This window comes from Lynx canadensis, chromosome D1 (genome assembly GCF_007474595.2).
Source record: "Lynx canadensis isolate LIC74 chromosome D1, mLynCan4.pri.v2, whole genome shotgun sequence".
Taxonomy (NCBI): domain Eukaryota; kingdom Metazoa; phylum Chordata; class Mammalia; order Carnivora; family Felidae; genus Lynx; species Lynx canadensis.
The window spans coordinates 113,200,050-113,269,604 of NC_044312.2; the positions used below are offsets into that span (position 1 = coordinate 113,200,050).

The 69,555-nt window shown below is 57.6% G+C and overlaps 2 protein-coding genes across 2 annotated transcripts in view; both read right to left on the reverse strand.

Moving 5' to 3' along the window:
* Window positions 1-18,745: 18,745 nt before the first annotated feature.
* Window positions 18,746-43,523, reverse strand: LOC115525521 (actin-85C-like). Its single transcript, XM_030332744.1, has 8 exons — window positions 43,410-43,523; window positions 39,157-39,283; window positions 35,865-35,977; window positions 31,393-31,477; window positions 27,830-27,991; window positions 26,853-27,041; window positions 24,716-24,897; window positions 18,746-18,976 (listed from the first exon to the last, which is right to left on the reverse strand). The coding sequence occupies exons 1-8, from the start codon at window positions 43,521-43,523 to the stop codon at window positions 18,833-18,835; spliced, it is 1,116 nt and encodes a 371-aa protein (XP_030188604.1). The 3' UTR covers window positions 18,746-18,832.
* Window positions 43,524-61,824: 18,301 nt separating this feature from the next.
* The window catches only part of DHCR7 (7-dehydrocholesterol reductase), a 17,617-nt gene continuing 9,886 nt past the window's right edge, over window positions 61,825-69,555 (reverse strand). The window contains exons 6-9 of the mRNA XM_030331449.1: window positions 69,346-69,555; window positions 66,605-66,809; window positions 66,054-66,185; window positions 61,825-63,063 (exon numbers count right to left, since the gene is read on the reverse strand). The exon at window positions 69,346-69,555 is cut by the window's right edge and continues 4 nt beyond it. Coding sequence (XP_030187309.1) covers window positions 62,599-63,063; window positions 66,054-66,185; window positions 66,605-66,809; window positions 69,346-69,555 — 1,012 coding nt within the window. The 3' untranslated portion in view covers window positions 61,825-62,598. The remainder of the gene's footprint in view (window positions 63,064-66,053; window positions 66,186-66,604; window positions 66,810-69,345) is intronic.

Consider the following 69,555-nt stretch of genomic DNA (forward strand, 5'->3'; position numbering starts at 1 on the left):
CCCCCTCTAGCCTGCGGCCTGGGTGCCGCGCAGAGGACAACACGTGATTCGCAGCCATCGCCCCGGGACCGTCGCCTGAGCCCCGGGCCCCGCCGGCCACGCCCATCTCAGATGCGGAAGCTGGGTCTCAGAGGACAGGCACCGGACAGAGCTGGGACTTGAACCCAGGGCTTCGGATGTCCCGTCATGTGCTGGCTTGATTATAGCCTAGGCCGCAGCTGTCCCCGAAGAGGGACAGTCCACAGTTGGGCCGTGACCACCCAGGGCCCGCCACACGCCGGACAAAGGCTGGGGCTTCCGGGCCCTGGCCCGCCGAGGGGGGGTAGGCCTGAGTCGGGGGGCCGTGTGGGCAGGCGCACGGCTGCAAAGAGAGGCCCCCAAATCTCAAAGCCCAGAGCTGCTTCTCCCATGCCAGGCTGCCTTCTGCACTGACTCCTGGCTCTGCACTGACTCAGGGTCCCGGGACCCTCCTCGTCTTGTAGAAAGCTGTGGAAGGTGCCAGGGAAGGCAACGTGCCGGCCTGCGGTCAATCCTCTTGATAAAACGTGCCTCGCTCGCGAATCCTCCTCTGGGCAAATTGCTGTGCCCTCCTTCGGTGCCCGGTCAGCCCCTTGACAAAGGAACCGGCTTCCGCTGGGCCCGCAGGCCCTCCCACCCTGCCTGCCCTCACCCCCCAGTGGCCATCACCCCCACCTTCCGTCGTCCCGCCTGCCCTCACCCCCCAGTGTCCATTGTGCCCGCCTGCCTTCAAACTCCACCTGCCCTCGGCCCCCCTGTCCTTGTCCCCCTCCAGCCCTCGCACCCTCCGAGCTGGGCAGCAGCTGGAGCTCAGGTAGCAGCGGGGAGTTCCTCTGCGAGGGGAACTGCAGCTCCGTCAGGGCGGTTGCGGGCCCTGAGCAGGTGACCGCCCGCCCGCCGTCCCCACCTGCTGTCCCCGCAGTGGCGCAGGCAGGGAGCAGGGCGCCCGCTCACTCAGGCCAGTCAGGCTCTGCGATGGGGAGGGAAGTGAGAGGACATACAGTGATCCGACGCTCCAGGCCGCCGGAGTCCCCCTAAACTCTCAAAAAGTCCCCGCGGTTCCCGACGGCCTTGTCCAGTCTCCCTCCAGCACCTGCACTGACGCTGCCTGATTGGGGTTTGGAAACGTTCCGTCATCACAAGCAGGCGTCAGCTGTGTTCACAGGCGTCCTGGCTGCGCTCCGATGGGGGCAGGGGGACCCGGTTGGGGGCGGGGGGGGGGGACAAGGTGAGGGGATGGTGGGGGGGACTCGGCTGGGGGCAGAGTGGGGGGCCAGGTTAGGGGATGGTGGGGGGAACCCGGCTGGGGGATGGGGGGGACCCGGCTGGGGGCAGAGGGGGGCCAGGTTAGGGGATGGTGGGGGGGACTTGGCTGGGGGATGGGGGGGACCCGGCTGGGGGCAGGGGGGGCCAGGTTAGGGGATGGTGGGGGGGACTTGGCTGGGGGATGGGGGGGACCCGGCTGGGGGCAGGGGGGGGGCCAGGTTAGGGGATGGTGGGGGGAACCCGGCTGGGGGATGGGGGGACCCGGCTGGGGGCAGGGGGGGGCCAGGTTAGGGGATGGTGGGGGGGACCCGGCTGGGGGATGGGGGGGACCCGGCTGGGGGCAGAGGGGGGCCAGGTTAGGGGATGGTGGGGGGGACCCGGCTGGGGGATGGGGGGGACCCGGCTGGGGGATGGGGGGACCCGGCTGGAGGCAGAGGGGGGGCCAGGCTAGGGGATGGTGGGGGGACCCGGCTGGAGACAGAGGGGGAGCCAGGTTAGGGGATGGTGGGCGGGACCCGGCTGGGGGATGGGGGGGACCCAGCAGCGGCCAGGGGACCAGAATTCACGGGATGAGGGGCACATTTCCCTGGACTCCTCTCCGGAGGGAGATTTAATGGCGATTTAATTGGCGAGGGATTTCAGTGTCTCACCTCAACACAAAGAGCTGTATTACGGAGAGGGAATACTAACTGCACGTTTTAAAGACAAAACGTTTTAAAGCCGCTTCTGCGTTGTAGCCGCCGTTGGCTGTTCGCGCTCTGCTCCCGGACCTCTGGGGGGACGGGCCTGTCATTCAAGCACACAACACCGAACGGTTCACTGCAGTCACCTGCCGTCCATTATTAGGTCCCACTCGAGTGACACTCTGTGCCCTGTGACCGTCACCTGCCCATCCCCCTCCCCCAGCACCTGGCAGCCACTCTCTGCTTCCGCAAGTTGGCCTTTCTCGATCCCACATATAAGTGAGAGGGTGGGGCGTCCGTCCTTCTGCGTCCGGCTCAGTTATCTTAGCGCAGCGCCCTCCAGGCCCATCACCCAGCTTGTTGGAGGCGTGGCCCCTGCCGTGACTAAGGCTCGAGGTCACTCCTCCGCCCGTTTTCTCTCGGAGAGAGTCAGCCTGGAGCAAGAGGGTGCAGGCTCGTGTGCGCACCGAGCCCTTGCCTCCCACCCCCTGGTTACCGGGGACCTGACGTTGTCAGCCCGGGTGGCCAGCCGGCAAATGACAGGTGACAGCTCTGACAGGTGCCCGGACTTCCCCAAGGTCCTGTCCACGCTGAAAGGCGGGGCTAGAACTCTAACAAAGAGTCAGTGCCTACCACGCCCGTGCCTCATCCCCCGCGCCCCCGTCCTTGACCGTGATGGACAGTCCGTCAGACCAGGCAGCCTCTCAGTTTGCTCGGAGCATGGCTGTTTGTGCCAAACGACTCAATCTGCACAGCACTGGGACCATCGGCCACCGTTACCCTCTTTTAGACCGGGAAGAAAGTTCCAGAAGACTGACGCCACACAGGCGGTCGGGGCCCTGCTCCGAACGCAAATGCCATTTCGGGTGTGATGCCCCAGCTGAAAGCGGAGAATATTCTGCCCGTTGCCACTGCAATTCTGCCTGGCAGCCATCTGGGCACAGGGGAGGCGTAACGGCCCCACCACTCGGTGGTTTAAAAGAACAACGGTTCCTCACCTCGTGACCAGGTGCCCCAACCGCAGGCTGGGCCCCCACGGGCTTCACTCCCTGTCCGAGGGCGGCTGCTGCCCAGCGGGTCCACACCCACCCGCGTTTGCACTGGCCGACAGGCGGCTGGAGTTAACGGGGTTACGGGCCCGGTGCCTCCACCAACCCGGGTGTGCCCACCGTCTACGCGCCGGTGGCTGCGGCCTTTCCAGAGACGAGCCGGGGCACAGGCGCTTTGGAGCCCCGGCTCGGGTCACGCTTGCCGTTGTGCCGGGCTCATCACAGGACCGACCCGTGTTCAAGGGACGGAGACGTGGGCTCTGCCCCCTGGGGGAGGGGCAGAATTTGTGGCCATTTCTCCGCCCGCCACGGTGGGTGTTCACGGGCATTTTCTGGGGTGCTTTCTCGTCCTCTGCTCCCTCCACTGGTGGCTGCACGCGTGTCTGTGGCCGTAATGGCCCCATATAGCCACGGTTCGTTTCCTGGGGACTCTCCTCCGTAGGCAGAGGTGGAGTCCCCGGGCAGGACCCGCGGCAGGCGCGTCTGCTTCCCCAGCTCCTAGCACAGCACCCGGTGAGGCTTACGCTGTGCGTGTGTCTTAAACAAATCACCGAATTTGTGGAACTGCATTGAAGGTGAAATGGCTGCGGGCAAGTGCGTTAATTAGACCCCGGATCTGAAAGTCCAGATGGGCAGGACACAAATTAGCAGAGCTTTCTAGAAGCATTCTCCTCAAACCTCCCCAGACGCCCGCCTTGACCCAGCAGAACGTCCCGAGGATCACAAATGGGTGAGGCCTCCGGGCTTTCTTGGGTCATGGCCCCAGCGAGAAGCTGATGAAAATGAGAGCCCTTCTCCCAGAAGATGCGCCCCTCCCTGCGTGGCACCTGTCGGGGCTCGGTTGCGGAAAACAGGGTCCGCGCCAGCCGGTTAGAACAGAAAGGGTTCACCGTGGGTTACCCCAGGGCGAGTGGGAGCGTTAGCGAGGCTGAAGAAACGGGTTCTGAGCTGCAGATTCGGGAGCGACTTTGAAAGCAAAACTGAGCCAGCAAAGCCCCTTGCTCCTTGCTGACCCGAAGTCACCTGCTCAACCGGGAAGCTGCGAGCTTTGTCCTCCGGCTCCAGAGGCCGGCCACCACGGCCACCAGAAGAGAGTCTAGAGACAGCTCCCAGAAGTCACCAGCGGTGGCTGTCCCCCTGCCTTCTGCGCGCTTTCAATTAGACGAATCCCAACCGGACCAATTGCTACAAGGCCTTCTGGGAAACGCAGACCAGGAAGACACCAGAGGGAGCTGGGATGGGGGCCCCAACCTCTGTTCTCCATCCGCTCCCCACTCTCGCTCTTTTCCCAAGCAGCTCCTGCTCCCCAACGGCCTACCGCGGCAGAGCAACCCCAAGTCAACAGCTGTGGGATGCGACGGCTGTCGCGAGTAAAAACCAGTGTGAAATCCTTGCTTAGGACGAAGCAGGCGGTATGGCAAGGACGAGGTGAAGCGGGTCGGAATTTCTGAATTCGGTGGCGCCCTGTGGACGGTGGGGGTCAGGGTTATATAATCTGTGTCGTTTGGAGAAACGAGCTCCAGTCCTCCGTCTTTCTGAACAGTGCCCCCTCCTAGACGCCCAGCTTCCTGCTCCTGGCCAATGGGAACAGCTGCCAGCTTTGGTCTAAATTCCCCGGGAAGAGGGGGAGGGGAGGAAGAGAGGACCGCGGCCCATTTTCAGACAACGCGCCAGGGACCGCCGTCAGGGCGCAGACACTGGGCTTTGGCAAATGGGCACCCGCTAAGGCTTGAGCTGGCCAGGGACAGGGATCCCCCGCGGCCTCAAAGGATCATGGAACAGGCTACTGAGGGGCCCCGATCTGGGCCGGCTTGGGGGAAGGGAAGTTCTAGAACTTTCTACCCTCTCTCTGAGCACCTTAAATACACTTCGGGTCAATATATTAGGTCCATCCGTTAACTAAACATGACAATACACTTGTTCTTTCGTGCGACAATGATGCATTTGCAAAGACACTTTTTAGAAATCTCTGAATCTTTACAAAATAGATCCTGCTTTGTGGCGGAGACACATAGGAAGCATAACCTGCAAAGACCAACTCAGTTATCAATAGGAAACGCCTATGTCGGGGACGCCCAAAGTGGGGTCCCCGGGCCGGCAGCATCGGCATCGCCTTGGGAACCTTAGTTAGAAGGGGATCTCTTGCTGCTCAGAAATGCTGGGCGTTGGGGGAGGGGCAGCACTTGGTGTTTCAACAAGCCTTCCAGATGATTCTCGTGCACGCCAGGTTCCAGAGCCGCTGGTTCGTGCCAACGCCTAGTGCGGCAAAGCTCTGACAAAATGCCTTGCACGTCTGTTTCGTAGAGATGGGGACAGAGACGGGGACAGAGAAACATAAGGATAGAGATAGACATACGTACAGGCATAAGGGTACAGATGGAGGTGGGGAGTGTGTGTGTGTGTGTGTGTGTGTGTGTGTGTGCGTGTGGCAGGGAGGGAGGACTGGAGCCCAGGACTGATGCGCAGAGAGAACCTCAGAGAGCTGACGTGAGCTGCCCGAGCTGGGCCAGGGCTCCAAGTTCCCCCTTCTCCATCATCCCATCCTCCTTCAGAAAGGACACTGAGAGGAGGAGAAGCCAATGATTTCTCAGCTGCGTTCCGCAGACGTTTTCATTAAAATTCAGGCCTCCATCCGGTTGGAGAATCCCACAAAGGTTGTCGTGCGCTGAGATTGGGATCTCGCCCAACACGCTGGCCCTCGGCACTCTGGGATCCACACCGTGCTGGGGACAGACCAGTACCCACTGCCGTCCCGCTCTTTACTCCTGACCTCGGACCGGCCGGCCGGCTCACCCCCACGGCAGGCAGGGAGCAAACGGGCAGGCTTCGATACCACTAGTCAAGTCAGCTTGACTACTACACGCCATGGTTTTTATTTTTAAATCAGCCATTTTCCTCCTAAGTTATCCCCTTTCCCTCAAGCGTTGCACTTGCAGAGTCAACATCGTCCGTAAACAGGCAGCCTCGGAGGCGGGGCAGCCTGGATGCACCCCGACTTCGGCCGGCGTGTGTGGCCATCTTGACCGTCGCCTGGGTCTGACCTCTTTTGGAGACATGGAAATTGAGGGTTTTTCTCTTCACCAAAATTCAGGAAATCAACTGGTTTTGGTTCAAAACGCCAAGTCACTTTCGACACGTTAATCCAGGATCTTACGCAGGATCTCTTCAGCTTCCTGCAGTGTCGCGCTTTGCGTAAAAACGAGCAGGGGAGCAGTGACTTTAACAGATGACATAGGAATCGATGACAGTGTTGTCTTTGTTTCCAAGTAGCATAAGACGTGTAATTGCCAGGTTCCAAAGCTAATCTCCTTTTCTCCCCACGTCTGAGAAACTTGAGTATGACATGGTCCCCGAGCACCCTGCCGCTCCGTGAAGCCGCCCCCAGAAACTCCTCTGCACCTCAGAACATTCTCTGCACCTCTCTTTAAAACCATAGCATCTGGCTCCCAACAACTCTTGGTAAAGATTTGGTGATAATGACAGTTTCTTGAGCATGAATTACCCACAAGGTGAGTTTCTGAGCCTGTTATTTTCCCCATTTTGTGGATGAAGACACTGTGCCACATAGGAAGTTAAGTAACTTGTTCAAGGTCACAGAGCCTGTTTGAACCAGGCTTCAGATACACGCGGTTTGACTAAAAACCTGTATACTTACACAGCATGACCTCAGTATTTAACAGATGAGTGAAGAATGGAGGAATAAATAGGTAGATGACTGATGGATGGATCGTTGGTTGGAGGGATAGTTGGATGGATAGATGGATGGTTGAGGAGATGGATGGATGGATGGATGGAGTGATGGGTAGATGGCGATGGATGGATGGATGATGGATGGTTGGATTAATGGATGATGGATGGATGGTTGGATGGTTGGATGGTTGGATGGATGGATGGATGGATGGTTGGATGGATGGATGGATGATGGATGGATGGATGACAGATGGATGGTTGGATGGTTGGATGGATGGATGGATGAATGAAAATAAAAACTAGGAAGTAGTACCCTCAGATCATCTCTAGCCCAGCCTCTATATTCCTGAACAGCCCGCACTCAAGTACACAGACACAGGTTGGGCTGGGACCAGTGACTGCACCCAGAGCTGCTGTGGCATCCTGCATCAGTTGGGGAGGGGTGCACTGCACTTGAAATTGTAGTTTGGCTAGGAAACCCTGGGAGTAGCAGAATGGCCCCAGTTGAGCCTTCCTGCAATCTCCCTCACTGCTCCTGCCCAGGTCAGAGCATCATGATACCTGAAGTCACTCCTGGGGAATGACTGCCCCTGGGGTCTGAGCTGCCCGTACTGTGTTACACACAGTAACCCAGCCAAGGATGAGGACCAATTCTCCAGGAATAGGAAAGTCATCTGGAGGCTGAGTTTATTATTATTTACCCTAATCCCTCAACTGGCTTTTAACAAAGCAATGTTCAGCATCCAATTAAATTGTAATGGACTATTAAGATCACTAATTGTTGTGTATTTAATAGGAGAAACTCACTCTTGAGTGGTTATGATTCATCGCATGTTGGATGCTGATAGTCACACTGCTCTGGAGAACACAGGCAAGCCGGATTTCTGGGTATGTGTGTATGGAACCTATTATTGAGGACTCTGGACTCATGGGGATGCAAATGTGGATCGTTCTCCCAGTAGTTGCTTCTGACTATGCTGTCAGACCCTGTCTCACCCCTGCTCTTTCTCGTTGAACAGCAGGGAGTCTGGGGGAGAGCTCACCCGATTCTATTGCTGTTGAGATACTTCTGGTTACTGTGGAGAGGATACTGGGGCCAGTCAACTGCCTGGGATTGAGCCTTAGGCGTATGGCCCCAGGTGTCTCCGTGTGTGTGTCCTCTAAATAGGGATAACTGTAACTCCTCCTTCTTCCATGATTGCAGTGCAGACTGAGGGGGTAACATGTAGAGGGTTCTCAGGACAGGGCTGACAAGTTATGCTTTTATTAGGGATGAGGCAGCCTCATTATTTTTTTCTGCAACTTGGTCCTGTTTGTTTTAGGATTGTTAATGTCCTGTTTGATTCAGGCCTTTCTCCCTTAGTACCCCTCTCCCAGTACGTTAGCCCTGACTTTTGCTCAGGCAAAGTAAGAAATGGATAAATGGATGTTTGGATGGGTGGATGAATGGAGAGAAGGGGAGATGTTTGGATCGATGGATGGATGGATGGATAAATGGATGGATGGTGGATGGATGGATAGGTGGGTGGATGAATGAGTGAGTGGATGTGTGGATGGATGGGTGGGTGGGTGGTGAGTGGGCAGATGGATGGATGGGTGGGTGGGTGAGTGGGCAGATGGGTGGATGGGTGGACGGGTGGATGGATGGATAAATGGATGGATGGACAGATGGATGGATGGATGGATGGTTGAGTGGGCAGATGGATGGATGGGTAGGTGGGTGAGTAGGCAGATGGGTGGATGGGTGGGTGGGTGAGTGGGCAGATGGGTGGATGGGTGGACGGGTGGATGGATGGATAAATGGATGGATGGACAGATGGATGGATGGATGGATGGATGGATGGATGGATGAGTGGGCAGATGGATGGATGGGTGGACGGGTGGATGGATGGATGGATGGATGGTTGAATGGGCAGATGGGTGGATGGGCGGATGGGTGGGTGGGTGAGTGGATGTCACATTTGATTCAAAGACCTTCTCCTTCTATGTCCCCTTCCCACTGCCCAGCCCTGACTTCTGCCAGGGGAGCAGCTGAGTGAGGAGGGCAGAAGGGTTTGTTTATATCACACCCCATCCTCTTGGCTGCACTGGGTGCTCCAATGTGCATAGGGTGGAGGCGGGGAGAAGAGATGGCTCCTTACCTGACTGTCCAGGGTGAGGACACCATCCCGCCCTTGGCCAGTGCCGCTGCTGTGGTCTGTGGTCTGGCTGTGGGCACTTGCTGTGTGACTTCCATGAGCTCCCACCCCTCCCCTTCAGGGGTCCCTGCCAGCAGCTCCTCTGGGGAGGAGGCCCCTAGTTCCATCACCCCTCATTCCTGGCTGCGAGGGCTCCTTGACCCTCACCTTACTTTGTGGTACCCAGGAAGCCAGAGTTTCCACCTCATCCATGCTCTGAGCCCGCTTGGGGCCCCAGGCCCAGGAACGCCCCTCCACCCGTACCACTCAGGGCACCAAGGGCCGTGCTCACCTGACGTCCCTGGACACACAGCGGGCAGGGGCTGAGTGACACCCAACTGGAGAACGTGCCCCTCTGCCCTTTCAGACATGTCCAGAGCACGGGTGACTTCCTGGCCCCAGGGAAGGGGAGTTCCGCAGACCACGGAGGCCAAGGCGGCGGGGGGGGGGGGGGGGGGGCGCATGCAGGTGGTCTCAGACGTCCCCGAGCCCCACCCCCCAGGTGGTGGCCCAGCGGCCTGGGGCTTTCCAAGCCCAGAGAGCTGCTTCTTAGCCCCCCCTGTTCATGTGGAAGATCCTAACACCACTCTGCACCATGACCAGGAGCCATTGTCTGGACAAACCTTCTGGAACAAAACTCCACTGCCCCGCTGGACCTCCTGGAAGGTTTCGGTAGCCCCATCTTGAACCACGCCAGGAGGTGCTCCCCGGAGCCTCCCAGAGGAAAGGGGATGGGCCGCCTGTGCCGGGGCAGGGCTGGGAGCTTCCAAATGGGGCCCTCCGGGGTGCCACGGGCGACTTTACACCGTCCACACCTCCCCCTACATCCCGCATCCACGTTCTGTTCCGAGAAAGCGAGCTCCGAGCAGCCTCTGGGGACAGGCTTGGAGGCCATCAGCCGAGAACAGCTGGGGGAGCTTGGCCAAGGGGAGAGACGACCAGAATCAGAGTCTTCCTTGGAGAGCCCGCGTCCCCAGCCCCAGGACGTTGGCTCTTTCTGCCACCTGCAGGCCTAGCCGACTGGCCACTCAGGAAAAGGACGGCCCTCGGCCAATGGGACACCTGACAGATCGCCCTTTCTGAGGCACAAGCGTTAATGGGGGGAGACCACACGGAAGGTCGGGAGACCCCACGTGCTGCTGATCTCTGGACGTGGGTGGCTCTCGTCCTCTCTGAGCCCCAGCGACCCCGCCCCGCCTGGATTCTGGTGGCGCTCTATTCCTGGTTTAAACCCCCCTCGGCTCTTTCTTCCCCAGGAGGACTTTTCGCCAGTCAGGTGAGACGCGCCTTGCAGTGGACACTTGGGCAGTGATTTGTTTCTCTCCCGCCACATGGAACACGGGGCGGGAACCCACGAACCTCTCTGAGCCTCACGCCAGCACCCCCTGCACCCCAAAACCTCCCTTAGACACTCGCTGAGTTCAGGGGAGGCAGGGGCAACGCCTCGTGTCTCTTCGTGCCGAGCACCGACATATGGCACCCGGTACACGTCGGTGCTCCCAAACTTTAGCCAGAGGATCTGGAGGGCGGGTGTGGGAGAGGGACGCGGGGACGGCAGAACGTTCCTTGTGTGCAAGTCGGCTGTTCTGGAGGCTGGGGTGTGGGGCAGAGACGGCCCTCTCGGCCAGGCTGGCTTCCGCTCTGGGGAACCTGCACGGGCTCACGGTGCTGACGGCAAAGACGTGGAGACGCGCGGCTCTATCAGGACCCTTCCGGAACAAAACCCCGCAGGTCCCGCTCGCTGGGTCACACCCGCTTTCGCAGCTGGCAGAACAGAGACCGGAGGAGGGGACCCGAGTGGTTCAAGGCCTCACAACTAGAGTGTGCCTGAGTTAGGACTCAGATGTGGGTCCTCTTGACTTCGACCCACCCCACCGCACGAACCCTCGCGGAGGGGGGCTCTTGGAAAGAACGAGAACGAGGGAGTGGATGAAGGCATGCAATCCTCACGCTCTAAAGCTGGGTGTTTGGAAAAGCACATCTGAGACGAAGTCCAAGCGCAAAATTAGGGTTCACGTACACAGACAAGGGAAAGGTTAAATATCCCCCACAAGTCACGTGATTGTGTCCCAGACCTCGTCTGCTCTAAAGAATCATCTTTAATTATCAACTAGATTAAACAACAGTGAGATTTACCGGCCTCTCAACTAATGAGTCCTCAGGTGGAGTTCAGGCCTAGCTGGTTCAAGCAGCGCTGTGGTGAATCTCAGTCTCTCTCTTTCTCTTCCTCCTTCCCCACCCCAGGTTCTTCTGTGACGGCTTCGGTCCCAAGCAGTGTCCCCTTCACCTCGATCGTTGCCAGCAGCTCACACTGTCATCGAAGAGGCTGGTATCCTCTTGGAGGGAGGGAGCGGCTGCCCAGCAGTCATGTCCTGGAAGTAAGTCTCCCTGGCCTGTCTCGCTGAGCCTTCCCTGGGACTTTTCAGTCAGGCTTTGGTCATACGTCCACCCTGGAAGGGCAGGGTGGGTATAAACCTCCCCAAGCCACACCCAGAGGAGTACCCAGAAGGGAGAAAGAGTGCAGGACGACAAGGGTCCTGACCTCCTGTCCAGACGAGCTGTACCCCAAGCCTAACGCCTGTGACGTGCCGGGACCATGCCACTGGGCCATGCCGGGAAGGGGAGAAGCCGGGGCCGGGGCGGGCTGCCGGCTGTCAGGAAAGGCTATTGTCTGCACACCTCGCGGAGGAGCCTGTTGGCAGAGTAGACACCCCGCGCGTTGTCCTCTCGGGCCGGGCCGCGCTGTCCCGTCCCCACGTCCGGGTCCTCTTTGGCGTGCCGGTAGAAGCTCGCGGTTTTCTTCCTGTGAGTCTCCCACGTCTTATGCGCCTGGCTTTCCTCCCCGGGTGTTGCGTTATCTTTCCCGAATGTTATTTCCTAGTTGGCTATGGCAGATCGTACCTTGTGTCGCGTAGGGTTAGCTGGTTCCCGGGTGATAAAGAAAAGCTCAAGGAAAACGTGTAGAACAAAAAAGGGCAGGCGATGTTTTTCATCTGACTGAGCTGGAAGCCTGAGGTCTGGCTGGCTTCAGGGCTCATGTGATAAAACCAAGCTTCAGTGCCTCCGTTTCCCCCCAGGGTGTGTCCCCGCGTGTATCGGTCCAGGAGGCACCAGCTGCTTTAGCGGCCAGCCCGCCGTGTCCACGGCTCACCCCAACACCAGTGTGCTGGCTGAGTGTCTAAGGGTCTCAGTGCTTCTCCTCCGGGCAGGGATTCTGGGACCCGGCCTCCAGCCATCTTCACCCCACGGCACCCAAGGTCAGCCGAAGGTCGATCCGGTCTAGCCCGCGGGGAGGGAGCTTATGCGTCTACACTGGAAGCAGTGAGCGTCAAAAAGCGAATGGACAAACAAAATGGGGTCCCTCGGGGCGCCTGGGTGGCTCAGTCGGTTGAGCGTCCGACTTCGGCTCAGGTCACGATCTCGCGGTCCGTGAGTTCAAGCCCCGCGTCAGGCTCTGGGCTGATGGCTCAGAGCCTGGAGCCTGCTTCCGATTCTGGGTCTCCCTCTCTCTCTGCCCCTCCCCCGTTCATGCTCTGTCTCTCTCTGTCCCAAAAAAAATAAATAAACGTTAAAAACAAAATGGGGTCCCTCCGTGCAAGGGGGCGTCATTCAGCAGTAACAGGGAAAGAATTGCTGATATTCGCACCACGTGGATGGACCTTGAAAACACACTCGGTGAGAGGAGCCAGTCCCCGAAGGCCACGGGCCGCGTGATTCTACTTATATAAAATGTCTCTGTGAGACGAAGATCCACAGAGACGGGAGGTAGGGGAGGGCGGGGAGAGTGAGGGCTCGTGGCGACCGGGTTCTTTCCGGGTTCATCACAGCGGTGCTGGTGACAAGTTCTGTGAACACATCAAACACCACCGGGTTACACACTTTAAGTGGGACGCTTTCACGGCACGTGAGCTGTTAGTGAAGATTCTTTTTTAAGGGTGGGCCAAATATGCACATTGTCAGACAGACATCAGAGCTTGTCGCCAGCAGGCCCTCCCTGAAGGGTCTCGTACGGGAACAGAACCTCGTCCAGTGAGAAGACGAACTAGAATACGGGAGGAGGGATCGTAATTAAAGCGCCCCCCAGAGCCCTGCCGACGGGACGCACCCCCAGCAGTGAGCGAGGGGGCCCGGCCCCCCACAAGCTGCCCCAGAGACGCGGGCGTGCCTCTCCACTTGGCAGGTGTCGAGCAATAGCTTTCTCACGTTGCCCTTGTTCCCCGAAGCCGGTGGAATCTACAGTCCACCCGATTCCGAAGAAATCTCCCCGTGAGTTTGCACACCGATCCACGATGTTCTCATCTACCTGCGTTTCTCCCTTCTGTTCATCTCTGTCATTCATTCACTCGTTCATTTGTTCAACAAGTACCTGCTGACCGTCTTGGGGAACAGTGTGCCAAGACTCAGCAGGGAACAAAGTCCCTGCCCCGGCAGAGCGGGCGGTCCGGCTGGGGACAGACGATTCGCAGACAGACACTAGGTGGGGGTGATAGGAGCTCCCAGGGGTGAGTAGGGCAGAGTGGTGGGGGGTAGGGCCGTACGGTCAGGGAAGGCCCCGTACCAAAGAAAGTTTCAGCACAGACTTGAGCGCCGCGAGGAAGCCAGTCGGCAAGCAGCTATCTGGGGCCCCCGTGTCCCGGGCAGCAGGACTGGCACGTGCAAAGGCCCCGGGTTGGGAGTGAGTCAGAGCAGCGTGCAGAGCAGGGGAGTGAGGGGCACAGTGCAAGGAGCATGACATCACAGAGGCGGCAGCCGGCAGGTCACATAGGCAAAGACCCAGTTGAGGCTGTATGTCTCCTTCTGGGATGAGGGGCCACGGGGGACTGTTTTGTTTATTGTGACGGCACGGATTTTACCGTCTTAACCGTGTCTAAGTGCCCGGCTCACCTGCATGAGGTGCGTTCCCGTTATCTCGCAACCGTCACCAACATCTGTCTCTAGAGCTGCCCATCGTCCCCGACTGAACTTCTGTTCCCACGACACACGGACCCCCGGCCCCTCCCCCCGCCCCAGCGCCCACCCAGTCTCTGTCTCTACAGGTCTGACGACTGCACGGACCTCATAGGAGTGGGATCTCGCAGCATCTGCGCCCTTGTGACCGGCCCGGTTCCCTCAGCGTCACGTCCCCAGGGCTGTAAGCAGGTGCCATTGCCTTGTGTGGATGGACCCCATCAGCAGGCGATGGACACGGTGGTGTGGAGGCCGTGTGCACACATTTCCCTGCTTGTGGTGCCTCCGGGCGAGCACCAGAGGCAGGACAGCTGCTCGCGTGGTGATTCTGTGCACGAAGCGTCCGACTTGCCCACGCTGTCGCCAACGCTTGTTTCCGGGGTTTTTGTTTCCTAATAACCATCTCGGTGGCTGGGAGGTGTGTCGGTGAGGCTGCAGTGAGTGTCCCCTAAGCCACGAGTGCCGTGATGGCACCTGTGTCCCAAAGACCACGCGGGCCGCTGGGTGGGAGGGGGCAGCTTGTCGCCAAGCCCAGAGGAGGCGGTGGAGGCATGGCCTCTGGGAGAGCAGCGGCATGTGGGACGTACTTGGACTCTGGATGTTGTTAGCGGGTAGAATCGACAGAATTTGCCAATCTTTTATGTGGGCCGTGGACGTGAAGCATCAACAATGACTTCAGGGGTGCGGGGGGTGCCCGGGGGACTCAGTCGGTGGCATGTCCGACTCTTGGTCTTGGCTCAGGTCATGATCTCATGGTTCATGAGTCCGAGCCCCGCGTGAGCCGCACTGAGAGTTCGGAGCCTGCTTGGGACCCTCTCTCTCCCTCACTCTCTGCCCCTCCCCCACTCGCGCTCTCTGTCTCTCTCTCTCCAAATAAATAAGTAAACTAAAAAAATAAAATAAAATAAAGAATTACTGTAGAGGTTCTGGCTGAGCAGCTGGGACAACGGCATGGTCACTCACGAGAACACAAATGAATTCTGCGATCAGGGGTGTGTTAATCCCGAATGGGAGATGTTCTTGGCGTATTCTAGATCGAGAAGCCCTTGGCGTATTCTAGATCGAGAAGCTCTTGGCGTATTCTAGATCAAGAAGCTCTTGGAGTATTCTAGATCGAGAAGCCCTTGGCGTATTCTAGATCGAGATGTTCTTGGCGTATTCTAGATCGAGACGCTCTTGGGGTATTCTAGATCGAGAATCCCTTGGCGTATTCTAGATCGAGAATCCCTTGGCGTATTCTAGATCAAGATGTTCTTGGCGTATTCTAGATTGAGAAGCTCTTGGCATATTCTAGATCGAGAAGCCCTTGGCGTATTCTAGATCTAGAAGCCCTTGGTGTATTCTAGATCGAGAAGCCCTTGGCGTATTCTAGATCAAGAAGCTCTTGGAGTATTCTAGATCGAGAAGCTCTTGGCGTATTCTAGATCGAGAATCCCTTGGCGTATTCTAGATCGAGAATCCCTTGGCATATTCTAGATCGAGAATCCCTTGGCGTATTCTAGATCAAGATGTTCTTGGCGTATTCTAGATTGAGAAGCTCTTGGCATATTCTAGATCGAGAAGCCCTTGGCGTATTCTAGCTCTGGAAGCCCTTGGCGTATTGTAGATCGAGAAGCTCTTGGCGTATTCTAGATTGAGATGTTCTTGGCGTATTCTAGATCGAGACGCTCTTGGCGTATTCTAGATCGAGATGTTCTCGGGGTATTCTAGATCGAGATGCTCTTGGCGTATTCTAGATCGAGACGCTCTTGGTGTATTCTAGATCGAGAAGCCCTTGGCGTATTCTAGATCGAGAATCCCTTGGCATATTCTAGATCGAGAATCCCTTGGCGTATTCTAGATCAAGATGTTCTTGGCGTATTCTAGATTGAGAAGCTCTTGGCATATTCTAGATCGAGAAGCCCTTGGCGTATTCTAGATCTAGAAGCCCTTGGCGTATTCTAGATCGAGAAGCTCTTGGCGTATTCTAGATCGAGATGTTCTTGGCGTATTCTAGATCGAGAAGCTCTTGGCATATTCTAGATTGAGATGTTCTCGGAGTATTCTAGATCCCATCCCCTTCACTTGCTGAGCCTTAAAGCTACATGCACCGAAAGAGGTAAAAAGATTTACATCTCAAATACGGCTGCTCCTCACCCTTCATAAGTGAAATATCTGATTCTTCTAATGATTTTGCTTGGATTTTATTCGACATCTGTTTATTTTGTCCCCAGGCCCCTGGCATGTCCCTTTCCAGCTTTCCTTTGTAAATTCATGCCACAAATGTACTGTTCATTGTTATCTCCCATTGGTTACCCCCAAGTTATTTAAAGTGATTTTTTTTTTAGTTTTTTAACTTTTATTTATATTTGAGAGACAGAGAGACACACAGCATGAGTGGAGGAGGGGCAGAGAGAGAGGGAGACACAGAATCTGAAGCAGGCTCCAGGCTCCAAGCTGTCCGCACAGAGCCCGACGCAGGGCTCAAACCCACGGACCGCGAGATTGTGACCTGGGCTGAAGTCAGACCCTTAACCCATGAGCCCCCCCCCACAGGGCGCCCCCTAAAGTGACGTTTTAAAGTTTGATGCATATGGTACACAAGTCAGAATATGAAAAAGGGCAGCGGCCCGTCTGCCTCACGCCGCTTTAGATTCAGTTGTCCGCTCACAAGTAAGAAAAGTGTTCTGTAAGGGCTTACTACCTGACAAGTACCCTGATTTATACCTTCAAGCACCACTGCCCGGAGCGGGGAGGAGGTCCCGCGTGGCTGTGCGTGTCTGCAGAGGGGGGTGGCAAATTTTCTGGGTCTTTGCCGCCAGAGTATCTCCTTCCAACATCTCAAGCCCGGTTGGACGAGGTGGGAAATGTCCTTCAGCTTTTTCTCTTCCGGCACCTGCTTTGCAGGTAGGAGTGTGGATGCACTTGGACCTCTTTCTTTCCCAGTACACTTGCCAGATTTAGCAAATAAAACCACGTGCAATGTTTGGGACGTGCTTCTTCTAGATGCTGGTGGTTGTACTTCTGAAAATCATACGTAGCTGGCATCCTGGATTTTTCCTGGTAGCCGTACTTTAGAGTTTACCTGCTTGCTTTTTCCCCCCATTTTTAAAAATTTAAATTCAAGGTAGTTACCATATCGTGTAATAGTGGTTTCAGGAATAGAATTTAGTGGTTCATCACTTATGTGATGACACCCAGTGCTCATCCCAAGTGCCCTCCTCAGTGCCCGTCACTCACTTAGCCCATCCCCCCACCCAAAGCCCCACCAGCATCCCTCAATGTGTTCTCTGTATTTAAGAGTCTCTCATGGTTTGCCTCCTCTCTGCCTTTGTCTTATTTTTGCTTCCCTTCCCTTATGTTCGACTGTTTTGTTTCTCAAATTCCACATGAGTGAAATCATAAGAGATCTGTCTTCCTCTGACTTGTTTCACTTAGCATCATACCCCCTAGTTCCATCCATGTTGTCACAAATGGCAAGATTTCATTCTTTTTCATCGCTGAGTAGTATTCCTGTGTGTGTGTGTGTGTGTGTGTACCACATCTTCTTGATCCATTCATCCATCGATGGGCATTTGGGCTCTTTCCGTACTTTGGCTATTGTCGATAGTGCTGCTGTAAACATTGGGGTGCATGTGTCCCTTCGAAACAGCACACCTATATCCCTTGGATAAGTACCTAGTAATGCAATTGCCGGGTCAGAGGGTAGTTCTATTTTTAATTTTTTGAGGAACCTCCATACCGTTCTCCAGAGTGGCTGCACCAGTTTGCATTCCCACCAAGAATGCAAAAGATATCCTCTCTCTCCGCATCCTCGCCAACATCTGTTGTTGCCTGAAGTATTAATGTTAGCCATTCTGACAGGTGTCAGGTGGTATCTCAGTGTGGTTTTGATTTGTATTTCCCTGATGATGAGTGATGTGGAGCATCTTTTCATGTGTCTGCTGGGCATCTGGTTGTCTTCTTTGGAAAAGTGTCTGTTCATGTCTTTTGCCCATTTCTTCACCGGATTCTTTGCTGCTGTTTTCTCTCACTGCCTCTAGAATTTATTTATCGCCTTCCATGCTCGGAAGTGTCATCAGGCAGCGTCTGTGTGTGGGACTCTCCCAGGGCTCTGTCCACATGGAAAACGTGTCTTCAGTGGGGGAAATGCTTCTACACTGTCTGTGGTTCCTTCTCCCCTGCAATGCTCACCCTCTGCACCCCTACAAGGTTTATCCACAGATTTGAAATCCTAGTCATTGTGTAATGACCTTCACCAAGTTAATTAGCCTCTGTTAGCTTCAGTTCCTGAATCATGAAATCAGCCTTAATAAACCAATCTCACAGCCGGGCATGAGGATTAAAGCCACCAGAAGGACACCAGGCCCCTTGCCGCCCCAACAGTGCCCTCCTGAACCAGAGCACGTGCTTCATCCTTCCCATTTGGGGTGTCACGTCTGCAGAAGGATGGCACTTCCCAGCCCCTGTGGTGCTTGGGGGCCATGTGACTTGTTCCGGACAATTAACTGTGGGCAGATGTGCTCCGTGTCCCTGTCCGGCTGGAGTGTTTCATTGCCAGTGAAAGGGCCACCGGGCACTCTTGTCCTCACCCCCAGTAAATGACAACGTTCCAGACGGGGTCTGCTCTGTGGGTCAGATTCTGCCATGGGGACAATCTAGGAAAGAGCCCCGCTGGCCTTCAACGGACATGCAGCGTGAGTGGGAAACAGACTTTTGTTTATGGCACTGAGCCCGGGGGATGTCCCTTGCTGCCACACATTCAGCCGTGCTGATCAATCCACGGGGGTCGGCAGAAGTCCCCTCCCCTTCGTGACCTTGCATCAACAAAGCGACCGCCCATGAGCATTTCCCAAGATGTTGCCAGCCTTGCCCAGACTGTCTGTCCTTTATTGACCAGGCTGATGGAAGTCCAGGGAGGACTGGCCACCGTCACATTCGAGCTGGTTCTCAGCACTGATCAGCCCGGCCAAGGTGGAGTTGGCATCGGTGGGCCAGAAGATGGCATCCACAAAGCCACAAATCAGAAGCTTCTCCTGCTGATGACAGAGGAACCGATGTCCTTATACTCCTGGCTGGTGACCCACATGTCCTTGAAGGTGGAAAGCGAGCACAGGATGGAACCCCCCACCCAGGCGCCGTACGTGGAGTTGGGGCAGGTGGATACCTGGATAGGGTGGAGGAGGCAGAGAGAGGGGAGAGCAGGAGAGGGAGGGGAGGGGGGCGAGGCAGGGGCGGAGGGGTCAGAGGAGGGAGAGAAAGAAGCCAGAATCAAAATACTACTCCAAATTTGAGACATAAACCCCCTGAACACACCTCACGGATGGTCATTTCTTCCCTCCGTGCAAATGCAATGCATTCCAACCTTTACACGTGCTTGTCGGTGCACGTGCCGACTGCCCGTAGCTTCAAACCACGGGACAAAAGGAGCAAGAGCGGGAAGGAGTCACCCTTGGCTCTGAGACTCACTCTGAGATCTACGGCACATCTCCGAGTTGGTTAAAGTCCATGTGGGAGGCATGGGTGTTTTGCAGAAAAATTAGAAAATACGGATAAGCAAACAAGAGTCACAAACAACCTCGAGAAACCCCGTGAACGTTGGGGTGCACAGCCCTGGAGACTTGTACCGTGCCTCGCTCTGACTCCCGCATCGACACCTGCCCCCGCGTGCGTTCCCCGCACCTTGGATTTGGAGAGGGGCAGCCTCCAAGCCAGGTCAGGGCACTTCTGGGCTGGGAGGAGCCAGACATCCGTGCTCCCATCGCCAGAGGGGGACCACTGCTCTGCAAGGTTCGAGTCACCTGCGCAAGGTCAGACAGTTGTCATCCTGACGCGTTCACTGCCTTTCCTTGACGCCCATAGACACATCAGGAGAGGACAGCCTTGTTTTTGTAAAACGAGAAGGCAAACGCACTGCTACAGGGATCCGCGGGGAAAGGGGATCTGGGGAGAGGACTTGGAAAGTCCAGGTAGCAGTGGGGTGAGGGAGGATGAGTCACCAGAGTCAGTTACCGTCCCTCACCGGCTCTGTCACACCACAGAACCCTGCCTGGGGCGAAAACATAGGCTGCTGTTGGTTAAGAGAAAAAACGCTGCCGAAATTGCGAGTCAGGAGCGGGGAACAGAGCACCTTCAGGGCCAGGCATCAGGCAGAGAGGAGACAGTCAGTCCCAGGCACCCACATCCTCCGCCCGTCTTTGCTGCCACCCACAGGCTGTCACTGGGAAGAGTCACCTGTGACCTCTGCATCTTCTCTGAACACACACGCAAAAGCAAACAAAAGCGTGCCCAAAACTGGGACGGTTCACGCATTCAGAGGAACGCAAAACTACCAACAGAAAAACGGCCAAAGGGTTGACATAAGCAAAAGCTTTAAGAAAGTTTAGAAAAGAAAATAAAGAGGGGGCGCCTGGGAGGCTCAGTCGGCTAAGCATCCGACGTCGGCTCAGGTCGTGATCTCACGGTCCGTGAGTTCGAGCCCCGCATCGGGCTCTGCGCTGACGGCTCGGAGCCCGGAGCCTGCTTTGGATTCTGTGTCTCCCTCCCTCTCTGCCCCTCCCCTGCTCACTCCCTGTCTCTGTCTGTCTCAAAAAGAAAATGAAACATTTTTAAAAAATGATATAAAAAAGAAAATTAAGAGGAAAAACTCCCAACAGCAGGGAGACCCGCAGAAGTACTCACCTTCAGCAGGAATTAAAGAAACGCGAATTAGAGCCACCATGTGCTTTCCATCCGGCCAGTTGGAAGAGCTTTAAAACCAGGGTCTCGTGCAGAAGGGGTGAAGGGGGGTGGGAGGCATGGGCTTCCGGTGGGGGAAGGCACAGGTGAACTCGGCCACCGTGGCACTGTCATCGGGCTGCCTGGTGGCAGGTGCCCCCCACACCCGCAGTGAGCACAACATACCCGCTGGGTCTCACCCCTGAAGCTAACGTGACGTCGTGTGTCAGCCACCCTTCAGTTCCCAAAAAGGCAAAAGCAAAGAAAAGCCTAGAAAAGCAACCGATGTCCCCGTGCCCGAACGAGCGGACGGGCGCGAGCCGCTGTCCCCCTGTGCCGACCGGCCCGGAGGCCGGCGGCTCCCGGGCACAATCTGGCCATCTGTTCAAGTAGCCTGACGCCGAGCACATGTTTCTGGCTCAGGAAATCCACGTGTAGACGTGGATTCTAAGGCAGAAAAAAAAAAATTGTAAAGAAATAAGGGTAAATGGTGACCAGAGCTTTATCCCAAGAATCCTGTTGGGGCAGGATTTGGGTTGTCGGGAGGAAGGATCGTTTTGAAGGCTGGCCCGTGGGAACCAGCGGCTCTCGGAAGCGGTTCTCCCTCCTTCAGAGGAAGGACCGGGGGGGGGGGGCGCCATGGAGGTTAAGTGCGCTGCACCCCCTTCCTTCCAGGGAGAGTCCAGACGGGAGGGCATCAGGCGGTGGCAGTGAAGGGAGACAGGTGCACCTTCGAGCTTCATATGGAGGAGTTTTGGGGGGCTGGAGGGCTTCCCTGAGGACTCAGAAGAGGGGTGGGTGGAAAAGCTTGGTCCACATGTCAGCTCGGCCGCAGCGGGGCGGGACAAAGCCGACGGCCGGACAGATTCCCGCTGCGGGAGTGGTCGGGACACAGTGCACGGAGGCAGGAGGACACACGCCCCTGACTTCCATTCGGGACTAAGCTGTGCCGTCCCTTCTGATTTAGTGACCTCACTGCAGGCCACGGCGCTGACGCTGAGTGCCCCCGAGAGCCGGCGCGTGGAGGGCGCGGGGCCTCGCACGAGGGCCCGAGGGGCCAAGGTCTGGGACGGCGGGTAAGATGAAATAATGGGGCCGCAGGCATCCGCAGGGAGGAGGCAGGCCCGTGCCAACTCCCCGAGGCCACGGACGGCACTGAGCACGCGATCGTGGAGGCCGACTGCAGACTCAGGAACCCTGTGTGGGCGTGCCTCTCGGGCACGGAAGCCGGCGACAGCTACTATTTCGTGGTGAGGAAGCAATGGAAGGGATGGGCGGGTCACAGCGTCCCGCCCTCCTGCACATTCTATGACATGCGTACAAACAGGGCTCCGACGTGGGGGACCTTGTGCGTCTCCGGGTTTGCCTTTCCTGGGAATTCGCGAATCTTCTCTGTTGTCCCAGTGACTGCCGGCCGGTGGCAGGGGCGGGGAGGGAGGATGGACCCACGCTAACCAAAGCACGGATGGCTGCCCTGCGCTCACTCTCAATGTCACCGTGGCCCACCAAAGTCTGGCCACCAAGTCCGGCCACTATAGTCCGGCCACCAAAGTCTGGCCACCATAGTCTGGCCACCAAGTCAGGCCACCAAGTCCGGCCACCATAGTCCGGCCACCAAAGTCCGGCCACCAAGTCTGGCCACCAAGTCCGGCCACCATAGTCCGGCCACCAAAGTCTGGCCACCAAGTCAGGCCACCAAGTCCGGCCACCAAAGTCCGGCCACCAAGTCTGGCCACCAAGTCCGGCCACCATAGTCCGGCCACCAAAGTCTGGCCACCAAGTCCAGTCACCAAAGTCTGGCCACCATAGTCCGGCCACCATAGTCCGGCCACCAAAGTCTGGCCACCAAGTCCGGTCACCAAAGTCTGGCCATCATAGTCCGGCCACCAAAGTCTGGCCACCAAGTCCGGCCACCATAGTCCGGCCACCAAAGTCCGGCCACCAAGTCCGGCCACCATAGTCCAGCCACCACCAAGTCCGGCCACCATAGTCTGGCCACCAAGTCCGGCCACCAAGTCCAGCCACCATAGTCCGGCCACCAAAGTCTGGCCACCAAGTCCGGCCACCAAGTCCGGCCACCATAGTCCGGCCACCAAAGTCTGGCCACCAAGTCCGGCCACCATAGTCCGGCCACCACCAAGTCTGGCTGGGGAAGGAGGGAGGGAGGGAAGCAGGTAGGCCAGGGGGCAGGTGGGGCTCTGGGCAGGTAGCAGAAGACACTGAGAACTGAGCCAGAAAGTTCTCTCAGAGCCCCCCACCTGCCAGCAGGCCTGAAAGCCGGGCTGAGGCACGAGGTGGCTGCTGGGGAGCTCAGGGACAGAGGGACTCAGTCCGTCCACACTTCCCGCCTCTGGACCCTGGCGGGTGTGCTGGCGGCAGAGCCCGTGGGTCTGCGGGGACGTAGCGGCTCAGCCCCTGCCCACGCGGTGTGCCGAGTGCCCGTACCTTGACCTGGCGGGGGGGTGCAAAGGGTAGCGGTGAGCGGGGGCCTCGGGACACGAGGGGGCTGGCGTCTCCGGCAGGGGCTCCCGAGAGCTGCAACGTAGAAGCCCGTTGTGGGGGCCCCCGCGCGGCAGGTCGGGGGGGCCCGCGGCCTGCCTGAGGCCCAGCTGACATGGGACACCGCGTAGCAGCAGAGGCCGCGAGGCCAGAAGCGAGCAAAGAGCAGGCTGGCCCAGGGTGGCCGAGGGGGAGGGAGGCCTTTATTTAACCCCCATGGCGTGGGTGGGTCTGTCCCTCCAGCCTCGGCCAGCCAGGCTGGGCTTGTGCCCGAGCCAGCTCGGTCGAGTTAGAGACACAGTCAGCAAGGTACATTCTGCACTGTGCTAAGGGGGCCAGGAGTTCCCAACCCCTTACCTAGACCTTACTTGTAGGTTTTCTGCCATGACCGCGAGCCACTTCCATAGGGAGAAAAAAAGAAAAGCAGTTGTGAAAACCGGGGCCAAAGAGAAGTCAGTCTGACCAGGACATTCTGGGGAAGGGACAACCTGGGGACCGACCGGGAGAGGGCCAGTGGCCGCCGGGGGCAGGGGCGGGGTGACCAGGCGGGCACGGGAGCCCCAGGGCAGGGAGCGACTCCGTCAGACCGTCGGGGTGGACACCCGCCACCACACGTCCCCCCAAACCGGCAGAGGGTGCGAGCCCAGGAGGAGCCTTCCATGAGCCAGGGACTCGGGTCGGTAGTGAGGCACCGATGCCGGCTCTTTTGGGCGACAGACGCATCACGCTCGAGCTAGATGTGTGTGCAACGGGCCGAGGCAGGGAGTGCGTAGAACTGTCCCCTTTCTACTCCGTTCTCCGTAAAGCTAGCACTCCTCTAAAAGGCAGAGGCCATTAACTTAAAGCTTTTACAAGGTGCCAAGACGACGGGGGAAGCCGGCGCAAGGCCGGGGCCGGGCGGGGTGACGGGCCTCCTCGAGCAGGGGACGGGCTTCGGGCCTGCCTCTCCCCCGGCCGCCTGAGCCCGTCCTCCTCCCGTCTACACCCCTCCCTGGGCTCGTGGAGCCCGCCAGAGCCCCCGTCCCAGCTCCAAACTCCGTAACATCCTTGGTCTGCTCTCCGACTGGCACCAGAGCGCCACTTACCTCCCCGAGCCACGCACCCCACTGCAGGGATGGCCGTTCAGGCTGCCTCCTCCCTGGCGACCCTCGCCCCTCACCCCTACATCCCCGGCCCACCTGACACCTGCACCTGACAGTCTGCGCCCCGCCCCCAAAGTCCGCCGTCCAGCCTGGCTCTGCTCAAACCTCCCCGTCCTCTGGGTACAAGCCTCACACAGCCCTTCTCCTGTCTCAGCCCCGGCCAGCCCCTCCCAGCCCTTCCTTCTGGAAGCACGCCTCTGGGCCGCCCCAGGGGCTGTTCCCTCTGCGCTTCCTCAGATATCCCCGTGGCTCCCCTGCTCCTTCCAGAGGAGACCCACCCTGACTACTCACCCCTGCTTCCTCCGTGGCTTCCCCTGTGACTTATAGCCCCTCCTAACACATTTATTCCCTACTGTCTGGATTCGTGTTGTTTATGGCTCCCCCCACGCCCCCGGAACGTAAGCGCCGAGGATCTTCCACACTTCTGTTTACTGATGCTTCCCCGAGCACCTGACAACGTGCCTGGCACACCAGAAACCCTGTTATTCCAGAAATATCCATGGGATGAAATCAGGAAGCCCCCAAAGGGTGCATCAGGGGGACTGTACCTTCACGTTAATTGTAGGGGAAACGAGGGTGGATATTTCCCTCTGCATCCGGAACCGCAGGCCGGAACAGGAGCCAGTACCTCCAGACAAGACAACGTGGCCGAAGAGAATCTTCCAGAGGGCGGGGCTGCAGGAGCTGATGCTCTGGAAGGCCTTCATATGGATGCCCAGGTCGTTTCTCCCTGTCGGGACGGGCGGAAAGAGACAGAAGTTTGGGGGCCAGAGACTCGGCCGGCTTCACCCTTGGGATCTCTCCTCCCAGCTGCAAGCACAGGGTGGGGGTGGGGGGCGGGGGTCACGGCTCCCCCCGGATCTCAGCTCCAAGGGCAGTGGGCAAACATCAGCACCACCGACCACAGGGCCCTTATGTGTGGGGCTCAACGGCTGACGGCTGAATACACAAATATTACTTCTCCTCTCTCATCTGAGATGATTTATATTCAGATGTTACTGACAATTATTAACCTTTAATGCCACGGCCTATTACTTTCTGAACAGATTTCTGCAGAGGCAACGTCCTTGCTCGGGTGGCCTTTGAAAAATTATACTGATGATTCCTTTTTTAAAAAAAGAAATTATAAGGGGCGCCTGGGTGGCGCAGTCGGTTAAGCGTCCGACTTCAGCCAGGTCACGATCTCGCGGTCCGTGAGTTCGAGCCCCGCGTCAGGCTCTGGGCTGATGGCTCAGAGCCTGGAGCCTGCTTCCATTCTGTGTCTCCCCCTCTCTCTGCCCCTCCCCCGTTCATGCTCTGTCTCTCTCTGTCTCAAAAATAAATAAAACGTTAAAAAAAATTTAAAAAAAAAAAAAAAAAGAAATTATGTTTTATTGAGGTGTAATTGGCATACATTATATTCGTTTCAGGCGTACAACTTAATGATTCATTATTTGTATATATTGCGCAACGATCGCCACAATACGTCTAGCTGACATCTTCTTGACTCATCATTAGTCCATAGACATAAACACAAGTATGCAGAGAACAGCCCTCAAGGACAAGGGCGTGTATTCCGGTGTGTTCAGCACTGAGAGCTTCTGGGAGGGGTGGCCGGGGGTGCCTGACGGTTACTCCCTCTCCTCACCTGGGATAGGACCTACCGCACAGCCTTGGGATAAAGAACGAAAAGGCTGATTTGCCAGAATCATCAAGAACGTGCCTGGCCCGACGAACGTGAACGCGGGCCGCCGATGCTCGGCTCTCATCACGGGGTTGGCCGTGTTCACGCTCACTGAGGTCCCCCCAGATGCGGAGGAGAAGGGTCACGTTGTGGGCAAGAAAATTCATCCGACGATGGTTTCCTTTATCCAACTTAATATTTCGGGGGGCATGGGCCATGTTTGAAGCCTTTATCCCCCGCAAACTCCAATGAGGAGAGCAGAGGTAAACTCAGCTCGCCCGCGCCACATGTAAAAGCCACATCCTGACGAGGTACTAATCCTAGGTACTAATCCTGGGGAAGCGGTTTTGTGGGGCTGCTCCCATAGTCTGGCTGTTGTCCACAGTCCCGCAAAGGACAGGCGGTATACACGCATGGGAATATTCCTCAGCCACAAAGAAGTATGAGATCTTGCCATTCGCAGCAACGTGGACGGAGCTGGGGGGTTGTAACACGAAGCAAAAACAGTCACTCACTAACTCGTGCGCCTGGAACTAACACCACACTGTGTTACCCGTACTAGAACTTTAAAAAAAAAAATCTCTACATCAGCCAAAATGTTTCCGGTTCCCTCAGAATCTGTGGTTTTCGCCCTTCTGTTTTGTCTCCATTTGCATTTTTCAAATTATTGTGTAGGCAGGCGGAGTAGGAGTCACTCAGCGGAAGGGCAGTGCGGGGTCCAGCCGGGGACTCAGGCACACCTGACAAGTGTTTAGTGCTCTGCACTGGGTTTCCTCACCTGTAACGTGAGCCACGGCACATGGGGCAGGATTGAAGGCTGCAGGCCCGCGTACAAAGGTCGGCAGAGTCACAGGCATACAGTAGGTGCTCAATAAGTGATAGTTGCTCCCACAGGAATTAGAAATGGGCACCTACTCACTACTGAAGACAGCGCCCCCCTTGTGACTGCCGGGCTCCGTCCCCCGTACAGCGGCCCTACTGTGTGCATCTGGGCTCACCCCTGGCCCCTTCCCACCACTCACCCATGAGGTCTGCCTGGAAAAGCACTTCGGGGCAGAAGAACTTCTCCTGCCCGAGGGTGACCTCCTGGCCATCGGGCAGCTGAACTTTCTGGGCGTAGGAAGGCGAGTCCGTTTTTACTTTTTCCTTGTCAAAGTCCAAAGCCACGTAGCAGTATTGTTCTTTTATGCTCCGGACGTGCTCCCGGTCGCCTATGGGGGGAAAGGCCAAGGGCCAGACAGAGAAGGGCGTGACCTGAGATGGTTCACAGAGGCAAGCCCGTCCCCAGGGAGCACCTTCCTGAAGCTTCAGCTCCTCACGGTGGGGACGAGGCGGCACAATCATAGCACCTGTTCCCGTTTTCATCTCAGATCCCAGCGCCTCGTGATCTGCAACGTATGCCGGGGGCCTGGGCTTGTGGGAGAGAACGGCAGAGCAGGGGTGTCCTGAACCGAGGTGCAAACATTTGGAAACCGCCTGCGTGTTACGTGTTGATATCCTGCTATGGATGGCCTGTGTTTCTAGGGGCTGGAAGATCAAACCCGATCTCATCACCTGTTAAAGCAGGGGCTGCTGTTGGTGCCCCGATCCCCACCTGCTGTGAATGTTGGTCGCGAACAGCTCAGGGCTGCCCTCTCCTGCTGACAGCTGCCCCAGCCAGCCAGGCCCCCTCACCCGGAAACATCTGGAAGGTCGCACCCCTCCCACCTTCTGGGTGGCTGACACAGAGTAACTATTCCGTAAAGCTTAACCCATCGTCGTCATCATGTCACCATGACCATCACCATCATCACCATCCTCATCATCATCCTCATCACCATCATCCCCATTGTCATTATGAGTCACTAGGTGTCCCTAAACATAGGTAAAGTTATTTGTAAGACTTGAATCACGGTCAAGTAGCCTTAGCTTTACAAACTGAGGGCTGCAGGTTGAACAGCCAAGAAGGATATTACACCCCAGGGATTGGCTCACCTGGACAAGAATGGCAATTTCCTACCTGTGCTCACCAACGAGTGCCCACCGCCTGTCAATAGTTGCAGGAGATACGAGGTTAGGTCTTGGCCTGCCATGTCCGTCTGGATGGTTGACTGATGCAAAGGACAGCCATCAATGATGGGCACAAAGTACGTCATTCCTTCTCCAGACTCAATGGCTGTTCCTAGACAAGAGAATATGTTGGCATCATAACACAGGGTGCATGATATCCCTTACCAATGTCAAGTCTCCAGGAAGAGATAATAAGATAATAAGAAGATAAGGCAAAGGGTCTGAGGAATAAACTTCCTTCTGTAGGGGGGTGTGCTAGGATAAAGCCTATCTGGATCAGACCAAGGGCCAAGGGTTTTGGACAGAACACCTGCAAATTTTCTTACTCAACCAGACACACAGATGTTAGCAACAGTTGTCAAAGGGTAAGAGGGGGAGAATATTCTGCTCTTAATAGCTCTCTCCCTAAAAAACTCAGGGCACAACTCGATTGTCAGACGAGGCTGGGTGCGGTGAAGGAGGTTTACTTTTTAGTTAGCAAGCCAAAGTACAGGTCTCTGTGCTAGTCCAAAAGATGTGATATGGTCACGGGGACACAGGTTTCACTTTGTGTGAAAGCATGACATGGGGCCATTAAGAGCGGACCAGGGGTCTGGGCGGTAGGCTCTTTTCACATGTTGGATTTGGTAACCAAGGCCTTCATATTTATTTTTTTTTAATGTTTATTTATTTTTGAGGGAGAGAAAGAAAGAGAGAGAGAGTGTGAGCAGGGGAGGGGCAGAGAGAGAGAGGGAGACACAGCATCCGAAGCAGGCTCCAGGCTCCAGGCTCCCAGCTGTCAGCACAGAGCCCAACGTGGGGCTCAAACCCATGAACGTGAGATCATGACCTGAGCTGAAGTCAGACGCTTAACCACCTGAGCCACCCAGGCGTCCTGAGGTCCTCACATTGGAAATGAAGCAAAAATGGGTCAAGAAGACCTCCGTGTCCAGGTAAGCTGTGGAACAAGGAGGGGGTCCCCCAACACACCCCTGAAACACCTAAAACAGAGAATAAAATACAGGAAACAACAGTTCTCAAGATATCGGACATCAAGCAACAAAGGACAGCCTCAGTGGTCCCTGAGAGACAGGACGTCAGAAGAAAAGAACACGGCAGACCATGATCCCTCATGAACACAGACACAAAACTCCTAAACAAAGTTTTAGCAAATATATACAAAGGCTAACTCATCATGACCAAATTGGTTTTATCTCAGGAATGCGAGGTTGTTTTAACATTCAGAAATCAATTAGTGCAATTCACCATGTTAAAGAACTAAGAGAGAAAAATCCACATGACCATATCAGTAGGGGCAGAAAAATGCATTTGACAAAATCCACTATCCATTCGTGATTTAAAAAGAAAAAAACTCTCGTCAAACTAGGAATACACGATAACTCCCTCGAAAGGATGTCTATGAAAAAACTACAGCTAACAACACACTTAGTAATGTAAAACTGAATGATTTCCCTCTGGGGTCAGGAACAAGCCACGGATGTCTGCTCCCACCATTTCCATTTCTACTCAGTATTGTACCAGAGGTTCTAGCCAGAGCAATGAGGCAAGGGGAAAAAAAAAAAAACAAAAAAAAAATAATAAAAAGCACCCAGTTTGGAAATAAAGGAGTTAAACTATAGACAACAGGGTTGCCTAAGTAGAAAATCCTACCAGCACCGATAAAAGAGTTTAATGAAGGTGCCGAGATACAAATCATTATGCAAAAGACACTTGTTTTCTGTATACCTGCATTGAACAATCGGAAAGTCAAATAAAGATACCATTTATGATACAATCAAAGCATATAAAATTCTTGGGAATGAATTGGATGAAAGATTTGCGTGATGTTTACACCGTGAACCACAAATCACTGCCCAGAGAAATTAGAGAACCCTTAGGAGGTACACCATGTTTATTAGAAGACATCGTTGTCAACATATCACTTGTCCCCAGAGAGACGTATAAATCCAATGCAGTTCTAAAAAAAAGCATCTTTGGGTTTTGATCAATGTCTATTTATTTTTGAGAGAGAGAGTGAGAGAGAGCAGGAGAGGGGCAGAGAGGGTGGGGACAGAAGGTCCCAAGCAGGCTCCGCGCTGACAGCAGAGAACCCGACGCGGGGCTCCAGCTCACGAACCATGAGACCATGACCTGAGCTGGGGACGGATGTGTCACCACCTAAGCCACTCAGGTGCCCCAAGATGCTGTTTTGACAGAAATTGACAAACGGACCCTGAAATGCATATGGAAATGCAAAGAACCTGGAATGTTCTCCGGAAAAAAAAAAAATTATAAAACAAGAGACCAAAAGATGCCACACTAACTTCTTATTCCAAGACTTAGACATCAACACAATGTGGCATCAGCCCACAGGTGGATGAGTAGATCGACGGGACAGAATATGGAGTATAGAAATAGACCCACACGTACACGGACAACTGGTTTGCCAGAAGAAATGCACAGACGCAATTCAATGAAGAACACAGGGTCTTTTCAACAAGTGGTGTGGGGCCAACTGGCCATCTATACGCACACCAAATGGTACCGCGAGATACTACCGCACTCCTGCTTCAAGGGCCACGATGACAGAAACTGGCCACGCCAATCTGCGGGGGAACCCGCACGCTCACGTGGTTGCTGAAATCCCAGCGGAGCACGCAACCACGCTGGCCGCTAGTTTGCCGGATTTTTTTTTTTCAGCTCAAATACACCTACCATTTGACCCCATCGTTTCACTTCTAGTGTTTTTACCCAAGTGGAACGAAAGCGTGTGTCCACGCAAAGACTTGTAGGCAAATGTTCACGGCAGCTTTATTCATAATAGCTCCCAGCTGGAAACAACCCAAATGTCCATCCGGAGGTAAAGAGATAAGCAAACTACAGGGAGTTAACACAACGGAATACTGCTTGGTGAGAAAAAAAGAAATGAACTACTCTCCAAATAGTTATGCTGCGTAAAAAAAAAAAAACAAAAACAAAAAACCTTTGAAGAAAGGGTATATACCCAACAACATTTAAAAACAAATTTTTTAATGTTTATTTTTGAGAGAGACAGAGACAGAGCGTGAGCAGGGGAAGGGCAGAGAGAGGGAGACACAGAATCGGAAGCAGGCTCCAGGCTCCGAGCCATCAGCACAGAGCCCGACACGGGGCTCGAACTCACGGACCGTGAGATCATGGCCTGAGCCGAAGTCGGACGCTTAATCGACTGAGCCACCCAGGCGCCCCCATACCCAACCATCTATACAAATTTCTAGAAAATGCAATCTCATCTGAGGACAGACTAGAGCAGAGCATGGGGAGTGGAGGGGAAGGGTTTAGCAGCAACGAATACGTTCGTCATCTCGACCGCACGGATGGCCGCACGAGCGTATTCACGCGTCAGAACGTATCCCGTTGCACAGCGTGGACACGCTGACTTTGCCGGGCACAAATCCCACCTCAGTAAAGCTGCGGAGGAAGGACATGCGCTGAGTGGAAGCAAACTGCTGGCCCGGGAGGGACACAAGGGGAGTTAGGAGCAGGGCCACTCACCGGAGGTCTGGCCGGAGGCGTATAGAGAAAGGACTCCCAGGTTGGCTAAGTACAGGGCGGGCACGTTGAAGGTCTCAAACAGGATCTGCGGAGAACAAGAACACTACCATGCTAACGGCCAGGCCAGAGGCTGGAGGAGCCGGTGGGTCTCCCCTTAGCCCCTGGGCTCACTAAGCCCGCCGGTAGGAGGCACTTGGCTGCCCCAGAGATCCAGGCAACGGGGTCAGGGAGCGTGCCACTCTTGACCCCAGCTCTGCCCTGACGAGCCTTGTGACACCGTTTCCCAGCCTGTGACGCGGGCTCACGTCCTTCCTGGGGACCTTATGGCGGGGGGAGACCTTATAGACCGTCACGAGACTGATGTGAGGGCATCGCAACATCTTGCAGACCACCGTGTTATCCCCACGGGGATGGTGCTGACTTCCCAGCGCCACCATTGTTCTCTCCACGTCTTCGCCCTTTCTGCTCTTGGGGGGTAGGCGGACCTTACGCAAATCCCAACACTTTGACCTGGGATGGTCCGTTGTTTTGTAATAATGGCGACAGCAAAAGCTCACCGTTGGCTTGGTCAAGAACGCTCTCCTGGGTACTGCCTGTACATAGGCATGAACAGGGGAGACACAGTCCTGATCCTGCTGCCCGCGGCGTCCCCCCGGAGGTATGTGACACCGTCCTCCCCTGTCCACATGGGAGACCAGTGGACAAACACATTAGGGAGCAGGTGTCAGGGGTGCGACATGAACCCGGGCTGCCAGACGCGACGAGGTACTGCCTCTGTGATGCTGGCTGAGTGAGCGAGTGATTTTCCTGCAAAACGGTGCCACAGGAATTTAAAGGTCCTTTTTTTAAAGTTTATTTAGTCCGAGAGAGAGAGAAAGCGTGAGTGGGGGAGGGGCAGAGAGCGAGGGAGAGAGAGAATCCCAAGCAGCCTCCGCACTGGCGGCTGAGAGCCCGACTCGAGGCTCAGACTCACGAGCTGCGAGATGGTGACCCGACCTGAAGTCAGATGCGTCCCCGACTGAGCCCCCCCAGGTGCCTCAATTTAAAGATTCTTTTGAGGGTGGGACCAACGCGGGGTCACTTGGACGGTTGAAAGGCAGACTTTGTTGCAGCTCCAAACCGGCCAGGCGGGGCCACGGGAGGGTGGCACCTGGGGGACAGGATGACAGCCAGCTGGAGCTGTCGGGGAGCACCTTGTGGGCGGCCGGCAGGGTGGTTAGCTGGCTTTGGAGGGAGCCCTGTGGGCTGGCTCCCTTGAACAATTTCACGGGCTCCTGGGCCTAGGGGCTGTCCCTAGCTGTGGGGACAAGCAGGGCAGGCGAGCAGTGGCCCTGAGCGGGACAGGACATTAAGGGAAATGGTCGGGGTGCAGGCTGCTTGAGGAGCGATCCGGCCGGCCTCTAGCCAAAGACCCCAAAACCCAGTAAAGCCAGCATTTGAGACAACGATGTTCCACAGAGCCGGGTCCACCACTGAGCGTGTGACTCCCCGGGGGGGGGGGTCACTAAGCATGCGTCTGGGGGCAGCCACCCGGGGGGCTTAGGGGACTGACCCAAGAGAAGCGAAAACGTGTGTCCCTGCAAAGACTGGTTCACGCCTATTCGCACCGGCTTTACTCCCAATGGCCCCCAAGTGGAGGCCACCGGGATGTGCGTTTGTAACGTGGCATGTGGAAGGCCAGGCCCGGACACAGGCACCACCTCGGAGGACACAGGGCAGGGGGGCAGTGTCTGGGAGTCTGTGCTACTCTCTGGTGCCCCCGGAACTTGCATCCTGGTGGAGGAGTGGCGGGTGTGGACGGGCAGCTTTTGCGATCCAACTAGAGACCCCGCCCCCTAAAAGCACAGAGACAAAACCCAACCTCAGCTCCCCTGGCCTGAGGTGAGGCCGGAGGTCACAGAGCTTGGGAGGGTCTTTGGGTTCCTGCGATCAAAATCCCATTTTGCAGATGAGAATTCCGAGGCCGAGGAACAGGAAGCAGCATCTACTGAACGCTCAACAGCCACTAAGCCCCGTGACACGCATCTCACGGCCTCGATTCATTTCGTTTCCGCGATACCCCCAGGGTGACACCATCACCATCCTTCTGATGGGGAAATCAGGACGCCTTGAGGATGCGTATTCCTCCCCAGGTCACACGTGCTGGGAGAGCCTGGGCCAGAACCCGGGTCTCGAGGCCAAGCTGGGCTTTTCCCTACACGCCGGGCTGCTCCCCACAATGGCCTCTCTGCTGGGCCATGGCCCCAGGCATCCTGCTCACACACAGACTGATTCCGGGAGAAGTCAGCCCAGCCCTTCTCAGTCTGTCCCGGCCTCCGGGAGGAGCCTGGGAGGCTGGCGTCGGGACAGAGGGACTCTGCAGGGAAGAGCCCACAGATGGGGAAAAGTCTATTTTTCCGCACGGCGGTGGTGTTCCCTGTGCCGGGGGGCGGGCCACCATTGCTGGCTGCCCCCCCCCGTCTTCCTGCAGAAGCTTCCATCCTTCTTGACCACTCTCTGCCCTGGACTGTAGCCACGGGCCCCCTTCTGTGGGCGACCCCCTGGGTTCCGCCCATGGGGACCCTGGAGAGAGGTCTGAGGGAGGCGCAGAGGGGAGGAGTACAGCTATCCCCCTGCTCCTTCGTTGTTGGTCCCTCCGAGGCCACGGCTCCTGGCAGAGGCCCTCTCAGGGCTACTAACCCCCCGGGCTCTGTTGGGCTTAGCAGGCAACAGCTTCCTGATACCAGCCCAGAGCTCTCGTTCACGTCCCTCTTCTAGAACTTAGGCTTGCCTTTGTATATGATCTCTTCAGTAAAGTCTCATCAAAATGACCCCACGTGAGGGTCCCTTTGGTTTCCTGCTGGGACCCTGATATAATTAGGGGGTGAATTCAGAGAGACCCAGGGCAGGAAGACAGGCAGTGGACCCCGGAGAGGTGGACAAGGGCCGGAGACAGGCTGTGTGGCCGGCACAGCGCTTTGCGTGAGGGTTAATTTTACGTGTCCGGGTTGCCTGGGCCACGGGGAGCCCAGACATTTGGCCAATCATTATTCTGAGGTTGTCGAGGAGGATGTTTTTGGATAACATTAACATTAATATTGACATTGGATAATAAACATTAACATAAATCGATGGATTGAGTAATGCCAATTACCCTCCCCGCGGTAGGTGGGCCTCGTCCAATCAGTTGAAGATCTGAATAGAGCAAAAGGCTCCAGCCTGCTGACTCGCCCTGCAGATCCTGGCATTTGTCAGTCTCCATAATCGTGTGAACCAATGCCTCAAAACAGATCTCTTTCTACATATACACGTGTGTGTGTGTGTGTGTGTGTGTGTGTGTGTGTGTGTGTGTGTGTCTGTGTGTGTATGTGTCCCACTCTTTCTCCGGAGAGCCCTGAGACAGTTTGGAAGCGGCACATCGCCCTCGGGTGAGAGACAGTCCTGCTTCCCTCTTCTCTCTCCAGCTCGCTGGGGCTCTGATGGGCACACGCTGCTCTCAGCCTGGATCCCTGCTGTTTCAAAGCCGTGGGCTCTGTGCCCGTGTCCACGTGGAGACCAGCCGTGGCCCACTTCTGCGATCCACCTGTCCATGTGCAGAGGAAGATTCGTCGGCCCCCTCGGGGCTTTGTGTTAAACGAGGCGGCAGCTCACGCCCGTGCCGTGATTGATGGCGCTGTTTCTGGGCCACGGCACAGACCTCCTCTATGGGCAGGTGGTGCTGGGGGCCGCTGGCCTGCCCTTCGGGTCACTGCTCACTGCAGGGGACACCATCGGGCTCTAGGGGCTGTGGGCCAGGTGGCAGAACCTTGCCGTTTCCTTAATTAGCTCCTGGACGTCCTCATTAGGCAAAGCCTCATGACGCATCTGGAACCTGGACAGCCAGCGGCGGCCCCGCGGCCCCTCCCCACCTGGACCTCACTCCAGCCCTAAGAGGGCTCTGCTGGGGGGCACTCTCCTTCCTTCCCCGGCCCGTCCTTGACAGCCTCCGAGAACCAGCTCAACCCAGTTCAGCCTGGTCGATCCGATCCACACACACCACCAACTCCTTGCCGGGGGGCAGGCCCAGGGGGAAGGTGGGAGCTCTCAAGGCAGGTTGGAGCTCCAAGCAGGACAAACCGCACCGAGAGAGCAAGGCCGCAGGGCCAGGCCTCCTGGGCCCAGCGGGCCTCCCAGCCACCTGCCCTGTCTACTTCCACCCCTAGACCCTCCGATTTCCTCCTCTGTGCAAAGGGACTGTAACTGCCCAGCCCATAGACTGGCTGCGAGGTCCAAATGCTCACCCACTCGGTGACCCCTTGGTGAGCTCTCCCGTGGCACCTGTCATGCCTGCCGCCAGGGTCAAAGGGGACAGATCTCTCCTGTGTCTTCATCTCGCTGAGCAAAGGGATGACGCCCTGAGGGGGTCCCCGAGGTTCAAGGCTCAAGGGGAGGCCAGAGCTGCCCTCCCCGTCGCCTGCTCCCTGACCCCACTCGCCCACCACGTGGCCCCTTACCTGTGACATCTTCTCTTTGTTGGACATTGTGTTTAAAGGCGGCTCCGTCACCATGAGAGGATGCTGCCTCAGGGCGACGCGGAGCACCTGGTAGAAGGAGTGGTGCCAGATCTGTGGAGGGAGCAGGAGACGCGGTGAGGCGCGTCCGTGAGCCACGGCCGATCTTCTGGAAGTGGGATGGAACCTGTCTACCCTGCAAAGTGGCTTCCGCGGTAGCTTATGTGATTCACAGCAGGAAGGACAGAGCGGCTGCAGACAAGACAAGTGTGTGCCGGGCCTGGAGTCGGGATGGGGAGCAGACGACGATGTGTGAGGCCTAGTCCTCGTCTGACTGGGCACCAGACATGGGCCCCAAGACACAGCGGGGGGAGTGTGGCACCAGGCGTGGGCCCAGAAAAGGACCTTGACTCTTATGTGCTGTTTCCTCGTCTATAAAATGGAAAACTTTCCCTTCCTTGGAGAGGGTCATGAGGACATCGTGGAGGGTCTGGCACAACGTTTGTAGAAAACCGAGCGTATTTGTTTCCTGTGGCTGCCGTAACAAAGACCACAGCCCAAGTGACTTAAACAACACCTCCTGGTCCTGGAGGCCGGAGCCCGAAGTCCAGGCGTGGGCAGGGCCGGGGCCTCCCAAGGCCTCTTTCTTTGTATGTGGACGGCCATCCTCTCCCTGTGTCCTCACGGGGTTGTCTCTCTGTGCGTGTCTGTGTCTTGATCCCCTCTTCTTACAAGGACCCCGGTCACATGGGATCAGGGCCCACCCCAGTGACCCCTTTGAGGAAGCCGGGGAGAGGGAGACACAGAATCCGAAGCAGGCTCCAGGCTCCAAGCTGCTGGCACAGAGCCCGACGCGGGGCTCGAACCCACGAACCGCGAGATCATGGCCTGAGCTGAAGTTGGGTGCTTCACCAACTGAGCCACCCAGGCGCCCCCTGGTCACCTCTTTAAATACCCCATCTCCAGATACGGTCATGTTCTGAGGTGCTCAGGGGCAGGACTCCGACATAAGAAACTGGGGGACACGACTCAGGCCACAGCACCTACCGAGCGCTTGGTGCACAGTAGGTGCTCAACAAGCAATGAATAATGCTCCTGCCTGCCTCCGGGGAGGAGGCTCCATGGGGAACTGAAAACAGAAGTGAGGGGAAGTTCAATGGAGGAAGGGTTTCAGGAAGGGGGGACGCGGAAACACACGGCAACATGGCGCCCATGAAACACAAAGGCCAGATGGGTGGGCTCGCAGCTGAATGTCCAGCCACTATGGACTGGAGCAGGGAAGTGACACGATCAGATGTAGAACAGTCACTCGACAGGCTGTGTGGGGGTGAATGTGGCGGGGGGGGGGGGTGCGAGGTAGGAGGAGGGGTACCATGGGGGAGGATCGTTGCAATGAGCCCGGTATTTGGACAAGCGTTGAACCAAGAATTGGAACCAGCTGAAGAGACACCAGAAGTCGGCTCCACTGGGTCAGCCAGGCAGCTGAGTCTGCACCAGAGAGGGGAGGGGAGGGTGGAGGCTACGGCCCAGGCAGCCCGGGGCCCAGGGGCTGGTGGGCCGCACACTCCAAAGACCTGTCTACACCGCTTCAGTCTCTGTATTCCCTGTGACATGCTAACGGAGGGCTACAGCCAGAATCAGAGCCAACACTTCAGCCGTGTAGACAGGAAGTGTCTGTGAGTGACACTCCCACAACCCCTTCAAGACGACCCCAATGAACACACACCTCCTGACGTCCACACCCTGTGCAGACCTTTCCCCCGCTGAACCAGGACTGGCTCGTGCGACCCACAGAATATACCAACAGTGAAGGCGTGTGTGGCCCGTAGGGCTACATCATAAAGCCATCGCAGCCTTCACGTTGGCCGCCTTGATTGTTGCCTCCAGGGGAAGTCAACCACCATGCTGTGAGGGCATTCCAGGGCCCCTGCAGAAAGTCCCCAAGAAGGACCACCTTGCCAGCCCCATGGAGCACCACCATGGACATGTCTGCTCCAGCCCCGGTCGAACCTTCAGATGATGCACCCCCAGCTGACTCCTGACTGCTGCTCTATGAGAGACCCCAAGCCAGAACCACCCAGCTGAGCCGCTCCCAAACTCTTGACCCACAAAAACCGTGAGAGGAAGTAGATGGCCATCGGTGTTTTAAGCTTCTAAGTTTTGGGGTGATTTGTTATGCAGCGTAGATAATTAATAGATCTCCCTAGGCAGCGTGCAAACTTCAGCCATATATGGACACCCTGATCAGAACCTTCGGTCGCTAAGACAGAGTGGTTCAAATAGCCGTATTGAATACGTCTGTATTGCACTGACCTACGGAATTTTTTTTCTTATGGTAAAACGTACACACCAGTTCAACCTTTTTAAAAAGCGCACGGCTCGGTGGCAGTAAGTATATTCACACTGCTGTGCAACCTTGAACACCATCCGTCTCCAGAAATTTTTTACCGTCCTCAACCAGAACTCTGTCCCCGTTAAACACTAACTCCCCATTCCCCTTCCCCCAGCCCCCCGGTGCCCGCCGTCCACCTTTCTGTTTCCACGAATCTGACAACTAAGAGTCCTCGTATGGGTGGAATCACACAGTTTTTGTCTTTTTCTGCCTGGCTCATTTCACTCAGCCTCATGTCCTTAAGGTCCGGCCGTGTTGAAGCAGGTGTCGGAACATCCTTCCTTTTCAAGGCGGAGTGATAGTCCGTCACGTGTGCAGCACATTCTGTTTATCCATCCATCTGCCGATGGACACCTTGGCCGTAGTGAATGTGGGTGTGCAGATGTCTCTTCCTGCCCTTGTCTTCGATTCTTTCATGTTTTGGAACCTCCGTACTGCGATCCGAGTGGCTGCACCACTTTACGTTCCCACCAGCCCTGCGTGAGGTCCCAAGGCCAACGCTTGTCATCTCCCGTTTTTCTGCTTGTTGCTTTAAACAGGCGTGGAGTGGATTAAGGACTTTTTATCCATTTCCTCGAATCCATACAACAGCACTACACGCAAGAAAAAATTATACCCCTTTCTTACAGGTAAGGAAACAGAGGACCAGGGAGGCTGGTTACTCGTCCAAAATGACACAGATGGTTAAGTCGTGGAGACAGGACTCAGGCTCGGGTCTCAGACCCCACGACCCGCGTGGTTCGTAGCGTGGTGTAGCGTCCACGGGGACCAAGAGAGAGGCCCAGAGAGGCCCGGATGCCAGGGCACCTCCCCCCCGCCAGTGCCAGGGAGCAGATATGCCCCCCGAACGTCAGTAGGGGCCCCGTGGACAGGTCCCACCCCAGCAGAAGCAGCAGCCTATCTTCTCCATGTTGGCCCAGTTCGTGACGGTGGCCCGGGAGATGGGATATTGTAGGCTAAGTTCCCCTCGCTTATGCTGAGCCTCGTCTCCGAGGAACCAGTCCTCCTCGCCCATCCCCACCAGCGGATTCTGAAAGACACAGGCCAGGACAGGTCAGCTCTGGAGGGTGACTCACCTCCACTCGGCTTCCACGTGCTGATGCACAAGGAGCAATGACGAGGAGCCGTGACGTGCAGCTGGGGGACCGCTCCAGGTCACGGCGCTGGCGGTGGTGGCCTTCTCAAGCTTGCGTGCCATTTCAAGATGCCACTAAGACGTTTTAGCAAAATGAGCTGCAAGGTCAAAGTGCCCCCAGGGGCGCCCGGGCGGCTCAGTCGGTGAAGTGTCTGACTTCGGCTCAGGTCGTGATCTCGCGGTTCGTGGGTTCGAGCCCCGCGTCGGGCTCTGTGCTGACGGCTCGGAGCCTGGAGCCTGCTTCGGATTCTGTGTCTCCCTTTCTCTCTCTCTCTCTCTCTCTGCCCCACCCCTGCTCACGCTCTGTGTCTCTCTGTCTCTCGATAGTAAATAAACGTTAAAAAAGAAAAGAAAAAAAAAAGAAAAGTCATTTTAAAAAAAGTGTTCTTGAGGACACTGGCCTTGTCCACTTTGCGGGTGGGAAACCCGAGGGGAACGGGGGTGGGGGGGAGCCGTGGAGGAGGGCACGGTGTCAGGCAGGGGCACCGGCTGCTGCAATCACCCTGGAAACCCGCCGGGGGAAGGGTCTGCAGGTGAATTTAGTTTGTCATCCCTTAAGAAGACGGACCTAACTGCTTTCGTGGCAGGGTGAACCATTTATTCCGTCATCCAGAAGGGATTTGCCGGTTGGTCCGTGTGTAAATCTGCATCTGCCAAAAAGCAGACACCAACACAGCACGAAGGGCGTGAGGGTCTCGCTAGGAACCCACCTACGTGAGAGAAGACGAGGGTGCCCGACCAGGCTGTGGTCCAAGCCCGAGCCTGGGTACAGGACGGAGGGCTGGGTGGGTGTCCTGGAACGGCGGGCGGTCGGCGAGGCCACCGGGCAGCTCCTGAGCCGGTCGTCCAGGAAGGGAGGCGCGTGTTTCCCGAAACGGGTCTGTCTGGGGATCCCTGCCGTGCTCAGCAGTCTGTAGGAAGCGTGGCCTTGTTGTCACGCAGCCGTTGTGCCACGGGGATGCCGGGCCGCGGTGGCGGCGTGGATTTCAGAGAGGCCCGCTCTTGAGGCTACCACAGCTCACGCACGCAGAGCTCTTTTGCCTGAGGAATTTCTCTCCAGGCGGAGGGGTTTGGGCTGGGGGACAATCTGAGACCCCGGCAAGCCGCTCGCCTTCTCCGTGCCGCACCCCGTCCCCATCGGATGGAACGTCTCCCATTCCGCCTTCCTTGCCGCGGCGCCGTCGGGGAGCAAGTCAGAGAGACCGCCGATGGGAACGCGCTTCATCACCCGAGGGGACACGCGGGTGTGGACAGTCCACACTGCCCTGCCTCGGAAGCTTCTGGCTTGGCCAAACCTTCCCGAGCGAGGGGAGCGGGGCGAGGGATGCCTGCGGGGCGGGGACGAGCGCGTCACGGGGTCTGAAGCCGCTGCTTGAAATGCCCGGCTGGACGGGGCTGGGGTCGCAGCGGCCGCTCCGGTGGCCGTGGACCGAGTGCCCCTCCGGGGCGCGGGGCCTCCCGCCAGGGCTCTCACTGTCGGCTCGCCGCCAGACCCAAGAGCACGGAGGGGCCACGGGGCTCGTATCTGGAGCGAAATGTGAGCCCACGCAGAGCATCCCGGCAGGTGCTGCCTCCTCTTGGACAGAGAAGCATCCCTCCTGCTGCCCGGGGCTGGCCCCCGAAGGCGGGGAGGGCGGCGGCCCAGCGCCTCACCGAAACAGTGCTCCCGGCTCAGTTCCGTTTACTGTAATTCATTATGGCCACTCGTCTCTATTTTGGCGAGGAATTTGACCTCTCTCCCTGTGATTTTTTTGCTTTATTGCATATGTAACTCGTTTTACCTACAATCCTGCTTCCCACTGTCCCACTCTCTGCACAGCTAACAGGGATCTGTCCCTCCCCTGGGGCGGTGGGAGCTTTCACGTTGCAGGACGAATCATCGCACCTGCTGGGACCACAGATGCCACGCCAAGGATTTCAAAACAGATTCTCGAAGGACTGGATGCGGGGCAACGGTTACGCAACGTTGGGAGTTTGAAAGAGCGGGCAGGGAACACGGAGGGAGCCCGGAGAGTACAGCCCCAGGGCCGCTGGTGGGCCGCGGGGAGCTGTGAGAGGGCAGGACACAGGGCAGAACAGGGCAGGAACACGGAAAGGAAGGCCCGCCTCCTCCTTCTACCTCCCAATCTGCCTCCACGGGGAGCCGGTGATAGGGGCGTCCCAGCCCGAGAACCGCACAGCAAGATGATGTCGGGGCCCACGGACAATAGGCAGAACCCAGCTGTAGTGGGTTGAAGGGTGGCCCCCAAAAGATGTGTCCACATCTAAGTCCCGGAACCTGCGTGGATGTGACTGTATTTGGAAGCAAGGTCTTTGCAGATGTGGTTAGTTTAAGGGTATTGAGGGGCGCCTGGGGGGCTCAGTCGGTTGAGCGTCCGACTTTGGCTCAGGTCATGATCTCAGGATCTGTGAGTTCAAGCCCCGTGTCGGGCTCTGTGCTGACAGCTTGGAGCCTGGAGCCTGCTTCGGATTCTGTGTCTCCCTCTCTCTCTCTCTCTCTCTCTGCCCCTCCCTTACTCATGCTCTCCCTCTCTCTGTCTCTGAAAAACGAATAAACCTTAAAAAAAAAATTTTTTTTTAATTTAAAGATATTGAGGTGGGATCATCCTGGATTATTGGGGGACAGAGGGCTAAATCCAGTGACAAGTGTCCATATAAGAGACAGAGCGGAGGCTGGAGGGGCATAGCCACGAGCCCAGGGGCACCCGGAGCCCCGGCAGCTGGAGGAGAAGGAAGGATGGTCCCTCAGCACAGGCGGAGGGAGCTCAGCCCTGCTCACACCTAATTTAGGACCTCCGGCCTCCAGAGCTGGGACACAATAGGTCCGTGGTCACCGGTCATGGCCGCCCCAAGCAGGACACTCACGTTCCTCACCGCCAGCACCCTGAGCATCATCTCCATCCCCGTTCCACACCGCGAGGGGCCAGACTCCGGGCCAGGCATTCGGGCACCGCCTCACTGAAGCTTCCCCCGGATGTGGCACGTGTGTGTTCGTTCACCCCACCCTGTGCACGGGGAGTCGGACCCCCAAAGGCAACTTGCCCCCAGTGACGCAAGTGCAGAGGCATGGCCGGTGTTCGGATGTGGGTCTCCTGACCCCGCAGCCCCCCACGCTTCACCGCTAAGCCCTGAGATCTCGAAAAAACGGGCCGGCCAGCCAGCGAGGGCGCAGGCACCTGCCGTGACCCACCTAGGGAAGGGCAGGGACTCTCTGGCTTTCTGCCCCCCAGCACGCCCCGGTAGGAAGGCCGGTCTTAAAACTCCAGCGGCCTGCTAGAAACATCGCCATTGATTTGCTCCAAGTGATGCAGAGCCCAGGCGTAATCACCCCGGGACCCGGACATGTGGGGCTCCCCACGTGACGAAGGTGCCCCCTCTCACGGATGGGTAGGCTTCCCAGGGAGGAGCGCGGTGACTCAGCACCGGGGCCTTGAAGGCAGGTGGGGGGGGGGGGGTCCTGCCTCTACTGCTCGCTCACACAGGGACATGAGCACGTTTCCTCTCAGAGATGCCGGCCCCTCTTCGGGGAGAAGGGCCCCACGGCAACTCCCCAGTAGGGCCACCAGGCTCACGTCAACTCAGCGAGTTACAGTCGTTATGTGAACTGAGCGTCTCACAGCTGCTTCGAGTGGGAGAAGTTCCAGGACGTGGCAGGGCCCTCGGTGGCGGGAGGGGGGCGGGGGTGGAGGGGGGAGTGGCCACCTTGCAAAGGACACGCAGGTCTGGCCGGCCGAGCTGGAGCATGTCCTTTGTCCTATCCGCTGCCCCCGGGGAAGGTTCAGGAGGAGGTGCCTCCGGCCAGCACGTGACTTTTGTTTGGTCTGCACAGGGTTTGCAGAAAAGTGAGTTCTCCTTGAGATCTCGATGCAAAAACCTGAATTTCTTACACACAGAATCAATCACCAGATAGACCAGCAAATCCGGTCCTGAGAACAGGCCCGGGGGAGCCAAACACAGCGCCTCAGACGCGTCGCCCGCGCCCCCGGCAGCCCTGGGCACAACAATGGTCAGAGCAACTCACGTCGTGTCGAAGTTGCCCGAGGAGGGTGGGGAACACGGCCAGGGGGGTTTCCATGCCCGCAAAGCCCACCTTGCTGAAGCCCGAGCCGTAGTCGCAGACGAGGGGCACGTCCATCGTGTTGAGCGCGGCCTGGACGGGCTGCGGGAGACACGACAGGGTGATTCGAGCGTTTGCGAGGCGCCCGACGGCGGGGCAGGTGCTGCATCAGGGTGGACGTGGGCTCTGAGCTCACGGCTGTGCAGTCGCCCCTCCCCCAGCCCGGAGTGGGCCCCCCCCCCCCGGGTCAAGTCACCATTTGGGTGCTGAGGGCAGTTTCTGGAACTAGTGGGCTTTCAAAATTCTTTAATTTTTTTTAATGTTTATTTATTTTTGAGAGACCGAGAGAGAGTGCACGCATGAGCAGGGGAGGGGCAGAGAGAGAGGGAGACACAGAATCCGAAGCAGGCTCCAGGCTCCGAGCCGTCAACACAGAGCCTGACGCGGGGCTCGAACTGACAGACCGCGAGATCATGACCTGAGCTGAAGTGGGACACTCAACTGACTGAACCTCCCAGGCGCCCCTCAAAATATTTCTTAGTGTTTTAGTTTTGAGAGAGAGAGAGACAGAGAGAGAGAGAGAGAGAGAGAGAGAGAGAATGAACAGGGGAGGGTCAGAGAAAGAGGGAGACGCAGAATCCGAAGCAGGTTCCAGGCTCCGAGCATCAGCACAGAGCCCGACGCGGGGCTCGAACCGACAGACCGCGAGATCACGGCCTGAGCCGAAGTCCGACCCGCGTGAAGCATCCGGGTCCATATGCCACCAGACACGTGCGGAAGCAGCAGCCCAGGCCCCTCTCGAAGCTCTGCTCCTGCCCTGGCCACCTCACCCGCCAAGGCTGCTTCGCCGGCAAGCGCAGGGGCTCGGGCCTCGTCTCCTCATCCTCCCCCGCCCTCTGGTCACCCCCAGGCCTGCAGAGACCGATGCCGTGCCCTGGGCTGTGTCATCTGCCTCAGCAGGACGTGGCCGCGGCCCTGCTCGCCCCCGGCAGATTGGCCTTCCCTCCCCACGGGACTCTGGTTGCACCAACACGGGCGCGGTACCAGCAGCTAGCCCCGCGCACACTGTCCCCCAGGCGCTGGTCGGTCGTAAGCCACTGCGGCCCCGGCGGCCGGCGGCACAGCACGGGGTGCCTGACATCTCCAAACCCCACGGCAGCAGCGGCATTCGAGTGTGGCACCATCAGGGAGGAAAGGGCACTGGTGAGGGATGTGGAGGCAAAGAGCGTCCCTGCCCCCAAAAAAGACGGTGTGTGGCTCTCCGGCCCCCTGGCACCCGTGAATGTGACGTTACTCGCCAAAAGGGTGACCGAGTTCAAATGATGTCACGCGCTGGGGCAGGCCCTCACCCGCCGACTGGGGTCTTTGTAAGAGGAGGAAATTTGGACACAGACGGAGGTCACGTGAAGACACAGCAGAGATCGGAGCGATGTGCCCACCAGCCAGGGAAACGCCAAGAATCGCTGGCAACCGCCAGAAGCCGGGAGAGACGCCGGGAGCAGGTTCCGCCTCCGCCCCCAGAAGCAGCCAGCCCTGATCTCGGACCTCCGGCCTCCAGGGCCGGGAGACAGTGAACTCTCGTTGTTTTGAGCCCCCTCCCCCCATTGGTGGGGACTTATTACCGCACCCACAGGACACCAACAGCAGGGGCAAAGGCCGCGGCCCCGACCGCTGCGAAAAAGGGCCGTGTCCCCATCTTCCTGGACCCTTCTCATCCTCACGCCTCGGTACATGTGACCTCCCGGCCAGGAGAGCGCTTTTCAGAGGGGTCGCTATTAATCCCCTCATTCTGTTTTATTTCTCTTCCTATCACTTATTATTATACACATTGGAATGAACACGGTCCTTTTTCATACAATTGAACATTTTCTTTTCACTTTGACTGAAGATTTTAGCTCTGCCTACACAGGGCTCGGCAGGGAGACTCAAACACAGGCATTGGGGAGGGGGGGTGTCCTTCCTTCCCTCCTTCCTTCCCTCCCTCCTTCCTTCCTTCCTTTTCCTTCCTTCCTTCCTTCCTTCCTTCCTTCCTTCCTTTGATCCCTCCTTCCTTCCTTCCTTCCTTCCTTCCTCCCTCCCTCCTTCCCTCCTTCCTTCCCTCCTCCCCTCCCTGCCTCCTTCCTTCCTTCCTTTTCCTTCCTTTTCCTTTCTTCCTCCCTCCCTCCCTTCTTCCTTCCTTCCTTTTCCTTTCTTCCTTCCTTCCTTCCTCCTCCCTCCCTCCTTCCTTCCTTTTCCTTCCCTCCCTCCTTCCTTCCCTCCTTCCCTCCCTGCCTCCTTCCTTCCTTCCTTTCTTCCTCTTCCTTCCTTCCTTTTCCTTCCTTCCTTCCTCCTCCCTCCCTCCTTCCTTCCTTCCTTCCTCCCTTTTCCTTCCTTTTCCTTTCTTCCTCCCTCCCTCCCTTCCTCCTTCCTTCCTTCCTTTTCCTTTCTTCCTCCCTGCCTCCTTCCTTCCTTCCTTTTCCTTCTTTCCTTTCTTCCTTCCTCCCTTTTCCTTCCTTTTCCTTTCTTCCTCCCTCCCTCCCTTCTTCCTTCCTTCCTTCCTTTTCCTTTCTTCCTTCCTTCCTTCCTCCTCCCTCCCTCCTTCCTTCCTTCCTTTCCTTCTTTCCTTCCTTCCTTCCTTTCTTCCTTCCTCCCTTTTCCTTCCTTTTCCTTTCTTCCTCCCTCCCTCCCTTCCTCCTTCCTTCCTTCCTTTTCCTTTCTTCCTTCCTTCCTCTTCCTTCCTTCCTTCCCCTCTTTCCCTTCCTCCCTCCCTCCTTCCCTTTCTTTTTTCTTTAAACTTATTTTGTTTTACTCTTCTTGATCACCTTTTCCCCAACCGTGAGTGGCTAAGCCAGGCCATCGTTGAGTACAAACTGCTCAGGTAACTGTGCTTGTGCTACAGCGCCCGTGGGATCAGAGAGGCCCCGGGCGGAGGCAACTCGGCGGGGGACAGGAGCGGGCGGCGGGTTGGGATCTGTTTCTGCGATGGACTCTGTGATCTCAGCGAGTCACCGCCTGGAGTTTCGATATTTGCAGATTACAAGAGAGATGTCGCGGTGAGCGAGGCGAATCTGGGTCTCGCTGGCACGCCTGCGGCTGAGATCGCAGGGGGCCGGGGGCGCCGAAGCTAATCCGTGGAGCGACGGAGTCCGCGAACGCACTTGTGGAGCTCGTCTCGCCAGGAAAAGCGTGCGACACCTGCGGGTACGGGGCCCCGGTGAGCCGTTTTCTGTCTGGCGCACGCCTCGCAGGTGTTGGGTTGAGCAGGCGCCGCGGCCGGTCCACACGACTTGTTCAGTCGACATTAACCGTTACTATCGTTATGTCATCAGCTGTCATCGGGATATCAAAATGGCACCTACAAGCTATTGCACGTTAAGTTTCTAAACAACAGCCCCACCAGCCAGGTTCCCTGTGGGGTGCTTAATGCCGCCACCCAGGGAGTATATGGGGTCGCCCAGGGATGGGGGGGTCCCCCAATCACCCAAGGAGACTTAACGCATCCTGACCCGGGGCCGCCAGGAGAGCCCAGCAATTAAGGCAAACGAGCCCTGACGTTTCTTTCAATAAAAGTAAAAAGTGGGCAGATAAAGGGGGCATAGAGATCAGTCAGTACGGACCTGATTTTTTCTGTCGAGGGAGAGAGAGTGCGGGCACACAAGCAGGGGAGGGGCGGAGGGAGAGGGAGAGGGAGAATCTCAAGCAGGCTGCACGCCCAGCACGGAGCCCAGTGTCACGACCTGAGCCAACATCAAGAGTCAGACGCTCAACCGACGGGCCACCCAGGCGCCCCATCATGGATCTGATTCCTAGAGGTGATTCTCCGAACAGTTTCATCGCTTTGTGACATCCAACTCCCCGTGCTTGGCACTACGCGGCGAACCTGATGCGGCGGGAATCGAAATGCGCGGTACATCTGTCCGGTGCCCCGTACTTGACCGCCGCCTCCCTCCACCATGGACGTGAGAGGACAGGTTCTTCCCACCTGTGACCGTGGTGTGCCTGATGGGCCCTTCGCCCGCTTGGCTGTTGTGACTACAGACGAGCACGTGAATGTGAAGCCTCGTGTTTTATGAACCGTGAAAAGAGTGACCACGATTATAGCGTGAAGGACTTCTCCTTATGGTATTTTGAATAATCTGAATTTCCCAGACAGGAGAGGTTGGGGTGGGAGGGAGCGCGTGCGCACGTGTGTGTGTGTGTGTGTGTGTGTGTGCACGTGTAGCAGCTGTGGGAGTGGTACAGAACGGAAGGTAAGTCAGCGGGCCCAAGTCTTTGCAGGGACCCGTGTGAGCCCCGGGCCGGGCGGTTACGCAGATGTGCGCACAGGCGCACAGACACATCCGTGAATGGACAGACACGCCTGTGACCATTTCTAGCCTCAGGTTCCTTACACGCCTCAGAGTCCAGACAACCAACTCATGGCAGAATCCAACCCACGGGGCACCTCGGTGGCTCAGTCGGTGAAGCGTCCCGCTCCGGCTCAGGTTATGACCCAATGGTTCGTGAGTCTGAGCCCCACAACGGGCTCTGCGCTGACAGCTCAGAGCCTGCTTGGGATTCTCGGTCTCCCTCTCTCTCTCTGCTCCTCCCCGGCTCTCTCGCTGTCTCTCAAAAATAAATAAACATAGGGGCGCCTGGGTGGCGCAGTCGGTTAAGCGTCCGACTTCAGCCAGGTCACGATCTCGCGGTCCGTGAGTTCGAGCCCCGCGTCGGGCTCTGGGCTGATGGCTCAGAGCCTGGAGCCTGTTTCCGATTCTGTGTCTCCCTCTCTCTCTGCCCCTCCCCCATTCATGCTCTGTCTCTCTCTGTCCCAAAAAAAATAAATAAACGTTGAAAAAAAAAATTAAAAAAAAAAAAATAAATAAACATAAAAAAAAAAAAACACCTTTAATTCATCGTGATAAGGCTATAAATAGGAGCCCGCATTGCGAGTTGGCTTTGGAAGACTTGGACAGATTCCAGACAGGGGAACAGACAGGCACAGGCCCGGAGTCTGGGGTGAGTGGGGCGGGGCTCGGGGAAGTATGTGAAAGGCACGTTCCAGATGGTCTTGGGCGTCTTCGAATCTTTCCTCCCTCACTGCTATCACATCTGTGGGGTTCGCTGACACATTAATACCAGCCCCCACGCGGAGAGGACTTTCTCATGCAAGACGCGGGTCTAAGTGAGCTCATGTAAGCCCCCAGCAGCCCTGTGGGGCTGGGGGTCACCAGCCTCAATTTTTCACTGAGGAGTCAGGCACAGGGGAGTAAAGTCAGACACCCGGCTACTGAGCAAACAGCCATCACCTCTTTGCAACTTCTCTTGTTACAAAGGTGAGCCTATTTTCCCGCTCTGAAATCGGGGCTGGGTTTGTGCCTCCTCCTGGGGCCAACATCATGTGATGGAGGTGACCTTGTGTGAGCTCTGCGACCCCCTCTTGCTGTGCTAAGACCACCATGTGCCAGAGACTGAGACAGCCAGCCAATGGCCAACCACCTGCCACACATGTGCAAAAGTTCATCTTCAGTCATCCAGCACCGGTGACCTACTCGGTGGCCCCCGACACACCAGAGAGCCCAGACCAGAACCCTCACCCAGCCGAAGCACAGACCAATGAGAAACAGTGAAACATTTGCTGTTGTAATGCCACGAAGTCTGGCGCAGTTGTTACGCGGCAACAGCTGACTGATACGCTCTGCTACAACTGTCTCTGTATTTTTAATAAATGGCCCTTCCCACGACCTTGATGATCTGTTGTCAACTGGCTCAAAGTTATCTGCTCACCACAGGCACACAGAGAACACAGAGAAGCTCAGGAGGTTATCAAAAGTCACACAGCAATGGTCTAAACCAGGCGTTAGCCACCTCCAGCCCATGAGCCGCATCCGGCCCAACCGACTGTTTTGCAAATAAAGGTTCGTCGGAACACGGCCACATCCACTCACTCACCTACTGCGTCTGGCGGCTTTGGGGGCACCAGGGCAGAACTGAACAGCTGAGACCAGACGGCCACAGAGCTTAGAATATTTACCCTGCGACCACTTACAGAAAAAGGTTGACAACCCCAGGCAAGACTTAATCCCTTCAACACCGTGACAACAGTTCTCAAAGTGCGGGCCCCCAGACTAGCAGAATTTACTTCACTTGCTAGAAATGCAGTTCTCAGTCCTCACCGCCCTTCTATGGGATCAGAAAGGCTGCGGGTGTGGTCCAGCGACCTCGCTTTAAGAAGCCCTCCAGGTGATCCTGACGCCCACTGCTTCCAAAGCACAGCCATCTTTGATTACAGAAACCAAGTGATTGTGGGTGCCCCAGCTTGAAAAGCATTTTCGCTCACGGGACACCTGGGTGGCTCAGTTGGCTGAGCACCTGACTCTTGGTTTCGGCTCAGGTCATGACCTCAGGGTTCGACAGTTCACGAGGTCGAGCCCCGAGTCAGGCTTAATGCTGACAGTGCGGAGCCTGCTTGGGATTCTCTCTCTCTCTGCCACTCCCCCCTCTCAAAAATAAAGACACAAACTTTTTTAAAAGAGCATTTTGTCCTATTCTCACCCCCCCCCCCAGCCTCTTGGGAAGCAGCAGTTGCCTGGAGGCTTTGTTTCCTTCACTTCAGCTGCCCTCGGCGAGACGTGGGGCTGGCTCAGCGTCACCCGACAAAACGCCGCGGACCCTGGGGAGCCCTGACTCATCCGAGGTGTCACAGGAGCTACCTGGTGGCTGTGGAGAATGAAGTCGAACCTTCCCCGGACCCTTCCGGAATAAACGGAGCATTGACACAAGGCGTACAGGATGTTTGGAGTGCTTTCACGGTACGCGATCAGTCAGAATACAACCGGGCCCTCCTCCATATTTGAGTAACAAACTCCGGGTGAAATCGCCCACGTGTCTCGGTTCGTCCAGCTTTTCCCGGTTTTCGCGTTGAAAGAACCGTGTCCCCGGAAACTCGGTCCTGGGCAAACCGGAACAGCGGGCCCCCGTTTCCCGAGGGTGCAGGCCGCGGGGCCAGTCCCTCGCAGCCGCGAGGGTGCGGGCGGTACAGGGGCCAGTCCCGGCAGTGAGCACGGACCGATGCTGTGCGGGTCCTGGGGGCAAAGAGCCGAAGGGTGGGCTCCGGGGCTCGGGGGCCCGAGGTTAGTGGGCCGACAGGTACCCAGACAGTCCCCAGCCGGTGTGGGGGAGCGAGCGGGGTTCCGGCCACACCGGGGCCCTGGCACCTCTGAGCCGGCCAGTGCGTGGCCATCGGCCGGATCAAGGACGCCCCCGGGGGTCTTCTGCTTTAGGCCCCTGCGGTTCCCCCTGCCCCGCCCCGTCTGGATCATCACGGCTGCCCGATGTCACGTCTCCCATCCGAACCTCGAAGCCCGGCTCCCACGCGAGGTGCGGTTCATCCGTCATCCACTCCCCTACAGAAAACCACGCCGCAAACCCTGCGGTCACGAATAGAGATGGCCCGGGTCCACGCTTCCTCCTTATGTAACGTTCGTTCGCGGACGTTTCGGAGACAGCTACCTGTTTCAGTGAGTAACTAATAACCCGCCGCCCAGTGTGAGGCAGCAGGCCCCGCCCAAACCCCCGCGCACCTGTCCCCACCGAGCCTGCTCCCAGGGGCGCCCATCGCCCTGAAGTGTGTTGACAATTCTCCTACTTCCCTCTACTGGTCACCACACCTGCATCAGTCCCTAAAGACGACACTGTGCTTCCCTGCTTTTGGCTTTTACGTGGGTGGAATAGTCTCCCTGGACGTTTCTTCTGTGGTTCCGTCTTTGGTCATTCCTGCATGGATGCACGTGGCCGTGGTTCGCGTTCCGCACTGCGTACTATTCCCTATTCCTCTGCACGTGCATTTGAGCCAGGGGGTGTGTTTGAACAGCAACAGTCCCTTCATCTGGAGGAGTCGTGAGGCGTGCGGGCTGGGGCCGGAGCTGAATTCAGGGGAGACCCAGGTGAGGCTCAGCCCCGCATGTGCCCTCTCCCAGGATGCACCTTCTCCCCCAGACAGAAGCTGGTCAGTTATTTAAATAATGTGGCCCCAAGAGTCATCACCTTGCTCCCCTAGGATGTCATGCTTCTTGGTCTAGAAATGAGGGCATCCCACTGCCATTTAAAATGAAGCAGTTAGGGGCACCCGGGGGGCTCAGTCGGTTGAGCATGCGACTTCGGCTCAGGTCATGATCTCACGGTTCGTGGGTTCGAGCCCCGCGTCGGGTTCTGCGCTGACAGCTCGGAGCCTGGAGCCCGCTTCGGATTCTGTGTCTCCCTCTCTCGCTGCTCCTCCCCTCCCCCCAAAATAAATAAACCTTAAAAAATTATTAATAGAATAAAACGAAGCGTTTATTTGGTGAATGCTGCACATCAGCACCGCAAGCCTCCAAGGACCACGATGTCAGCAGAAGGCTTCTGGCTCAGTCTCTCCCACCCAGGATCTCAGGTCCTGCACCCCGGTGTGCGCACAGCACAACCTGGGATGGGGCCCACCCTTGAGACTCTAGAATTTACTCTGCGGCTCCTCATGCCAAGCTGCTTCCTTTCCCGGGTGCCCGGGGTGTCCCCTGCTGGCCGTTCCCCAGAATACAATTCTCACGGAGCTGGTTCCCAAATCCGAGAGCCAGAAAGGTAATGGTGTCACGTGCTTTTCCTTCTGAAGCAAAGTCGGTATTTTCAAGCCTTTCAATTTAGCCCCTAACACAATACATAGTAACTTGACCGCATTTCTTAAAATAGGTTTTAAGCACCGTGGTAAAATACATTTGTACTAAACTAAACTATCCGGTTCTGGGTCCCGCGGGAACACAGATGTGGTCTCTGTCCTGTTGAAGTGATGAGTCCGTGGAGTGCAGAGCTCCGCACACTTTGGCCCGCGGGCCAAATCTGGTCCGCTCTCTGTTTGAGTAAATAAAGTTTTATTAGGACACAGCCATGCCCGGTGGTTTACATACTGTCTGTGGCTGCTTTCTCACTGCCACGGCAGAGTCGAGTAGTTGACAGGGACCCCGTGACCCACGACGCGCAAAGTATTTCCCACTGCCGTTGACTGAAAAAGTTTGCCTGCTCCTGGACGAGCGGGGTCGACAGAGAAGCCTCTGCCAACAGGCCGTCCTTGGTCACCTGGGTGGCACGGTTGGCTGAGCGTCCACCTCCTGATTCTGGCTCCGGTCACGATCCCAGGGTCATGGAGTTGAGCCCCGCATCAGGCTCCGCACTGAGTGAAGCCTGCTTAGGAGTCTCTCCCTCTCTCCCTCTGCACCCCTCCTCTGCTCTCTCTCTGTCTCAAATGAAAAAATTTTTTTAAAAAAGCTTCCTGTGTGGATTTCACTGCCCATTGATCCACGCACTCAAAAAATTGTTGCAGACCTACTATGTGCAGGCCGTTATTTCCAGCCCAAAAAGACTCCCGGTATTTTCGAGTTCAGAAAAAGACCCACAGAGACTTCCGGTCCCAGATGATTTTAGAATTGCACGCAGCCACAGCAGTGATTCGGTTCCATCCCACCCAGAAAGAAGTCTTTTTTAAAAGCTGGAGGAAGAAGGCAAAAGGAAGCATCCAGAGAAAATACAAAACTGCTCACTGGTAAATGGGAGAAACAAACCCCCAAAGTGCACGCAGCCTAGGGTTCTTCAGAGCCCTGGGGCTTTGGAGAAGCTTCCTCCTTCTCACCTTCGTGTTCCCTGGGAAGAGATGAGGTGTCTGCGGGGCCTGGTGCCTACTCAGCAGTTTCTGGTGGTGCCCAGTGACATTTTCTCTGTTCAAAAACGAGGAAGAGTCTGGGGAGCCTGGGTGGCTCGGCGCATCAGTCGGTTGAGCGTCCGACTTCGGCTCAGGTCATGATCTCTCCATTCCGGAGTTCGAGACCCACATCAGGCTCTGTGCTGACCGCTCGGAGCCTGGAGCCTGCTTCGGATTCTGAGTCTCCCTCTCTCTCTGCCCTTCCCCTATTCATGCTCTGTCTCTGTCTCAAAAGATAAATAAATGTTAGGGGCGCCTGGGTGGCTCAGTCGGTTGAGCGTCCGACTTCGGCTCAGGTCATGATCTCTCCATTCTGGAGTTCGAGCCCCACATCAGGCTCTGTGCTGACAGCTCGGAGCCTGGAGCCTGCTTCGGATTCTGAGTCTCCCTCTCTCTCTGCCCTTCCCCTATTCATTCTCTGTTTCTCTCTCTCTCTCTTAAAAATAAACATTAAAAAAAAAATTTTTTTAAAGAAGAGTCCCGCAGACCTTAACTGAGCAGTGAAAGCATCTCGGTGAACGCAGAGCTGCTGGAACAAAACGCGGTGAGAAGCCACCTGCCCCGCCGGCACCCACCAGCCTCCCTGGCCCTGTTCACCCGGGAAGGGGCGTTCCGTCGACGGCAACACTCCTACAACACGCCCGTTTTCCAGACACGCAAGCAGCCCTCGGGGAAGCTACCAACCTGCCTGCCTCCTTAGCCAGGGACGTTGGTGTGAGGGGTCTTCTCCTGGCAGCCTGGGCCATCACGACGCAGCACAATGGCACTGTGCTGTGATGCAGGGGTGGCCTTGGGGCCCTGCACCGACCCGGACAGCAGTCCCAGCCGGAGATGACCCCGCATCCCGTCTTTAGCTGTTACGTTCGCCGTCGTACTTTTCCTGGGCCCTGTCCTGGTTCACTTGCTCTGGAGCCTGGGGCCTCCGCGGAGCTGTCCTGCGGCAGGGACCCCAGCCCCCGGCCTGACCTGCGGAGGCCGCCGTCTAGGATGGAGAACGGTGGGAGCTGGTCGGAGGGCACGACTGCCGGACAGAGCTGCGCTCGGCCCCCGGCAGGGAAAGGTGTCGCTCTGGAGGAGGGCCCGGCGTCCTGGCCCGGACGAGGCAAGGTGGGAAGAGGCTGCGGGCCCCCTCTGTGGGCACCTTGCTGGGGTGCACGCCCGGAGCAGAGGAGAGCGGGCATGGCCCAGCATGGGGCTGGCACACACATCCCGTCGTGGCGGGTAGGGCTGAACAAACAGGCGGTTGGCTTTCTGGAACCCGTGCTGACTCAGGGGCACGGTGACGCTGCTTCTGCCGGTCGGCAGGCGGCCGCAGGCGCCACGGGGGGCGGTCAGCTTAACAGCCTTGCTTCTGTGTGTCGAGGGTCCCGCTGCATGTCTGCAAACACCCCGGATCGGCCACCCGGATGCCAGCCCCCATCACCGGCGCCCAGAACCCGACCGGAGGAGTCCCCTTTCCCTCCAGGTCGCCGCTCTGAGCGCTGCGGGCTTGGAAACAGAATTCCACGTACAGAAAGAGATAAAAGGTTACGAACAAGCTCCTGAGAGCAGAGAGGACTCACAGCTCGGCAGTTAAGCTCAAGGGTCCTGACGCGGGAGGCACGCTCTCAGCTCTCGAGGGGCCTGGAGAAAACGTCGCAGACTTTGGAGCTGGGTTTCCTCCCACAGGAGAGGCAGGAACGGCGAACCCCTGGGGTCCGGGTGAGGACTGCGTGAGTCACCGCGTGGAAAGGACTTGGAGGGCGTTTGCCCCGCGGCTAGGGGCGGGAAGGGTGCGCGGGCTCTGGGCCGCCCTTCTGTCCGTCTGCACAGGGGCACTCTGTCCCTGCTGCCAGCTCCCTGTGCCCCCAGGGGGTCTCCACAGAAAGCACCCGCAGCAGCTGCCGGCCCCCTGCCCGGCTGTTCTCCAGGGGCTCTTCCCCCAATGGTAAGACATGCAAAGTGCCAGGATGGTGACATTAACACAGCCCACACGTCTCGCCCAGATTCCTCGTGTGTGTGTGTGTGTGTGTGTGTGTGTGTGTGTGTGTGATTCCACGTGACTGTGTTGTAGCAAGACCTCATGTGTCCACCCCCGCGGTGCAGTTCCAGAACATTCCGTCACAAGCGTCCCTCCTGTTGCCCTTCAGAGCCACCCCACCCCACCCCTGACTCCTGGTCACCACGACCTGGGGCTACGGTTCCATCATTTTATGACAAGAACCACATAGCACGTAACTCTGGGATCTGTTTCCTCCCTCTGTGGAATTCTCTAGAGATCCCTCCAGGTTGTGTGTATCGACAGTCACTCCTTTTTATCGCTGAGCTGTATTCCGCACGGCCAAGTCGGTTCGGCCGCCATGACAAGATACCATGGGCTGAGGGCTTGAGCAACACGACTTATCCTCACCCCCTGAAGGCTAAAGTCCAAGGTGAAGGCACTGGCTGGCTCGGGGCCTGTTCCCCGGTGTGCAGAAGGGTGCCTGCTCTCTGTGTCCTCACAAAGCAAAGACAGACCTCGTGTCTCTTCCTCTTCCTATAAGGACACTAATTCCGTCACGGGGCCCTATCCCCACGACCTCATTTGACCCGAATTACCTCCCAAAGGCCCCATCTCCAAATACCATCCCATTGATGATGGGCTAGGGTTTCCACATATGGATGGGGGGGGCGTGGGGAGGGACACAGACCCTCAGGCCGCAGCGCTTCAGTATGGATGCACCAGCTAGTTTGACCGTTGGCCGTGGAAAGACTTCTCAGTGATTTCTGATTTATTTCAGCGTCATTTCTCTGGGATAAATACCCAAAAGTAATTAATAATGGAAGGAAAGTGCAATTGCAGAAAACAAACAGGGTGCCCCCATGCGTCCTGCCTTTAGGAGGGGCTGGCAGGGGCAGGGCACTGCGGCACCGCCCCCCCACCCCCCCACCCCCCCACCCCCCTGCTCCCGTCCAGCCGACCCTCCCCAGGAGCCTCTTTCCTAAGAATTCTCATGAAGATCTTTCCCCTTGATTTATGTCTCAGGATTTGCAGTGTTTCTCCTCACTGTGCAGTCACCTCTCCGGGCCTCCGTGGTCAGATTGCGAGAGGCAGGCGGGGGTTCCTCCAAGGCTCGGCCACCTCTCCCTGTGCCTCCCACACTCTCACTGCGCCGGCCACTGGCTGGTCCCTACGCCGTTTCTTTATCTCTAGCTCATCAAGCGACTTGCCTTCAGGACTACCTAGCTCCTACAGAAGCCAGGCAGGCAGGAGCTATAAGCACTGGTGAGCCCCTGGACCCCAACACGAAGGCGCTCGGAGGGCAGGGTGACAAGGCCCATGCCTCGTCGTGGAACTCTGCCACCAGCCAGGTCCCCCACTTTGGCAGGTGTCTCCTCCCCACGGGCCCGCAAGAGTCCTGCCACTCACATCCTGCGTAGCCCCCGCCCTCCCTCCCTGACTTTTGTAACAGGAGGTTCACCCTCCCCAAGCTTGTGCTCCGGGCTGTGGTGGGGGAGGGGCAGACAAAGTAAGCCGGGGATTGATACTCTGTGCCTGGAGTGCAGGTTCCGTGAAGAAAAATAAGGCAGGGGCCCGGGATGAGCGTGTCAGGAAGGCCTCACTGTGAAGGGGACATTCGGGAAAGTCTCGAGGCCCTTACAGGAGCCACACAACGTCTGGGGAGGGGGCTCCAGGTGGAGGGAACAGCCCGTGCTCAGGTCTGTAAGTTGCAGAGCACTGGGGGCCCTGGAGGACATTGCTGAGTCAATGCAGGCCCTTCAAACGACCTTGGCTTTTATTCTGCGTGGCGGTGACGTGCTCTGACTCGTGTTTAACAGGACCAGTCCGGCTCTGGGGCTAAGAACAGACTGGGCGGCCAGGCAAGAGGCAGGCAGGCCAGCCCTGGGGTTGCCACGGCACCACTCCAGCTGAGGGCGGGCGGAGGCTGGGGCTGGGGTCCCGTGGGGTGTCGGGAGGTGGTCCCGTGGGGTGGCTGGAGGTGTTCAGACCCTGGAGGCAGTTTGCAGGGGTGGCCTGTAGGACTGGCCTCTGACTGGATGGGGGGGAGAGAAGGGAGTCAGGGACGATTGCATGTTTGGGTCCAGGAAACTACCAGGGCAGACTTACCACCCCTGAGGACACATTCTGGGGGAGACATCAGGAGCTGCCGATGAGTGGAGCTTGAGACGCCTTCTAGACACACAAGTGAGGTGTGGAGGGTGTATCTAGACGTGTGCACGGGGCTCAGGCAACAGGCATCAGAGAGGGACCTTTGGAGGTCCCAGTGTTTGGGAGGTATGTAAAGTCTTGAGACAGGTGAGGTTACCTGGCTACCTGCCCGTCACCAAGAGCCCTCCTGAAGGATCCCTGTTCATCCAGGTGGCCATACTGACGACCCTCTGTAAACCCCCCACCCCACCCACATTCTGAGGTGACGGAAGCTGTCTGACGTCTGCAGGGTCCTTCCTCTCTGGTGACTCTCGAGAGGAGGGACGCCAAGTTTCTGGAAGCCACGCCCATCCACACCCATCCCACCCCTGTCCCCCAGTCACTGTGGTCTTCCCAAGCAACACCCAGGGCATGCTTTGCAAACACTCCCTCATAGATTTGAAGATCGGCGTTCGGTAAGGGGCAGGGGGGTTCTGTGCGGTAAGAGCAATCTGCCCTTCCCTAGAAAAGCAATACGCACAGCAGACTCACGCCTTAATACTGCACGGGGTATTCTACTCCACATCCAGAGACTCTGACTGCATCGTGGCCTGACCTTTTTTCTCCTCTCCTGACCTAACTGGCAAACAACGCTCACTTTCAACAGAACCCCTCCTGCAGACAAGAAAGGTACGAGCCCATGCCTGGGCCCCTGTCCCTCCCGGAGTGGCTCTGTCCCGTGCACAGCAGCACGGAAACCCAGCCCGGATGGCTGCTGGAAGCACATCTCCAGGGCAGACCCCACCTCCTCCCTTGCCCGGATTCCCTCTTCTCTCTGGCCCGCTCAGGACACAAGGTCTACAAACAGCTCAGATCTGCCCCAGTCACAGGCAGCATTCCTAATCTGTAATGCAACCCTACAGAGGAGTTACCGAAAAATAACATTTAATAAAAACACAGGAAAACAGATGATCAAATCAACCCACCACCCCACCACGCAGCTCTCAGGAGTCTTAGCATGTGGGTGCATACATGTCTTTCCTGCAAGCATTTCATGTAAAACTTGATTATAATCACGCTTGTAATTTCCAGACTGAATGGGAAGGCAGTGGAGGAGGGAGACCCTGAGCTCACCTCCCCCCCACCCCCCTGCCACCTCCACAGACACACCAAGGTTGCAGCTACCCATAGAGCAACTCTCTCCTTGCAGAACAGCTCAGCCACAGCTAAACATGTGCAGAAAAAGCCACATCAGGAAGGGTAGTGGGGCAGAGACGCAGGCTGGTTGGGAACAAAACCCCCAGGGCAGGGACCCATCTGTGGGTGGGGAGGGTGGATACCTCAGCTTCCAGGTTCTTCCTGGAGAGCCAGGGGTTCAAGCCCCACCTCCAGTACCCCTCCAGGGATCTGCACTGGAAAGATGAGCCCCCATAATGTGTGGCTTTCAAAATCAGCCAGACTTGACTCTGGGAGAGCCGGAGGGCTACAGAAATGTAAGACCCTAGCTTCACAGGGCCAGCGTGCAACGTCGCTCAGTCCAAGACCCAGCACAGAGGCGGGGGCCATTCACGAAGGACATTTATTGACCAATTTTAGGACATGTTCTGGAGGGGCGGGGATCTGCAGGAACTTTCTCCAGGAACGGAAGCTCTGGTGGGCTACCATTTTCCTTGTCCTCTTTCAGCACCACTGGCCTGACGCTGGTGGGTGCCAATTCTGACACTCTCCATCTATCTCGCTAGCGCCGCTCACCCTGCCCCTGCATACCCTGCACACAGGTCCCTCCAACCTGCTCACCCCAGCAGGCACCCCTCCAAAGTGGCTCCCGCCCCTTCTTAACTGGTGGCCAGTTAAGACCGGTGTCCCCCCACAGCAACTGCTGCCCTGCCACTGCCTGGACCAGCGCGCCTCCAAAGCCACTCCCGCCCCGGGAGGAGGGGGCAGCCCCGCCCACCAACCCACCTGCAAAATCGCGGCTGGTCCCGCCCACCAGCTTGACCTCGAGGTCGTGACCGGCCCCGCCCACCCTCGCCAGCGCACTTGCAAAGTCGCGGCCGGCCCCGCCCACCGGCCCACCAGCCCACCAGCAAATCGAGGCCGGCCCCGCCCACCAGCATGCCTGCAGTCGCGGCCGGCCCCGCCCACCAGCCCACCAGCCCACCAGCCCACCAGCAAAGTCGAGGCCGGCCCCGCCCACCGGCGCGCCTGCAGCAAATGGAGCCCAGTCACCACCCAAGGATACCCCTGGAACACCTGCTTCTGGTGACCAGGGGGGACTGCGCTTCTGAGACCCACAGGACGCCCTCCGCAGCAGGCCACCACCTTCCAGCCCAGGAGATGTGGCTGAACTACAGAGACACGCACAGCGAGGCGGACACAACGAGGCGACGTGGGGATTACATTCTACGCTGAAACACAAGATAATTCACTCAATTAACCTGTCCAGCCGACTTAAAGGGGCAAGGGGCGTACGTATAAGCCTCCGTGCACACATGCTGAAACCGCCTTCCAGAAAGGCTGCATTGTCAGTGCGCAGTGCTGGCCTCCTCCCAACCTGAGCAGAGTCCGGCTGGGGTGGGGGTGGGGGGTTGATGAAACTTGCCAGTGGGACCAAGAAGACCAAGTGTCGCACGGTGTTAACTTTTATTCCTCCAATCACTGGAAACACCGACCGGCTTCTCGGATCTTCGTGGCTCGTTTGCAGTTTGTATTTCCTGCCACTCATGAGCTCAGTTTTGTCTCGCGTCCGGCTGCAGAATGGGAGGCAGAGAGGCTGGAGGGACCGGGCCGCGGGCCTGGGGACGCTGGAAGACGCGCAGGGACCCTCCCGGAGAGACTCCAGAGGAGCGGGGCCCCGCCACCTATGCCTTGATTTTAGTCTCGTTAAGACTCCGTTCTGAACTCTGACCTCCAGACCCGTGAGAAAATAAATGTGTGTCATTTTCAGCCACCAAGCTGGAGGCCACTGCAGGATTGGAAAGGTTACTGCAGGATTGGAAACAAACATCGCTGCGTTTGAGCGTGGCCTCTACCTCTCGTTGGTCGTGTCACTGGGGATTGGCCGCTTCAAACCCTGAGCTGCTCTTAGCACCTTCAGCCCGCCAGCCCCGGGGGGCAGAGGCCCGTGCTCACAGGGACCAGAAGGCAGGCAGCTGTTAACATTTCACGGCACACCGCGGGGGCCAATACGGCGGGTTCCAGGAGAAGGGCCGCTGTCTTCCAAGGCCCAGTGGGGAGGAGGATGTGCCACGTTTAAGCTCCTCGTGGGCAGCGGCCCCTCTGGATGTGGCCGCACAGGTTCCGGCGGCCGCCCTGTCCTGGGGGCTGCTGACGCCCGGCGAGGCCCAAGGGAGGCAGACTGACCCTTTTCCAGAGCGGCGCCCCCTCCCACCTCGCCACCGGCCACGAGCCTTCACCATCCCTTCTGTGCTGGCCCCCCTGGGGCCCGGGCCAGCCCACCTGGCCGTGGGGGTCCGGCAGCCCCTCTCCCGGGGAGGAGGCAGAAGGCAGGCCTTGTTCCCAGAGGCTTCGCCCCTCCTGAGAACTTCCTGTGTCTTGTAACACAGTGGCCCCCGTGGTCCAGTCTCACGGCTCACAGGGTTCCCAGGCTCACCCTGCCCTTGCCTGGAGAAGCTGGGCCTCTTTTGCATGACGCAGCGGCAAGAAGGGTCACGGCCCAGCCTCGCAATTGCTGAGCACACAGGACACGGATCAGGACAGCCCAGCTCGGGCGAGCTACCACGAGCGAGACTGGGCTAGCGGGCAGGGGCAGATCCAAGACTTGGACCCACAACTCTTCTGCAAACAGCCTGAGAAGCCCTCTCGAAGCAAGGCATGAAAACAGTAATTGCCTACTTCTCAAATGGGAAGCCAAGGCACAGAGAGGGTAAGTCGCCTGCTCTAGGTCACACAGCTGCTCCACGCCGGACCCGGGGTCAGAGCTCACAACCAGCACACTCTAGCCTCTTTGAAATGAATCCACTCCATGTGTGAGAGGAAGAGGAGGGTCCGCTCTACTCAGGGCCATCCAGGACACTGGTTCCCCAGGCTGGCCAGTATTCAAGCCACACATGTGGCTTGTGATAAACAGGACGCCTGGGCCTCCCCGCAGCCCAGGGGCTGGAATGAACGGGCGGCAGGGGTGGGGGGTGGTGAGCAGCAAGGTGGAAAACCACCCTCCAAGCCGGCCTGGGTGGGGCCCGAGCTCTCATCTCTCACGGGTGGGTTTCGGGCTGTTGGGGAAGCAGGTTCTGCCTGTTCCTAATGGAAGCAGGGGAGGCCCCACCCGGCCCGCCCGCCGCCCTGCTCACACCTCCTTCCCGGCTGGTTTCTCCAGGCAGGAGGCAAGCCTGGTGCCTGCTTCCCGGCACCTCTGTTCACTCCCGTGGGCAGGCAGCCACGCTGGGATTTCTTCCTTTGGCGGGCGGTGGGGGGGAGGCTGGCGCCAGTCCCCTAAATACCCACCGTGAGTGCCCACAGCCCTGAAGCAGTGCCCAAGCAGCCCATCACCCCTCTACGTACCGGAAACGGAGCCCTCACGTCCGGTCAGGCCCAATCGGGAGACAGAAACCACGCAGAAGTTTGGACAGGGCAAGTTTAATATAAAGAATTACCAAGTCAACGAAGGCAGTAATGCTTAAAGAGTTTTCAAGAAAACCCTAGGGTCAAGGGCAAGTGCCCAGGGTAAAAAAATTCACCTGGAAGACATCCCCCTCTTCAAGGCTGGGATTCAGATCTCGCTGGAGAAGTCCCCCTGGATGGTACACAGGTTCTCTGGGTCGCCTGAGCCGATGTGTGCAGTCGTAGGCAGAGCCCTTGCAGAGGGCCGGCAGGCCGAGGCTGGCGGCCGGATGCTTAGAGGGCCGGACACGGGGAGCCACGGCCGGTGCCGGGACCTCGGCATGCTCTGGGCGTGCGCCTTGGCTGTCCCCCCACTGCACCCCCCGAGCCGTGAGAGACCGGGGAATGAAACGGAATCACCGAGACTAGAAACAGGAGCCCCTTCTTGGTGCAGCGCGCCTCCGACTGATTCAGAGAGACTAAGCGGTAGGGAGCCGAAGATGTCCGGGAAGCACAGGAGCTCGGGCTGACGACACGGAGGACAGACGTCGTCATCGCGGGCTGCCCGAGGTGAGCGAGGGCCCCCACCCGCCCGCGGAACACGCGTGGGAAACGCTGGTCACTTCCGCCGGTGGGCGCAGGCCCTAGAAACCCCCAGGGCTCGCCGAGGGACAAGGGGAGGGGACGCCCCAAGCGAAGGGCTCTTTCCATTTCGCAGGCGAGGAGTCGCAAGCTCCTGGGGGGAGGCGGGAGGCAGCCCCAGCAGGCCGGGCTCGGGGCCCCTCCCACGGGGCGGGGCTTCAGAAGATTCCGGGCAGCAGGCGGTGAGGCACGGCGGCGGTGTAACGCGCCCAGTCGCCGCCGTACTTGCTGGCACAGCGGTGCTCGTCCCGGAGGCAGCGGTGGGTCAGCAGGATGGTCATGTAGACGATGTAGAAGTAGGGCAGCAGGTGGCCCCCGCCGCAGGCCAGGCAGTACGCCAGGCTGCCCATCAGGTCGCCCGTGTAGTTGAGGTGGCGGGCCACGCCCCAGAAGCCCGACACCAGGAGCTTGCTGTGGTGCCTGCGTCCGTCGGCCGACGTGTAGGAGCACTCGATGACCCTGGGCTTCCTGCCCCAGATCAGGCAGCGGCCGTCCGTGCGGCGGAACAGGTCCTTTTGATGGTTGGCCATCCGGAAGATGTAGTAGCCTAGCAGCCCCAGCAGCAGGACGCCCGCGGCGTGGGGGGTGGACAGCTGCACCGGGTGATAGACCAGGTACAGGCCCTGCGGGGCGAGAGGGAGCAGCACGGCCTGGGTTCGCATCCCCCGACTAGCCGCCCCGCCATCCCACACGCCGGCTTCCTCTTCCGTGAGTAAAAGCACCCGCCGCGGTGCATGGCAAACGGATCCGCGTACCTACCTGCCTTCCCACCTGTCCGCGTACCTACACACACGCACACGCGCACGCACACGCACATCATATGTAGCCTAAGCGTAACATACGACAGAAGTATCATCTGAACGTAATTTTATGATGGTCCACCTGGATGCCACCTTGGCGAGGCCACGGTGCCCAGATAGCCGCTGGGAAGGTATTTTTTGAGATAAAATAAAACTTAAACTGGTAGACTTTTGAGTAAAGCAGCTTGTTCTCTACCCTGTAGGTGGGCCTCATCCAATCAGTTGAAGGCTTAAAGAAAAAAAAAAAAAAAAAAGGCCAACCTCCCGCCAGAACAAGACTAGATTCCGCCAGCAGACGGACGGCCTTCAGACTCCAGCCGACTCTAACATCCTTGGACCGCCAACCTGCTGGCCGCCCTGAAGATTTCGGACTTGCTGGGCCCCATGATCACATGAGTTACTGTTTCTCTCCTGTGTGTGAATATGTGTATATATGTGCGAATATATACACACATACGTGTACAGGCATACATTCAGTTGTATGTATACGCATAGATGTGCGTAAATACCCCATTGGTTCTGGGTGTGGAGAGAACTCTAACGCAGCTGTGATGTGATATGACACATGATGTGACTGATATATGATGTGATATATGTGATATGATGTGATGTGATACATATATGATGTGATATATGAAATGATACACATACAACATACAAAGAGAGGCCGAAACAAGGCCTGGTTCACAGTGAGAGACACAGATGTGTGATCGCACACACTCATGATCTATGCACGTTTCTACATGTACACGTTTGATCTGTTATCGTTCTGTTCACAGAATCGGGGAGCCCGGGAGCGTGCGAGCAGCCAGGTGGAGACACGGGTCCCGGGCAGACGGCGACGGGCACTCAAGGGAGGACCTGGAGTTATAGACGGCACGGGGACGGGGCACCCGGAGCCCCAGCCCAGCTCTGCTGCGACTCCCCTGCTTCCTCGCACGACCGGCTGTAAGCACAGAACCCCTCGCCCGTGCGGGCCCGGCGCAGGTCACCGAGCCTTCCCACGTTGGTTCCTGCCACTGTCGCGCAACCTGCCCAGGCAGCCACCCTGCTCGCTGCCGGCTAAGCCAGAGCCCTGACCACACCCTCTCTCTGACCCCGGACGTCCTCACTCACAACGTGAGCAGGTGGCACCCGGCCAGGGTGTCCAAGCTGCCGCAGCCAGCGCAGCAGAGCCGGGGCTCTGGCGGGAGCTGGGAGGGCGTGGGAGCCTGATGCGAGGCCCGCCCCCCGCACCCCCCGGCTGCCCCCGAGGCAGCCCTGCGTGGTGTGCCGGGCGGGCGGATGGGGGTTAGCGACCGAGCAGCCCGGCCACACCGCCAAGCGCCGCTCCGGTGCCCCCGCACGGCCTCGCCCGGCCCCGACACGGCGCTGCCCTCCTTTTCCAGGGATGTCTGGGGCCATTCAAGGCCACCTCCCCCGCCGGTCTGAACCCCGGTCCCTGCGGCTCCCCAGGCCAGTGCTTCCACACCTTGATTCTGCGATGCAGGCCAGGCCTCTCCTGAGGACTCCAGAATGCTGTTCCTTGGCACAGGGTCTCCCCCTCAGAGCCCTGGCCCGACGTCCTCCTGAATTCTCCGTGCAGTGAGACGGCACGTGCCAGCCCACCCATCTGGAACGTCCTCACCCGCCAGCCTCGCCGTCCTGCTCTCAGCCAGGCCGTGGTTATCTCCGGATGCGTTTGCCAACTGCCGGTGGCAGGCCGGGGGCTCCTCCTGGGCCCTCCCTCAGGAGCCGATGACCCCACTTCTCTCCAGCACCCCTTCCCTGCACCGGGCTGCCTGCTGCCTGGCCTCTCCCACCAGCCGTGAGCCCGAAGCAGGCAGGGCCCACACACGTCTCCTTTGCTCCCACGTCCCCATCACATGCCTGGTGCCACACAGACCCTCGTGAAGTATTTAAGGAACAAAAAAAGGTAAGAAATCCTCTTTTCCTTTAAGCATTAAGATTTGAATAAGTGTGAATATGAATACCACCCCCCATCACCCAGTTCAGCCAAATTATTCCTTTTTACCGAAAGTCTACACCCTGTCATCTTTCTTAAGTGTCATGGGCTGACCTGTGTCCCCCCCCAAATCCCTATGTTGGAGCCCTGACCCCCAGGACCCCAGAATGTGAACCTATCTGGAGAGTGGGTCTATTAAGAGTAAGCAAGGTGGCACGGGGTCACCAGGGTGGGCCCTGAACCCGTGTGACTGGGGTCCTTGTAAGAAGAGGGGATCAGGGGCACCTGGATGGCTCAGTCGGTTAAGCATCCGACTTCAGCTCAGGTCATGAACTCACGGTTCATGGGTTCGAGCCCCACGTCGGGCTCTGTGCTGATAGCCTGGAGTCTGCTTTGGATTCTGTGTCTCCCTCTCTCTGCCCCTCCCCCACTCAACGCTCTGTCCCTCTCTCAAAAATAAATATTAAAAAGAAAAAGAAGAGGCGATGAGGACACAGACACGCGCAGAGGGATGACCCCGTGAGGGCACAGGGAGAGGATGGCTGTCCACGCACTAGGAGAGAGGCCTCGGGGGAACCCAGCCCTGCCCACGCTTGGACCTCAGGCTCCGGCCTCCGGGACGGGGACAGTGGCTGTCTCTTGTCCACGCCTGTCTATGGTATCTGTCCCGGGGCCCAAGCTCACTAATGCACCAAGCCTCCTTCTTCCTGGAAACGGAGTAGCCTCCTGCCTCCGGCCTCGACTGTCCCCCACTCGTGCGAGAGGGGATCTCAGCACGTGCTTGGCTGTGTCTGCCGAGGGCCACCCTGGGCGTGCCTGGGGACCAGACAGCTGCAAGCCCCGCCAGGCCGGCCACCCCGCTCCTCACCTGCAGCGTGTAGAGGTACGGCAGCCAGACGCAGTCCCCCCAGCCCAAGTACCACCCAAAGTGGTCATGGCAGATGTCAATGGTTTTCAGGTACCAGGCTTCGTTCCAGAAGAAGTCCAGCACGTAGATGGCCTACAAAACAGGACCCGTCACGTGCCGGCCACGGCCACCAAGGGGCCCCAGGGAAAACCACGCCCGCGTAGATGAGGAGATGGCACGCGGGGTGTCGCCGAGCTCCTCGGTGACGTGCTCCATGGGGCTGGGACGTGGGGGGCCCGGGAGGCCAGCGAGGGAGCCCTTAGCCTGAGAGAGCCTGCCGGGAAAGAGGCCCCGAGCCCAATGAGACCGCAGGGCCGGCGCGGCGCCCGGCAGACAATGAGGGACCTTTCGCTGCGTGCTCGCTAGCCCGCTCCCCAGAGACGCACGGGCAGGGGCCCGACTCCCTTCTAAGAGCAGTGGAGTGAGGTTCTTCAAGACACATCTGGCTTTCAGGATTTCCCGGGGCCCAGCAAGCCTTGGAGCTCCCTCCCCCTTGGCCGCAGACAGGCTACCTGCAGGACGTTGACCAGGACCATGGCGTTGGTCACTTGGCCGTAGAGCTCCCGCTGCTTGGCTGCAAAGGACAGGTTGATGAGGGTCCAGGCAACGATCCCAGGGCGTCCGTTGAAAAACAGCTTGAAGTCGAACCACTTCCCGATTCGGGGGTTAAACTCAATGCCCATCATGTAGTCGTAAAAGAAATTGCCCGTGAATTTGCTTGAAAATAGAAACAGCAGATACGTTTCGCTAAGGAACCCGTCTCGCGACAAGGGGCCCGTGTGTGCACGTGGACGAGGGCGTCGAGCCTGGCCCTTGCGTCAGCTCAGGGATGCGGGCAGCCGGAGGACGCACACCGGTCTCTCTCGCTTCCCAAGGCCTCCCTGCTCTCCCTTGGCACTCGGCTACGGCCCGGCAGAGCCACCCCGAGACCTGGCACCTGAGGTGCTCGCTGCGTCCCAGGAAAGCGCACACTTTCTGCTTAAGTCTTCCCTCAACCAGCTGGGCTTCTCCCCACCCTCCCCCAGGCCCCCTTGAGGCCTGGCGTGGCTGAGCTGCATAACTGGCTTGACTTCACGAAGATTTCGTTGCATAGCCAAGCATGTAGTTTGCGGTGACTCCCGGTGCCCGGGTCCCCACGGGCAAGTGAAATTATAAATCCCGCCCAGGTAGAGAGTGAGCAAGGGTGGCGAGTCCAGAGCAAGGTGCCTGGCTTGGGGGCCCACCACTAACCCTTGCTGGACATTCGTTGCCCTGGTTCCTCCCCCACAGCCCTCCCCAGGGGTGACCAGAGAATCAGCCAAGATGACTGATATGGAGACCCTCCTCGCGAATAACTTGCAGACACATAGGGGTTTCTGTTAATGGCAAAAACATTTTCACGTCCACGTGCCTCAGTTATGTTAAGTAAAAAAAGCAAAATATACAAAGTCTACAACAGGTGATTGATCATAAAGCAGCACAGACGATTAGCATGAGCCACAGAAGATCAGCCTCATTACCTAATTACCACACAGACCACAAAGCACCGTCATCCAGAGACATTTCCCAAGAGCAAGAGTTAAAGGAAACACATTTTCTTTTTATTTGGGCCCCTAAATGTATTTGGGACTAAAACGTAGGCACCCAAGCATAAGAATCTTGTTTGTGACTGCTTACACCCATCTACAGGAGGAACCCAACCAACATCTGTTGTTGGAGGGAGGGATGGATGGAGGGATTGAAGGAGCCAGGGATGAAGGATAGGGGTGAACAGGTGGATGAACAAGTGGGATGAATGGAATAGATGGATTGAATGGTTAGATGGGTAGGTAGGTAGATAGATGGATTGATGGATGGATGCATTAGATGGGTGGGTGGATGGATGATGGTGGATGGATGAGTGGGTGGATGGGTTAGATGGATGGGTGAGTGGATGGGATGGATGGATGGATGGATGGATGGATGGATGGATGATGGTGGATGGATGGGTGAGTGGATAGATGGAAGGATGGGTAGATGGATGGATAGGTGGGTGGATGGATGATGGTGGATGATGGTGGAGGGATGGGTGGGTGGATAGAGGATGGATGGGTGGATGGTTGGTGGTCGGTTGGTGGCTGGAGTGGCTGGCTGGCTGCTGGGGTGGCCTGGGTGTTGGCTGGGCTCGCCTGGCTGCGTGGTTGGTTGGACTGCTGGCTGCTGTGCTGGCTGGGTGGGTGGGTCGGTGGCTTGTTTTGGGCTGCTGCTTGGTCGTGGGTGCCTGGGTGGGTGGCTGGCTGGTTGGCTGGCTGCTGGCTGGCTGGCACTTCTAGTTGGACTGCTGGTCGCTGGCTGGTGGGTTGCTGTTTTCGCTGGCTGCGTGGTTGGTTTGGCTTGCTGGCTCGCTGGCTGGCTGGCTGGGCGGTTGGTGCCTGGGTGGCTGGGCTGGCTGCTGGTGGGATGGCTGGGTGGAGTGGCTGGGTTCGCTGCTGCTGGTTGGTTGGCTGGCTGGCTCGCGCTGGCTGGCTGGCTGGGTCGGTGGGTGCCTGGGTGGCTGGTCTGGCTTCTGATGGCTGCTGGCTGGGTGGCGGGGTTGGCTGCGTCGGTGGGTCGGTGGGTGACCTGGGTGGCTGGCTGGCTGGCTGGTGGGTGGCTGGGTGGGTGGCTTGGTTCGATGGCTGCGTGGTTGTTGGCCGGGCTTGGCTCGCTGGATGGATGGCTGGGTAGGTGGGTGAATGGGTGGATGGATGGATGATGGTGGATGGATGGATGGGTGGATGGGTTGGATGAGTAGGTGGGTAGGTGGGTGAATGGGTGGATGGATGGATGATGGTAGGTGGATGGGTGGGTGGATGGATGAAGAGAAGGCTGGCTGTGGGGAGCACAACCCAAGACTTCCGTGAGAAGGCACGAACCAGTAGGGCTCTCCCTGGGAAGTGCTACACTGAAGCCACCGAGATAACCACACTCCTCACTAAGATTGTTTCAGGCCACACTCATGTTCCCAAATGGAAGCAACGGGCTGACTTCCCTGCTCCCGTGACAGCCCTACGGGTGACGACTCGGCCAAAGATGGACTTGGCCGCCTTCAACTGCGTGCTTCCTAAGGCGGAGGAAGGCCCCCAGACACATAGAAAGGATGTTCCCCAGAATCAAGCGGGTTCCATCAGGCTCCCCCTTCAAGGATTCTCGATCCTCAGGGCTTCACGGCTCTTGTCCCAAGGTCACAGAGAAAGGTTAGGGGTGGAAGCATCCACGTCCCACATTAGGCTTGACCAGCCGCCGAAGAACGTACCAGTCTTTGGCATTGGTGGGGAAGAAGTACCCCTTGATCATTGCGAAGGTGGAAACCGCGTAGCCGAGGATGTTGGCGCACCACAGCAGCGGTATCCAGTTGTCGAAGATGACGGTGGGGGAGAACAGCGACAGGAAGTGCGAGTTTGCAAACCAGAGAAGGTGCGTGATGAGCCACGCCTGCAGGCCGTTGATTTCATACTTGTTAATA

What these genes read in the sequence shown, in the direction of transcription:
- LOC115525521 (XM_030332744.1), bottom strand. Translation starts at nt 43,523, where the DNA reads ATGGACGTGCCCCTCGTCTGCGACTACGGCTCGGGCTTCAGCAAGGTG. An exon ending in ACAAAGAGAAGATGTCACAG is followed by an intron (nt 31,478 to 35,864) that starts GTAAGGGGCCAC and finishes TGTTCTCCGCAG; the next exon opens with ATCCTGTTTGAGACCTTCAA. An exon ending in TTTCCAGGCAGACCTCATGG is followed by an intron (nt 24,898 to 26,852) that starts GTGAGTGGTGGG and finishes CCGTCCCGACAG; the next exon opens with GGAGAAACGACCTGGGCATC.